Source organism: Quercus lobata, chromosome 12, assembly GCF_001633185.2.
Source record: "Quercus lobata isolate SW786 chromosome 12, ValleyOak3.0 Primary Assembly, whole genome shotgun sequence".
Classification (NCBI taxonomy): Eukaryota; Viridiplantae; Streptophyta; class Magnoliopsida; order Fagales; family Fagaceae; genus Quercus; species Quercus lobata.
In genome coordinates, this window is record NC_044915.1 from 14,069,835 (window position 1) to 14,134,999 (window position 65,165).

The following is a 65,165-nucleotide window of genomic DNA, read 5'->3' on the forward strand; positions in this document are numbered from 1 at the left end:
GGTTATATACCGCCTTCCTCATATCATCTTCACCACACACGTGTAGGTTGGGTTCAGGAGATCTTTTTCTGTCCCATCTAACACCTTCTGGAACTTCCAACTAGCAGCTGTAAAGCTGGTTCATCACTGTTCAGGCATCACCTCCACATTAATGCGGCCAGAGAGTTGGTTGAGAGGTAATTAATGCGGAGACAGTTGTTATCATAAATATTTGTTTGCCTTCCCTGTCTTACCCTCGGTCCCTTATCCCACTTTTAGTGGTGACGTAGCTTCGAAAAACGTTTGTAACAAGGTGGCATTCTGGTCGTCCTCGGACTCATATTGCTGAGAAAGATTTTGTCCTCGAACGAATACTGAACTCACCTTACGTGATATTTACTCTTCCTTTCGTTTGGTTATCCCTACAACCTGATATGGGCCTCCTCGGACAGATTTACGTCCTCGGATGGGCCACAGGCCCAATTAATTTTGACTTTAATCATTTTAGTGACTAACCGGCCCCCCACAATTTTCTTTTCATTTTTTTTCCTTTTGAGGTTTTTCGGTGTACAAAATGCAAATTTGTTTTGGTTTTAAGAACATTTTTTTTTTAAGCACAAACTTCATGCTAGCCAAATCTTGAATTTCGGCCGGTATTTACCGAAACATCCCGAAATGTCTGAAATAGACCGAAATGACCCGAAATTTTTTCAAAGTGGAATAGGAACACCCTAGACAAAATTCCTGGAGCCGCCACTGTTGGGGCACACTGGGTGGGAGCTAACCTATGAGCCCTAAGGTAGTCCCTAGTTACAGTACTCATGGGAATTCTCATCCCACCCTCTATGAAGGCAATCATTAGGATTACCACTTCTCCCTCTTACCTTTTCTTGTGTCATTCTCCTTCCTTACAATATCTAATGAATGCTCCTGGAGGAATCCTATACAGAGCTCTAAAACTCTCTATTCCCTCCTCGAAATCTACCAAATGAGCGAACCTACCCATTCCTAAGAGAGACTTGGAGACACTAAGAAGATAATGAGAGGGAAAAAGAGCAGAGGAGGAAAAGACACAAAGAAAAGAAAAGTGTATAGAAAAATGAAATGTAGAGATTTATGAAGACTTACAGAAAGAAGAAAAGTATCCTCGGATAGACTTTTGGTATTTGTAAGGGCACGAGTGAGTTGGGAAAGTTTGCAAGTTCAGTGTATGTGCGCTAAAGAGAAATGAATGCTAAAGTGAGATGAGTGATTGATTTGAGTGGTATTTATATCAAAGAGAAAGTTACAAGCGGGAAAATTCCCGCCCAAGTTCCAGCAGAACCCTCAGCCGTTGGATCTGCATCGCGCCATAGAATGTGGGGAATATAGAGCCGTTAAAATTTAATAAGGGAAAGTCTCGAATGCCGAAACGTTAAGAGTGGGCCTTGAGAAGTTAAAAAGGGCATTTGTACCGTCAAAGGTGATGAAAGATAGGCGCAGAGGTACTATCATTACATCAAAATCCTCCTTTCTTCCCAAGGAGCCAAAAAGAAGAATCTCGAAGGGCTATTGTAGGGGTATTGGGCCCAGGAGCTCATTATCTATGTATATATTGGGTCTGAGGCTCAATCCGAGGACGTAAGGTCTCAAAGAGGAGTAAACATTGTCAAGGGAGTCCATGTTAGTAAAAGAGAAAGTTAGTTTTGGTCATAAGAGCCCAGGAGGGTGGGTCGAGGATGAAGGCCTCCTCGGCTAACCAAAGCTGAGGTCTGAAGAGATGGTCTGTCGTTCAAGGGAACATTCCAGGAAATTCTGTTGGTATGGATAAGCATTACACATAGGATAGAGGGGAGTCCTAAAATATCTAAGGAGAAAGCTGCTACCACCGTATTAAATGCTCTGCAGCTAACCCTCTGGCCGTATTAATGTGGAGGTGATACCTAAACAGTGGTTTTCAGCTTTATAGTTACTACATATAAACTTAAAGAAGGTGCTAATGGGACAAGTATTAAGACCAACCATCTAGCCTGCACGTGGAGGGTGAAGATGAAAGGGGAAAGGAGTATAAAAGGAGAGAGAGGCACTGAGAGAAAGGGATCAAAATCAAGAGAGAAATACTGTAGCAATTAGAAACCAAATTTGTAATCAAACTTGTGAGAAATATATAAGAACTGATCTCCTCGGACTGTGCCGAGGACAATTTTCTTTACTTTAAATCAATCTATCTTCCTGTTCTTATCATTTGAGCCTACTTTATTTGTTATCCAACTCATTTTAGCCCAGTTTTTCAACCCACTCTCTACAAATTCATTGTTTTGGGGTTTTTGCGTCTGAATTAATCCATCATTTGGGCTAGGAACCCAAATCCAATCCTTGCAGATTTAATACGAACCTATTAGTCATGGTTTAGTTATAATATGTTTATGTCCTTGTGATGGAGATGGTATCAAAGTGATACATATTCCTTGTTATTATTATTTAGTTATTAGATGTTTATACATATGATTATAATGTTAATACCCTTGTCATAATGAAGATAGTATATGTATTACTTGTTAGTACTTTTGTGGTTTTTTTATCCACTTGTTGTAGTGTGCTTGTGTTAATTCTAAAGGCCTTCTATCAATCTCAATTTGGTCGTGGAACAATTTATTGAATACTTGATAAGAAAGAATTAATAATTTGACCAATGGGTTTGGTATTAACAATTGCACAGTGTGGGGGACAAAGGTCGGGATTCAAGTCTCTAGGAGGGAACTTCACACATATACACTTAGATTAAACTAGATTAGAATTCTATCTTGTATCAAAAAAAAAAAAAAGAATTGCTTTCTTAGTTGATTTGGTTGGGTGGTTTAATTTTTGTTGAGCATTCACATTTGGAAATAATAAATAAGTAAAAATATGAATTTTGTATCACCAAAATACTAATTTATCTATTTTACATTACCACATGCATTAACAATATGACAAATTAACTTATGTACAGTATCTTAAGTGTTGTTCCTTAAGTTCATTTCTTAATATTTTGCCATGTGACAACTTAACTAAAAAATATACTTTTATCACATGAGGAAAAAGTCACATGGAAAAATCTTAAGATAGGAATCTAAGAAACATCACCTAAATATTATACTTAAGTCTAGTCCTTAACAATATACCCTGCATTTTATACTCTATTTTACAAATACACCCTATTAAAAGAATCTAAGAAAAGAAGAGAGAGAGAGAGAATGAGAGTTTTAAGTGAATAAGAGAGGGGACTGAATAAATAAATAAAAAAAGAAGAAAAAAGATTTTGATGAGATAGAATATGCATGTTGTATAAATTTTTGCATTATACATTATCCGATGTGGATGTGGGTGGGTTTTGGATATCTCTATTTTACCTTTTTTATACTTTTGAAGCACCGAATACTCTAAATTTTGAGGTAATCTTTCTTTTTTATTGCTCTGGCTAAATTTTATTCCAATCAAACTTAACTATTGGTGTTTGTGTAAAAAGCTATTCTTGCAGTAGTGTTTCCCGAAAGACTCTTGATCCTCTTGGAAAATCTATAGCATGGATTTCTAAGTGTGCGTTCAAAAGACCCATGGAAAATCTCCTCACATAAATTTCTGATTATAGATTGTAAAAGATATATATCATACAATACTCTTTAAAAAAAATTAAAAAGATTAAAAAAAGAACTTTTATTCTTCATTATATATACACGTCTAATCTTTAACGCTTCAAGCACATTAGAAGTCAATTTAGAATCCTACAACTGAATAAATATCTAAGGGCACGTTTGGTACACTGTAATGATTATTACATGGGAATAGGAATAAGTATTTCAAGGGTATTAACATTATAACATTTTAGTAATAAGTATTATAGAGTGGTTCAACTAATGGTAACTTGTTAAGATATTATGTTAGTGTTTTTTAATGGAGTTTGTAATATACCTTTGTATAGAGAGAAAAGAAATTGACACAAGAAATTTACATGATTTAAGAGTGTGCCTATGTTCACGAGCAGCAACAAAGACAAAGTTTCACTATAAGTTAGAGAGATTACAACAGTGTTGTAGTGCACATAAATATAATATAGGGGTGGCAATAGGGTAGAGTGGGGCCAGATCATGGATGCTCTCTGCTCCTCCCTTGCATGTCGGGCAAGTTGTCTTGCACCACCCTGCAAGATCCTACTCTCTATTAACTTGTCCTGCCCCACACCTATTACAATAATGTAAAATTTTATTTAAAATTTCAATTAAATTAATCACACCAAATCAACCTAATTTTTACTAAGCAACTCAATAATACAAACCAAAATATCTAACAAGACAACAACAACAACAACAACAACAAAAAAGTATTAATATCCAAGCATTTTGTAAATATATGCAGGAAAGGGATAAGGTTAGTTCAACAACTTTGGGCGCCTTAGGAAAAAATTTTAAGTGGGGTTTTTTTTTTTATATTTAAATATTAATTAAATAATATTTATTGAAATTTTTTTATTTAAAATCTATTGATTCTTTTTGAGATTTAGGTTGTTTTTCAATTTTTTTTCTTTTTTTTTTTATAAAGTTTTTCATATCCAAATAAATATTTTCTAGTAAACATTTATAATGAGAAAATATTTATAAATAAATAAAACACAATTTATAATTAAAAATTATAATTTAACTAAAATAAAATTTAAAGTATAGAATAATAGAATTTGGTTATCGCAACTTTTCTAAAGCTATGACCATTTTATTCTCTCTTTTTTTGTGGTTAAAATGGATGATTTGCATTAATTAGTTAGCCATAAAAGGCGAAGTACTAGCTAAAAGCCTTAAGGAATACAGACTAGAAGCATCAGAGTCTAAAATAATACAAAGTTCTTCCAAAATAGGCTAGTCTAAAATAACAAAATTCCCTATAAGGGTGCAACCTCCTTTAGCAAGATGATTCGTGCATCTATTTGCTTCCCGAGAAACATTTTATTCTTTTTAGCCTAAGCCTACAGTCCTGTACAAATAAAAATTAATTTATTAATTAGTTCAATAAATAAGTATCACTATAATACAAATGGGTAGATATAATATACATTAAATTATCTATTGGTGTGATAAAAAGAGACTATGTATGTACAGGTATTTATTATATAGTGGGTGGGTTTAAGAATGTTTTGTTAATAAAACTTAAAACCCAAAAAATCATGAAGCTTTAAATGCTAAAACTCATCTAATCAATGGGTGGGTACCGTGTGTTAGTGTCTTTAGTGTTAGTGTGTGGGCCATGTGGGATGTGGTTGTGGTGATATTTGCTACGTGTAATGTGTAGTACAATAAACTGTCCTGTCAACTGTGTAGTGCTAATTAAATTTTTTTGAAATATTGAATAAAAAGTTAATAGTTATCACAAATCAGTAATTCAGTACTCTTCAATGACTTTAATCTTTATGAAAATTTTGGGGAGAGAGAGAGGGTACCTCCAAGGCCGGCTCACACACACCGTCCACGGTACGTCCACCACTGCAGTGAAGCTATTGCAGACTGATTTCATAATAAAGAAAGAAAGCTTATAAAAAAAAAAAAAGATTCAAGTTGAAGAAAAGAAAGATAGAGAGATGAAAGATTTTTTCTTTTGGTGTAGAAATTTATTCTCGTATTTCAAGATATTTACGTTGTATTATTAATGAATTTTTCTGGTGTAAGCAGTAATTGAACCCTAGATCTCTTATACAACCATCAGAAACTTTACTAATTGAACTAACTAAAACTCACTGATTTTAACATATTTCAATAATGAGTTAATGAATTTGTCTCATATAATTTAATTTTGTTAGCCAAATTTGACTATTTTTTTTCCTTTTTTAATCTTCAGTATTTTAGGATATAATGGGGGCCTTTTTAATGCATTCTACTAACCAATAAAAGGACTTGAAAAATTTTTCTTAATTAAAAGATTTTTTTTTTCTTTTACAATTGGGGCTTTTGTTTTTTTAACTTTTTAATCTTCTACATTTTAGAATACAATGAGATCTTTTTAATGCATTTTATTTGTCAATAAAGGACTTAAATTTTTTTTTTCTTAATTAAAATATTTTATATATATATATATATATATTCTAATACAAGTAGGGGCCTTCTTTTATTTTGGGGTTTTAGGCGATTGCATTAATTGTATTTATAGTTTAGCCAGCCCTTGACGAGGCAACATAAATCCATTCCTGCCCCGCCTCCAGGTACGGGAAAAAAAAATTTCGCACTATCACCTTGGCCGCTTGGCAAGACTAGGGAAATTTGTGTGAGGTGAAGCAAAATTGTCTCCACGTTGACTTGAATTTGGTCAAGTCTCACAAACAAAACTTTTTAATGCCTTCACAGATCCAAAGCCCCTAAGGGCTAATACAAGCTGCAAATACCAACCAAGTTCAAGTAATGCTTGAACTTGTTTGTAAAAAGTAACTTCGTCAACATTTTGAAATGTGAATCTTCTCAAGAATATTATCTCTGGTAACATAAGACAACGACATGTCGCCAAAAAACCAATAACGGGGTTAGTTTAAAATCCATAATGAGTAAGAGATTAGATATTAACAAGTTCATCTAAAATGGGTAAGGTATATCGTTTAACTAATACAACATTATATGTCCAGCAAAATCAACTCTTTATTGGTTCCAAAACTTATTGGTGCAATAAAATATATATAACATATGAATTAGAAAAGAAAAAAATATCCAATTTAAAAAAAAAAATATCTATGGTTACTTTGTGTGGATTTGCACCTCAAGGAGATGGTCGAGCTCTCAAAATGGTCATTGAACCAACAATATCCTAACTTCAGATTAAAAATTTTACACTGGAGCTGCTACATAATTTAATTAAAATAGAAAATTTATGAAATACATCTTTATAGAATGACTTTGAAATTACATCATTGATATAATGAAAAATCAAGATTACATGATTTTGGTCCTAAATACAATTTAGAAAAGAAGTATGATGTGGTTGTTTCCAAGTTACAATCTAGAGAAAATTACATTATATATTTCGTTTCTTAGTTACAATCTTGAAAAGCAAGATTACAATGATAAGGGAACAAATTTATGAACTCAAAATCCAAGACTTGATGTTAAGTTACAAAATGGGAAGGTGTTAAGTAATCATTCTGCCTAATCTGAAGATCAATCTTTGAGAATTAATGATCATTTCATGTTATGCATAAATCATCCATCCAATCATGTTTATCACTATGGTGTGCATTATGGAAAATGAAATCATGCTCATCATCATGTGATTTGAATCATATTTAAATATCCATTCCTAGTATGTATATATGTTCATCATATGATTCATATCCAATGCATGAATATGTTAAACCTCAACCCATGTTATCAAAATTCAAAAGCAACTAACTACGATGAGAATTATACTAGATTCGAATATTTACCTCTATATGCATGTACTCTTGCAAATGATTTGGACACAGATTACTATAAAAAAAATTGCTAATAGATCAACTAATTTTACCCAAAACAAACAATCTGGCCTTTTAAAAGTTTTAACAAAATAATTTTGTCTTTAACCAACAGCAAACGCATACATCAAAGACACACACAAACATAAATACACACAAAAAAAACAAAAAAAACAGTCGAATTCCATTTTCATAAATGATTGCATTGTAATGTATTAAGAAACAATAATTTTGCATCTTTGTCTTTGTTAACAGTTTGTCAATACTAAATGTATGCTTTTTTTAGAGAAAATTTGATGCTTATTTGGATTTTCATAATGATTTTTTTTTTTTTTTTATACTTCCACCTCTCCTAACTCTAAGTCTTGGCTTCGTCCCTAAGTACTCGTAGTTGTTGTGTGTTGTTAATTGGGGATGTGCAACCCAATTCCTTCAAGCTTTATAGGTGTTGTGTACGCACTTAAAATGGGTTTCAAGACTTCATCATCATCATCATCAGGTTGAGACGATCTTGAAGATGTTATATTGGAACTTCAATGGATATATGGAAGACTGAACAGTTCACCATAAATAAAATTTGTCATCTATTAGCTTAGATACTGTAAAAATAAAAATGAGAAGCACAGAGCACAGTTAAGTGAGGTGCAACAGGGTGATACATTTGAAGTGAAGAATAGAGGTCAAGACTCTAATGTTGCAACCAGAACAAGGGAGCAAGATAGTCAAGTGAACACTATAAAGTCTGCATTGGCAAGTGCAGAGGTGTTAGAAACAATAGAAGCAATACCTTTTCATCAAGACTTTATACATTGACTTGGAGCAATGAAGGCAGTTACAATATTACATATGCCAGCTGGAAGTGAGTCATTGTATTGGCACACGTGTAATATTAGCTTGGGATTAGTTTCATAACAGTTTCTTCTATAGAATTAGGGAGTTAGTTACAGAGTTTAGCTTGCTTGCTTGCTTCATGTATATATAGAAGTAGTGGCCTTGTATAGATTCATTCTTTTGTACTCTCTATTCAATTGCTTTCATCAATAAGAATTTCAGTTCTATTTAGAGAGAGTCTTCTAGAATTTTACTGAATGCAACTAAGCCTGAAAAATAGAGGAGCCTACCTCTCCACCAAATTAATAAAACCCTAATGAAGTTTCAAAAGCTCACGTTGTAGTTTGTACGTCCTCTTAAAACTCTGTGAGTCTCTGTTCCCTAGTCAGTCAATTACTACACCACAAAGTGACCTTTCAAACCACAACTGGCACCCCCCTTACGTTCTCTACTTCTTACGTTTGTCTTTCTCTTTCTGTCTTACAAATTTCCATTCTTTTTTTTTATGCACCAAGCTTGTTTTATCTGCCCCCTCCCATGTCAAAGGGTCGGAAAAACCTACTTTTCTCAATATAATATATGACTTTTTCTTAAATCTGGAGTGGCCAATTAATGTTGGGAAATACTACTAACATAATTTACTACATCAATTAATGAAACGCGTTTATAGCCATATATACGAAAACGAGGAGTATATTTCTCTTTACCAAAAAGGCCACTTGTGTGGCTGATTTTAGAGTTTAATGCACAACGGGCAATCAAAATATGTCACATTTCTTTCTCAAAAAAAAAAAATATATATATATATATATATATTGTTTTATGTGGTCCACCTTTCATTAGAGCATCTACATTGGTGGAGTCATAAATTTAACAATATAACTCCACAAAAAACTACTTTATTTATCTTATTTTCTCCCTCTATAAAATACTCAACATTAGTAGTTTTATTTTAACTTTCAACACAATAAAATAATACAATAAAATGATATATTCACTACAATAAAATAATATATTTACCACAAAACAGTGTGAACATGTGAATAAAATAATATATTTAATATAAAGTAGTGTAAAGGCTATGCGCCAAATTATTTGACTTTGACTCCACCAATATAACCATAAATTTGTAATTGATAGTGCTGATAATAACAACATAGATTTTTACTACCATCAATACTCTAAGATCTTTATTTCAATACAAGAAAGAAGAAACCGTTGTAAAGGTTTGAATATTTGACTTCTATATTCTATATTGGACACGGATGTCGACACATTAGAAGGTGTATGTCTAATGTCCAATTATACATTAGAAGGTGTATGTCTATTGTGTTTGTACTTTCTTTCCTTAGTAAGTACAAGTCAATCTTTTCTTACTACAAAACATGATTAAATCTTGAAAAACAGCGTTTTTTTTTTTTTTTTCTTTTGTTTTTTCAGAAGCACAATTCAAATTTGTTCAATCTGTCAATCTGAACAAAATATATTGTAAAGATAAACTGTTCGAAATATATTGCAAATTATATTGCAAAGATACACTGTTCAAAATATATTGCAAAGATACATTGTTTATATGCATGACTTCTGACTCTTTAAAACACACTTTTCAGCACACAAAATAAAAAAATAAAAACTCTTTAAATTAAAACACACGTATTCAAAATAAACAAATAATTTCAAGTAGAATAGAAATGGAAGCTGTACCTGTAGATTGTAGTAGACAAAACTATTCTTTACCTGGGGAGGGTTGCGTTTATGACACGTACTACGTACGGTCATGTAGTTAACTTCCCAAGTAACTGATCAACTTTTCATTTAACTAAGGAGGGCTGCATTTATGAAATGTAAGGTCATGTAGTGAACTGCCCAAGTCGATTCGTAACTTTATAGTACCACCACATGATGAGAAAGCAAATTGTACCTAAACTACCCAGATGTACGAATTGTATCAGTTGAAAATTGTCACCAATAAGTCACACCGTACTCATGATTCAAAGCGAACCTGCACAACAAGAACGATCGAAAGAAAACCTTTAAAGAGCACCGGTGTGGTGTCGGCCAAACGCTCTCCGAAGGTCAAGTCAGAATTTGTCTCTTCACTTCTAGAGCGCTAGAGAGGGTCAATTAATCGTACCTTGATTTGCGAAAGTGTTAGTCCTTTTATAGTGGTAGAGGGTTGGCTTTTCTTCTTGACCTCCAGATATTTCCAATGTTGGACTCTAATACAAATTCTCCAAAGCGTGGTGAGCAAGGATTTCCCTTTTTGGATCTTAGGGCTTTTCTAGGCGATAGAGATTTCGGATCATGGGCCCATACTATGTCTGTCAGCGATGGGCCTTCAAAGCGCGTGGGACCATCTTTACACAGGCCCAACAGTTCCAATCCGTCAGACCCATTAAGGTAGGCCCATCAGGCTCTATATTTTATCATCTTCAGTTGCCCCCTTCACCCCAATGGTCCGTCCGCTTTTAGGTCAAAGGATCAATGGGGTGACGATCCTAACATAGGGGTATGACGGGTATTTTTATGACGGAATGGGATCCGTGAGACAAAAAGAAGGTTTGGACTGATTGACGAATTCATGCAAGATAGGATGACGGTTCCAGATGGATCAACCCGTCAGAAGAAGATTCATCAAGTTGATGGTTACATGAAGGGTACAATCTGTTGATGCGTACTGACAGGTTGTCAACATTTATTGAGCATGCCACGTGTCAATCTCTGAATGGCCGTTGTATAGGATCGAAGCGTCGCTTCGTCTTCCTTGCATCTCCTATATATATATAAGGCGCCTCACTCTCCCATTTTCACAATTTTCAACCAGAAATCGTCTGTCAGAGCGAAGCCGTCAACCTTGTCAGAGCACTCCGTCGAGGACGAGTATCTACCGATTACAACAACCGTCACCCATCCTCCGCTTAGTGTGGTAAGTATTTACTTTAATACCATAATAAGTTACATTTCCGTCCTTGCATTGTTGTTAGGCTTACTATACCCGTCAATGCTTTCAAACCCGTCAGTCTTAGGTTTCCTCGTCAATTGTAGGAAATGTCTAGTGCGTCAAGTAACCAGTCAGTGGTTCGTGACGGGACGGAATACGAGAATGTATACCCGTCCGGTCATAAAGACCAAGAGAGCCCCGGCGAAGATAGGAGTCCGTCTGCCTCCTCTTCGTCCTTAACAAATGAGGATGTGGAGATAGTTGAAATAGAGGGTTCTGATGACGACGGGAATCAAGCACTGGAGTCCGTTGTAGGTGCTGATGGACTAAGGCAGTTCATCATGTTGCCAGAGTGGACAGTGCATAGGTTCACATCCGTCATCAAGGAGAGACATTTCAGCACTCTTAGAACCAACTTCCAAATTCCGAACTACGTTTCCATCTGTCTACCCTATGTGTCGGAGAAGTGTTACTATGAAGGGGTAGAAGGTGTCGGAGTGAACGAGCAGGCGTTGAAGGCAGGACTTCGGTTCCCGCTCTCTACACTTCATAGGGAACTTTTGCACTATCTAGGGTTGTCCATCACACAGATATCTCCTAACGCCTGGAGGGTCTTCATAGCCATGGAGATTCTTTATGGTGCAATGTCGAATGGAGAAAGGAGACTGACGGTCCGTGAATTTCTTCACTGTTACCGTCCAGACGAGATTTCTGGGTCAAGGGGGATGTATAGTTTTGCTAGTCGGAGCCCCTTGTTGAAGGTGATCTTTGAGACCCCAGACTCAAATAGAGACTGGAAGAGTCGTTACTTCTTCCTGGAGGGTGACAGATGGATGAACCGTCCAGGGGAGATGGAGTACCTACCCGTTGACACAACCTGGGCAGTGATAAATCAATCGCGTATGCACTCGTCTTAATTTTGCAATGTTTTTCATATCCGTCCATTTTTATGTGTATATCTTAATCGTCTTTCTCTGCAGGTAGACGGCGCCCGCAAGTTAGCCTCGAGGAGTTTAGTTTCCTTGAAAAGGTTTGCAGAAAAACTAAGCCGGAGGAAAGGACCTAGGCTAAATTGGTGAATCCGAAGACCATTCATTGGTACTGTGACGGTCCTGAGCCCACCCAAGAGACTATTAGATACGACGAAAGAGTACACAAACGTGAGTCCGTCAACTTTTACTCTTGAAATTAGCCTTCAATTTGAGAAAACATCTTCATCCGTCCTGTATTGCAGAAATGGACGATGCAAAGAGAAGGGCAATAATAAAATCTCTAGCCGTCGAGCAAAAGAAGACGGGTGAGATTGTGGTTCCCAAAGTGCCGGGGTCGTCGGCTAAGAGGAAGCAGCCGCCAAAGTCTGACCGTCCATACAAGCAGCCGAAGGTTTCATTGGAACCCGTTGTGGGCTTGATGGCTGAGGGTGCTAAGACCGTCACCCCAGCTAAACATAGATCCGGTAAGGGCTTAATGCAAGCCCCACCCGTCAGCGATGAGAAGCCCCCTCCCCTTCTCCGTGACGACTCGAAGTTTGCTTTGGAGAAGCTTTCATCGATAATTTCCGCAGAGGATTACGAGGATCTGGGAAATCATTCGACGGAGGCAATGGGGGAGACGGGGTTATTCGCCGTTGCACAGGTAACCTTTTTTATCCGTCATGTATGTCCGTCCGCTCTTCTTAGTTTTCTATTTAACACCCTTTTAATTTTGTTTATTTCAGTCCTTGGTTATGATGAAGGGCTTGATGGATCGCTGCCTCAACCGTGAAACGGCTCTGGAACGTGTACAGTCAAAAGCTGAGCAGACGGAGGAGGAGCTTAGCCAACTGCATAAGTGGAAGTCCACAATGGAGATGAAGTTCGAACTGTCTGAGAAGACCAAGAAAGAGTTTGAACAGAGGACGGAGGAAGCTGGGAAGGCCTTGAAGGGTAAAGAAGATGAGGTAAAGGATTTGAAGAGGAAACTCCGTCAGGCCAGGAAGGATGCCGTCAATGAGTATCGCGACTCTGAGGCTTTGTTGAAGGAGCTGGGGGGATCGTTCCTTCAAGGCTTTGACGATGCACTCCGTCAGATAAAAAAGGCCTACCCAGATCTGGACGTGTCCATGATAACTGTTAGTGATCAAGATCAGACATTTGCTCTGCCCGTCACTTCAGAAAACACGAAGGACCTCTTCGGAGACGAGACAACTCAGGGTGACGGAGAGTCCGCTGTGCCGAAAGAGGTTCCTGTTGCCGACCCTAAGAAAGTAGATTAATCTCTTGTAAATGTTGAAGAGGATCCGTCCTTTTTTATATGTTTTTAGTACTTTGAAGACAGTTTGTTTTAAGTTAGCTTTTGTACCGAACAATGTTTTTCTTTCATTATATGTTTACGCATATTTTTGTTGCTGGTTAAGTATTTGTATCCGTTAAGGATTTTTCTCTCCGTCTTCTTGTATGTTAAGTGTTAATTTGGACAAACTGGTCTGTTGATCCGTCCACTTTAAAAAGCTTTTCTCACCTCTCATCGGACCCGTCTATTACGGATATGATATACTATCCGTCCACTTTGGGGTGGCTGACCTTTATCGTCTTGTTGTTCGTCCACTTCGTGGGCGTTTTAGAACCGTTCGTTTTGGGAGCATAACTATTTCAGCCGTTTTTACGGTCCGTCCACTTTTGTTGGCATTTTTTTTGTTTTATCGAGTCGATGATCCGTTCACCTTGTGATGGTTATACCGTCCAATTTATGGACATAAAATAATTCATCGTTTTGGGTGATCCGTCCACTTTGTGGCGGCTATACCGTCCGGTTAATGGACTTGTAAAATTACTCATCGTTTTTGGGTGATCTGTCCACATTGTGGCGGCTATACCGTCCACTTTATGGACTTGTAAAATTACTCACCGTTTTGGGTGATCCGTCCACATTGTGGACTATGTAGTTATCCTTCTGGGACGATCCGTCGGACGTCCATCTTGTGGATTTCAAGTAATCATCCCTGTAGGATGATATCATCCCTGTAAGATGTTATCATCCTTTTAGGATGATCCGTCCATCTTGTGGACTTCATTTTATATCCGTTCATCTTGCGGACTTTAAGTTATCATCCCCGTCGGATGTTATCATCCCTGTGGGATGCTCCGTCCATCTTGTGGACTTTATTTCGTGTCCGTCCATCTTGTGGACTTTAAGTTGTCATCCCCGTAGGATGTCATCATCAACATGGGATGCTTCGTCCATCTTGTGGACTTTATTTTGTGTCCGTCCATCTTGTGGACTTTAAGGTGGTGGACTTTAAGTTGTCATCCCCGTAGGATGTCATCATCAACGTGGGATGCTCCGTCCATCTTGTGGACTTTATTTTGTGTCCGTCCATCTTGTGGACTTTAAGTTGTCATCCCCGTAGGATGTTATCATCAATGTGGGATGCTCCGTCCATCTTGTGGACTTTATTTTGTGTCCGTCCATCTTGTGGACTTTAAGTTGTCATCCCCGTAGGATGCTATCATCCCTTTAGGATGCCCCGTCCATCTTGTGGACTTCATTTTGTATTCGTCCGTCTCGTGCACTTTTAACTAGCTTTCGTTAACTTTGTGGACAATTGTAATGACATCCAAGTAGAAGATCATAATTGTATCTAATTATAGAGATGCGTAAAGGAAAAGTGTCTGCCCCCTTGGGTTTAAAAAAGGCACGACAAGATTGTAGCAAAAGAAAAACAGTTAAATGAAAAACTTATAAAAAGCTTAAAAAGCCAAAAAGAAAATTGGTTGCCGTTCGCCGTATTACTATCACTGGTAGTATTTTCTCAAATGCTCGGCATTCCATGGATGCGGTAGCTTCTCTCCATCAGTTGTCTCCAGGTGGTATGTTCCTTTCCTTTTCCATGCCATGACTCTATAAGGTCCTTCCCAATTGGGGCCGAGTTTTCCCTATGTAGGGTCTCTAGTTGCACCTATGACCCTCCTGAGTACAAGGTCTCCTACTTGGAAGTTTCTGTGTCGGACCCGGGAGTTGTAATGTCTGGCCATGCGATCCTGGTATCTAGCGATCCGTTGCTCCGTCGCCGACCTTACCTCATCTATCAGGTCCAGCTGTAGCCTCATAGATTCGTCGTTCCTGCTTTCGTCATGGTTGTGAACCCTGTAACTTGTGAGCCCAACTTCTGCTGGGATGACCGCCTCACTCCCGTATGTCAGTCGGAATGGCGTCTCTCCTGTTGGAGTCCTCGCCGTTGTCCTTTATGCCCACAGTATGCTCGGCAATTCTTCGGGCCATATGCTCTTTGCCCCCTCGAGCCGAGTCTTGATAATCTTTAACAGGAATCGGTTCGTGACTTCAACCTGGCCATTAGCCTGAGGATGGGCGGGTGATGAGTAGTGGTTTTTTATTCCTAGCTGTGTGCAGAAATCCCGGAAGTGGCCGTTGTCGAACTGCCTCCCGTTATCTGAGACAAGGACTCTAGGAATGCCAAACCTGCATACGATGCACCGCCAGACAAAACTTCTAATGTTCTTTTCTGTAATGGTGGCCAAGGCTTCCGCTTCTACCCATTTTGTGAAGTAGTCAATACCCACTACCAAGAACTTTAGCTGCCTTACCGCCGTTGGGAAAGGTCCCATGATATCTAGTCCCCACTGAGCGAACGGCCATGGAGCCGTTATAGGGGTCAGCTCCTCAGCTGGCTGTCCGATAAAATTGCTGAACCTCTGGCATTTGTCGCAGCTTTTAACGTAAGACTCGGCATCCTTCTGCATGGTTGGCCAGTAATACCCAGCTCGTACCAGTTTGTGCACCAACGACCGCGATCCAGAATGATTCCTGCATATCCCTTCGTGTACTTCCCTCATTACGTAATCTGCCTCTTCAGCCCCGAGGCATCTTAGATAAGGGCGGGAGAAACCTCTCTTGTAAAGAATGTCTTTTATCAAGACGAACCTTGCCGCTTGGACTTTTAGCTTTCTTGCTGCCTCCTTCTCTTCTGGCAGTAACCCGTCCTTCAAGTATGAAGTAATCTGTGTAGTCCAGTTTCTTTCGGAGCGTATCTCCTGCATGTTGTCGGGGTCTATTAGTGGAAAGAGTTGAACAAAGGAAAGTACATTACCCGGTGTCATCATATGTTCTGCTGAAGCGGCTTTGGCTAGCCGATCGGCGAGCACATTTTCTCCCTTGGGGATTTGGACGACCATCGCTTTTAGCCCGTTGACACTCGCCCTTACTTGATCAAGATATCTCTTCAACCTTTCCCCCTTGCATTCATAATCTCCGTTCACTTGATTGGTCACGACTTGAGAGTCGCAATAAACGACCACACTTTCAGCTCCGGCGGCTTTGGCTAGGTCGAGTCCTGCCGCAACCGCTTCGTATTCTACTTCATTGTTGGTAATGGGGAAGTCGAGACGGACCATACATTCGATCTTGTCTCCTTCAGGTGACAGCAATACTATGCCGGCCCCTCCAATTCGCCGATTGGATGATCCGTCGGTGTAGATGCTCCACTGAGGGGGTTCTTCTGCCCTCTTGTCCTTGTCACGCGTAAACTCTGCTATGAAGTCGGCTACAGCTTGTCCTTTAATGGCCACATGTGGACGGTACTTGATATCAAACTCACTCAATTCTATTGCCCACAGCGTCAGTCGACCTGCGGCTTCAGGATTACTCAGTGCCCTTCGCAAGGGCTTGTCGGTCATTACGTTCACGGTATGGGCTTGAAAGTAGGGTTTGAGCTTGCGAGCCGCCATGACCAATGCAAAAGCGAGTTTCTCCATAGGTTGGTATCTTTCTTCGGCACCGCGGAGCGCCCGGCTGGCGTAGTATACAGGCTTCTGTGCATTATCCTCTTCTCTAATTAAGGTCGCGCTGACGGCGACAGAGGAGACAGCCAAGTAGAGGAAAAGTTCTTCACCAGGTTGCGAGGGACTCAATAGGGGTGGTGAAGATAGGTATGCCTTTAATTCCTCGAACGCTCGCTGACACTCGTCCGTCCACTCGAAGGATTTCTTTAATGTGCGAAAGAAGGGCAAGCACTTGTCTGTGGCTCTCGACACGAATCTATTTAATGCCGCTATCTTGCTGTTAAGGCTTTGTATCTCCTTCACATTTCGCGGGGGGGCCATCTCTACTATGGCTCGGATTTTGTCCGGGTTAGCCTCAATCCCCCTCTGGGATACCATGAACCCTAGGAATTTGTCTGCCGTTACGCCGAACGCGCACTTTCCCGGATTGAGTTTCATGTTGTAGGATCGAAGCGTACCGAATGTTTCCTTAAGATCTTCCAGGTGGTCTTCCTCCTTCCGGCTCTTCACCAGCATGTCGTCGACATAGACTTGGACATTCCTCCCGATTTGCTGCGCGAACATCTTGTTCATTAGCCTTTGGTATGTTGCCCCCGCATTCTTCAGGCCGAATGGCATTACTTTGTAACAAAATAGTCCTTGGCTGGTTACGAACGAAGTCTTCTCCTGATCGGCCTCGTGCATGCGGATCTGGTTATAACCCGAGAAAGCGTCCATGAAGCTTAGTAATTGGTGTTGAGCCGTCGAGTCTACTAGGACGTCGACTCTTGGAAGGGGATAGCTATCTTTAGGACACGCTTTGTTAAAATCTGTGAAATCCACGCACATCTGCCATTTGCCGCTCGCTTTCTTCACCATTACCACATTCGCCAGCCAATCGGGATAGTAGACTTCCCTGATGAAGCTTGCCTCTTGGAGTTTGCAGACCTCTTCCGCTATTGCTTGGTCTCGCTCCGGTGCGAACACTCTCTTCTTTTGTCGGACGGGTGGAAATGAGGGCAATACATTCAATTTGTGTACCATGACCGAGGGATCGATTCCCGGCATATCGTCATGGCTTCAGGCGAACACATCCTTATTACCCCTCAGGAAAGCTACGAGCTCTTGACGGATTGCGGGTTTGGTAAGCGTTCCAATCTTGGTTGTTCTGTCCGGATTGGAACTGTCAAGAGTTATCTCCTCCAGCTTCTCTGTGGGTTCTGCCATCATTCGGTGCTCTTCTATGTTCAAGGCCTGGATTTGGTCTTGCATCTCCATCATAGCTACGTAGCATTCTCGTGCGGCAACTTGACTTCCGCGTAGCTCTCCTACCCCATACTCCGTTGGGAACTTAATCATTAGGTGGTAAGTTGATGTTACCGCCTTCCACGAGTTGAGCGTAGGTCGTCCAAGAATAGCATTGTAGGCGGACGAGCAATCGACCAACAAGAATGTCACGTTCCTGGTGATTTGTTGGGGGTAATCTCCTACTGTCACCGGTAACGTTACCGAGCCCAAAGGGAATACCTTACTCCCTCCGAAACTAACGAGCGAGGCGTTTGTCGGTATTAGCTGCTCCCTGTCAATCCTCATTTGCTGGAATGCTGGATAGTACAAGATATCGGCCGAGCTGCCGTTGTCGATCAACACTCGGTGCATGTTGTAGTCTCTCGTCCGCATGCTGACGACGAGGGCATCGTCGTGTGGATAGTGTAGGTGCCGTGCATCCTCTTCCGAGAACCCAACAACAGGGCTTTCTCTTTTTGCTATCTTTGGCACTGTGCCCGCCAACTGGACATTCTATACCATCCGAAGGTATGTTTTGCGAGCCTTTTTTGACGATCCGGCCGCAGCAGTTCCTCCGATTATCATTCTTATGTCCCCTAATGGGGGTCTTGGTCGCTCATTTTCTCGGCGGGGGTGTTGTTCTTGTGGGGGTTGATCCGTTCTCCCCTTGTTGATGAACTTCTGCAGCTTCCCTTGTCGGATAAGGGTTTCGATTTGCTCCTTCAAGTCGTAGCAATCGGCCGTGTCGTGGCCGTGGTCACGATGGAAGCGGCAATATTTGTCTCTGGACCTTTTGCTGGGATCACTCTTCAGCTTTCCTGGGAACGTCAGGGACCCTTCGTCCTTAATCTGCATTAGGACTTGGTCTATCGGCGCGGTTAACGGGGTGAAACTTGTGAACCTTCCGCCCGTGGGTTTTTGACGTCTGTCCTCCCTTCGATCTCCCATCCTTCCTTTCTTCCGCCCCTGGTCCTGTCGGGGATCCTCTTGTCTGTCTCTTTTCTTGGGCCTATCTTCTCGGGCTAATAACGCGTCTTCAGCGTTCATATATTTGGTGGCCCTGTAAAGCACCTCCGACATGGTCTTGGGGTCGTTTTTATATAGGGAGAACAAAAACTTACCCCCCTTCAGCCCATTCGTGAATGCTGCTACCAATATCTTGTCGTCGGCTTCGTCGATCGAGAGCGCTTCCTTATTGAAGCGTGATATGTAGGCCCGCAACGTCTCCTTCTCTCGTTGCTTGATATTCATTAAACAAGCCGTGGATTTTCTATACCGATGTCCTCCGATGAAGTGCGTAGTAAATTGAGCACTTAATTCCTTGAAGGTGCTGATGGAGTTGGGTGCTAGCCGACTGAACCAAATCCTCGCTGCGCCCTTTAGGGTTGTAGGAAAGGCCCTGCACATAATCGCGTCTGCCACTCCCTGAAGGTGCATCAGGGTCTTGAAGGTCTCTAGGTGATCTAGAGGGTCCCTGACTCCGTCATAACTATCCATATTTGGCATGCGGAACTTATTCGGCAGGGGGAAGGAGTTGACGGTTGTCGTGAATGGCGAGTCAGTCCGGTTGACAAGGTCGTCAAGATCACTTGACACTCGCCCCTTGAGAGCGTTCATCATTACATCCATCTATTCCTTAATCGCCTGCATCTCCGCGATGATGGATTGTGGAGCCGTATCCGTCAGGGAAAGGATGTTAATGTCCCGTCGCACTGGTCTGCTCGGGGCGTTACTCTCCTGTGGTCCGTCCTGATTTCTCCTTTCAGCACTGGTCCCTTCTTGATCCGCTCCTTGGTTATTGACCGTCGCATTCTTTTGGTTCAGCTGCTCTTCTAGGTCGTGGTTTTGTTTGGTGAGGCGCTCCACGGCTGTGGCGAGCGTCCTGACCTGTTTCTCAAGGGCAGTCGTAGGGGCTTCTCCTTCTTGAACGTCATTAGTGGTTGCCATTGAGCGAGTGAGTACCATGTAACTCTTTTGTCTAGGAAGCGATGAAGTGCTATGCGTATTCCCACAGACGGCGCCAACTGATGACGTTGAAAATTGTCACCAATAAGTCACACCGTACTCGCGACTCAAAGCGAACCTGCACAACAAGAACGATCGAAAGAAAACCTTTAGAGAGCACCAGTGTGGTGCCGGCCAAACGCTCTCCGAAGGTCAAGTCAGAATTCGTCTCTTCACTTCTAGAGCGCTAGAGAGGGTCAATTAATCGTACCTTGATTTGCAAAAGTGTTAGTCCTTTTATAGTGGTAGAGGGTTGGCTTTTCTTCTTGACCTCCAGATATTTCCAATGTGGGACTCTAATACAAATTCTCCAAAGCGTGGTGAGTAAGGATTGCCCTTTTTGGATCTTAGGGCTTTTCTAGGCGATAGAGATTTCGGATCATGGGCCCATACTATGTCTGTCAGCGATGGGCCTTCAAAGCGCGTGGGACCATCTTTACACAGGCCCAACAGTTCCAATCCAGCCCAACAGTTCCAATCCGTCAGGCCCATTAAGGTAGGCCCATCAAGCTCTATATTTTATCATCTTTAGTATCCGTAGAGAATGTTAGAATATATACTAAGTTGGCTTTAAAAGGTCAATGTTTAAGAAAGAATAAAATTTATTAAAATTATTGATGATATAAATTATATAATTAAAAAATTTTCTTTTGCTCCCACATAGTGTTTTCTTAAGATTTTCACTTACTGTTCGCATCGAGTGAGCTCACGAAGGAGTAAAGTGCTAGTTCAAGAAATTATTTTCAAAGTGTAAATAGTCAAACTCGAACTGTAGTGCATATCCAATCAAACCCGATACAAACACCTTGAAACTTAGAGTCCAACCAACCTGGGTTATATGATTAACAAACCTATACCGTTCAAAAAAAAACTTATCAAACTCAACAATCGTTATCTCCGAGACACTGACTTCTTAACTTCTCAAAGACACCAAGAGCTTCTATTGATGTTTGCCACAGACCACAGCCTCTGACGTAACATATTCTCTCTCTGCAACTTTTATTTTCTTCATTTTCTGTGTGTCACAACTCACAGCCTCCATATCTGAATTCTGATCTCTCTCTTACACATACATACGCCTTTTGACGCTCCAAAAATCTTCAAAAAGTCTCTGAAAAGCACACCAGCACAAGAACCTTATTCCCATACATAGAATCCAGCCACTTCTGCCGCCGCCACCACCACCACCACTATCTTCAGAACTATAAAACAGACAAACTGGGCCTTGGAAAAGTCTCAATAAACAATAGTGAGACTGTGAGAGAGACCAATTCCAAAACAGAATAGCCAGCTTTCAGAGAAGTCTATAGTGATGTCTATCACTGATCCTTGTTAGTTAAAAATCAACAGAAACCCATCTCAGAAAACTTCTTCAAAAGCTTCCCTTTTGATTATTTAGTCTTTCCACACTGACTCATTTATATATACTGCATATAGCATGAGAAAACTCAGAGGCTACAAGCTCAGACGCAAGGTGGTCAAGATTTTCAAATGGATAATCCGACGCAAAAGAAAACCCACAAGCACAAGGTACCACCTTTTGGACCCTCCGACCCGGACCCGAACCCTGAACCCGATGTCCAAAATCATCAACTTGGCTCGGTGTCTTACGCGTGGAGCAAAGGAACTGTGTCTTCACAATTCCAATTCGGATCCGGATTACATACGGTTGGGTCAAGACCCGGTGGAAACAATAAAGTCAGAAGGTGTACCAAAAGGGCGCTTGGCGGTCTACGTGGGCGAATCAAATGATGACACGCAAAGGTATTTGGTGCCTGTGATATATTTCAATCACCCACTGTTTGGGGAGCTGTTAAAGGAGGCTGAGAATGTATACGGGTTCAATCATCCGGGTGGTATAACAATACCATGTGGGGTTTCCGAGTTTGAGAGAGTGCAGACTAAGATTGCAGCAGGGGAACGAAGCCCACGTCAAAGGTGGAGGCGTCCTAAATTTTGATTGATGATGAAAATTAGTCCGCTAGGTTAGCAGGTTCAGTGTTTCTGCACATGACCCGATACGATACAGTCATGTATCCATTATCCAATACTTACTACATGTCTGTATTATATTGGATTCAATCATCAATGCACAAGACGCAAATCTCTCCTTGAATAGAATATGATAATTGATGATGTTCAAAATTCATGAACATGATTTTTATTTGATCATGAAATTTTCAAATTTTGTTCCTTTATCCTTTTTTATTTATTTATTTTATGATCTAGTTAGTTTTGTGAATATTGGATGCCAATTGGCAATTATTGCTTTTATCAATAGTTATTTAGTTTTTTCTTTATAAAAAAATGGCTTGGTCTATATATGTTTCGATCAAAGATTTTATTGGAGTTTTGTCTTTGACACTGATTTTTGACACGCATTGTGGTGGAGAATGAAAATTATATATCTTGTTTGTCTTACTCTTACTAGTTGATGCCTTCACGATATGGAGGCACTTGAGCATCACAGAAATGAGTGAAGGCTTACTATTGATACTTTGATAGGTTACGTGGGTATAACATTGAATCTGTGAAACAAAAACTTTGTTGAATTTTCTTAATTTCTTTACGTTGGATAAACCATTATTCCTTCTTTAATTGGTGTCAACTTTCTTTCGGCCAAATTGCATCTCATCTTTTAATTTGCAAGTAGCAATAAAGCATTGTAAGCTTTTACTAAGTGACAAGCTGACCCCATACTCAAGTTGATTTGCATGACAAGTAAACAAAAAATGAATATTGGACGGTTTGAGTGTAACATATCATACAAAAATATTTATGGTTGTCGAGCTTTGTTAAATTAATACTAATTTTTTAATGAATATATAGCTCATGTCGTGTTTGTGAAGATTGAATTGGATATATGTCTTAGAAACCGAAAATGGGATGCATTTGTATTGGCATATAGAAGAGGATAAAAATACAACTGTACAATGATAAAATATGATACAACAACAATAATAATAATTAGCAAAAATAAATAAATTAATAATAATACAGTTGTAGTACAGGGGTTGTATAATATACAAATACACTAAGCCTAGACAATCTATAGTTTGGGACTTGGGCTCTTAGAGCATTCACATCCCAAAATTCTATCACATCCTCTTTTACTATCCCAAAAAACTATTTTATCAATTATATCATACTATTTTATAATACTCTCAGGATCTTAACTTTTATTTTACAATACAACACATTAAAATAATATTTCTATACAATAAAATAATATATCCCAAAACCCAAATAAAACAAAAACCTGGTGAGAGAGAGAGAAGAATGGATAAAGTAAGTGAATAAAATATTAGTTTTTTTTTTTTTTTTTTAAGAATTGAGCTACAGTGCAGAATTGCACTGTAGCACTATTGCAAATTTTTTTGCAATAGTTGGTTTTTACAAGTTCGGATGTGTGGGGGATTTTAGGCTTTTATACTAAATTTTCCCTACATATGGCATATGTCATTCTCAATGTGAATGCTCTTAGGCTATTAATTTTAACAACCCATCCAAACTTATGTTGGATTGTGGGGGAGTGCCATTGTCCACCACAAGATGGATTAGAGGAAGGACCGTAGATAGCTCTGGCAGCCTCAAACTTCCTTTGTTTAGTAAACTTTCCCTTGACACAATCTACACTAAAGACCAACTTGAATTTCGATACAAAGTGGCATATGTCATTCTCAATGTGAATGCTCTTAGGCTATTAATTTTAACAACCCATTCAAACTTATGTTGGATTGTGGGGGAGTGTCGTTGTCCACCACAAGATGGATTAGAGGAAGGACCGTAGATAGCTCTGGCAGCCTCAAACTTCCTTTGTTTAGTAAACTTTCCCTTGACACAATCTACACTAAAGACCAACTTGAATTTCAATACAAAGTCATGTTGAAGGAATTTCATGAAGATGTCAAACAAATTATCATGGAAGAAAATAAAGTATAACTTCAAGATTCTCAGTAATTAGTGATGATAAACAAAAGAATAATGCTAAGACACATAAAAATAACATAATTTATGCCACAACTTGCTCATGTGGTGAGTTGTGAGTGGTAGAGGTCACACAATCACACCTCTACCACTCACAATTCGCCACGTGAGCGAGTTATGGCACAAGTTGTACCATCTTAGTGTTCCTAGCATTACTCTAAACAAAATGGTAGTCAATTTCAATGTGTTTAATTAGTGCGTTTATAAAAGACATTATTGTGTGCAATTTGAATTGCACTCCGATTGTCGCATTATATTAGTGGACAAGACATCTAGATCTTACAAAATCCGTTGTAACCACAAGAGTTTTAACGTAGTGTCAACAAAGTGTTCTATACTCTGCTTCTATGCGGGAGCGAGCAACTAAAGTTTGCTTTTTTCTATGTCAAGCCATCAATAAATTGCCAAGCAGAAAGCAAAATCCAATAATTGAATTATTGTGTATAGGATTTCTAGTCTAGTCAGCATCAATGTAGGCCCAGAGTGTTAGTGGTAATGTGAACGAGAAATAAAGCTCATGCAACAATGTGTTTTTCAGATACCATAAGATCCAAAGGATAGTAACATAGTGAGAAGACCGTGGAACTATTACATAGGAGATGTTTGGTTGCGTGACGTTGAGATACACTAGACTCCCAACCAATTGCTTGTAAAGTGTAATGTCATGAAGTGGTTCGCCATTATAAGTACTTAAGCTAGCATTGTACTCAATAGTTGTATTGACTGTCTAGTTGTTTGTGAGGCCGCTCGAAAGGAGATTTGTGGTCCGCTTGAATTGAGAGGAAGTGAGGGAGAGTAGAGTAGAGTAAAGTAGAATTGGTCCAAAATTAGCATATTTTCAGCCAATTCTACTCTACTCCCCTCTACTCCTCCTCTCTCCCCACTCAATCCAAACAAGCCCTTGAAGTATAATTGATATGAGTAAGATAGTAGCCATATATAGAATGATGAAGAGACCTAAAGGTCAAGGATGTGACAAAGGTGAAAGTAGAGTTACTGAACTCACTGAATTTGATCTTGAAAAGAAGATACAGGACAGTTCCAACAGTCACTTTGGTTTAAAAGGAGACAGAGCTTAACACGGTGGAGTTTCATTAAATGAGAAACGGCACTGTTTTATACTTACTCACGTGTGTTTAAGTGTAAAAGCTCCAAGCGATGTTATTTTCATCAAAGGCTCTTTCTTCTTCTATTATCTTCTATTCTAGACTTGCCCTGTCTCTATCAAGCTCCATGATTCCAAATATTTTCCAGATATTTGTTGTAGATATTTGTTATAATGTACAGCTGTATTTTCTGTTAGAAAGTTGTTAGAGTTTGTTAGATAGAATCTTCTAGAGTAGTTACCATCTGTGTAATGTATAAATAGTGGATACAAGTTATGTACTATTATAAAGCAAGCTTGAATAGAAGTTTTCTTTTGATTCTTCACTTTTCTCTCTGCTCTTTTACAATCCGCCATTGTTAAAGCTTCAAGCTTGTTTTCTTACATGGTATCAAAGCCTAAATCCATGGCTTCCTCTACTCCTACAAACACTACTCCTTCACCTCCATCACCATAGATCACTACTCAAACACCTTCACCATTATTACTACTCTCTAATATGTCAAACTTGATGTCAATCAAGCTTGATTATATGAACTACATTCCATGGAGGCAGCAATTGATCACAATACTAGAGGCTTACTCTTTAGTTGAACACATTAATGGTTCAACTCCACAACTGGATCAGTTTCTTCTTGATGCTCAAGGACGCTTAACCACAAATGTGAATCCAGAGTTCCAAACCTAGAAAATCAAAGACAAGGCTCTCCTTTCTTTGATCAATTCTACACTCACTCCACAAGTTTTCTCTCTCGTGGTTAGAATCACCACTTCAAGAGAAGTGTGGAATACTCTATAGCAGAGGTTTACCTCAACCTCAAGGGCAAACATTCTCAATCTGAAATTGGAGCTTCAAAGTCTCAAGAAAGGTTCAGATTCAGTGAACACTTTTTTGCAGAAAATTAAGATAGCTCGTGATAAACTCCTTGCAGTTGGAGTAGTGATGGATAATGAAGAACTCATCTGCATTGTTCTTTGAGGTTTGCCTAAAGATTTTGCTCACTTCTGTTCAGCAATCCGTACTAGAAGTGAACCAATTACCTATGAACAGCTTTTAATCATGCTGCAGAGTGAAGAACAGGCCATGGCAGAGAATCTTGATAGCTTTTCACATTCTCTGGCTATGTTTGCCTCTGGAAATAAGAATTCTACCAGCTCTCATCCTTAGCCACACAATCATGGTGGTTCTAATAGAGGAAGGGGAAGGAACAATGGTAATATAGGAAGAGGTGGAGGAAGATTCAACAATAGTAATGGTGGAGGTCAACACCAATTCTTCAATTCCCAACCTCAATAGAGTTATAATTCAACCTAGAATGCTCAATTTGGAGGTCAATTTGGTGGTCAAACCTTCAAAACTGATAGACTTATCTGTCAGATCTGTGGAAAGGTAGGTCACCAGGCTCTTGACTGTTATCACAAAATGGATTTTGCCTATCAAGGCAAGAATCCACCAACCAAGCCAGTAGTAATGGCTTCAGCTTCTAATGCAACCTTAACCAATTGCCAAGACCCTTGGTTAGCAAACTCAGGAACTTCAGACCACCTCACTGCTAATCTAAACAATCTTTCTATCCAATCACAGTACAAAAGCTTAGAACAAGTCACAGTTGGCAATGGACAAGCTTTTCCTATTAATCACATTGGTAATGCTTCCCACTCTACCAAATATCATAATTTCCTTCTTAAAGATGTGCTTCATGTCCCTAGGATAGCCACGAACCTTCTTTCAGTTCACAAGTTTTGTTTACATAATAATTGCTCTTGTCCTTTTAATGCTAACAAATTCACCATTCAGGATGTTCCTACGAGGAGAGTCCTTTACAAGGGCTTGAGTAAGAATGGGGTTTACCCAATCTATCCAAGACTTTTCAACAGATCTCTTCCACTTTCTACTTCTTCTTCCTCCACACAGTCCAACCCCTCTTCTTCACAGCAGCACAATTCAACTTCTGCATCTTATCATGTACAGAAATCACATAAGTGGTTGCTATGGCACCACAGACTAGGTCAACCTAGTAATAATGTACTTAGAAGTGCACTATCTTCTCTCTTTTTTCATGATGTTTGTAATAAAACTACTTTTGATTTAGACAGTCATTGTAAGCATTGCCTCAATGGTAAAATGCATCAATTACCTTTCAATAAATCTGATTTTGTTGCTTCTAAGCCTCTTGAACTTGTTCACAGTGATGTATGGGGACCAACTCCTATTACTTCCATTAATGATTTTAGATATTACCTTGTGTTTGTTGATGATTACTCTAAATTTTCTTGGCTATATCTTCTTAAACATAAGTCTGATGTGTTTGATGTTTTTAAGTATTTCAAAGCCTTAGTTGAAAACCAACTTCACACCTCTCTCAAGATTTTAAGAACTGATGGAGGGGGTGAGTTTACCTCTACTGCCTTCCACTAGTTTTGTTCTAGTCATGGTATCATAAATCAAACATCCTGCCCACATACTCCACAACAAAATGGCACAACAGAAAGAAAACATAGAAATCTTTTAGAGTGTTCCCTCACTATGCTTTCCCACACCACGTTGTCTTTATCTTACTGGTCTTATGCTGTGTCCACAGCTACACACATTATTAATAGACTTCCCACTCCTTTGCTTCATCACAAATCTCCATGGGAGGTTCTGTTCCACTCTAAACCTGATTTACTCCATCTTAGAACTTTTGGCTATACTTGTTTCCCACTTCTTAGACCATACAATAAACACAAGCTACAACCTCATACCAAACCTTGCATCTTTCTTGGATATCCTACCTATTCCAAAGGTTATATCTGTCTAGATCCTAGTATTCATAGGATTTATATCTCTAGGCATGTTCTTTTCAATGAAACTGAGTTTCTCTCTTCCAAACCATTCACTTCAAACTCAAATTCTTCTCCTCATTCTTCTTCATTCTCTAACTCTTATTCCCTTACTCATTGGTTGTCCTTTCTCTCACATTTACCTACAAATACTTCCTCACATCTACCTATCTCAGCTTCCGACTTTATTTCCACATCTATTCAGCCTATCTCACCCGCCTAAATACCTGTCCAGTCCATCTTACTTGACCCTTTACCTGTTCAATCAACCTTACCTAACCCTACACCTATTCAATCAACCTTACCTAACCCTACACCTGTTCAGTCCACCTCACCTGCTAGTCACCTTCTCAACTAAAACCCTTCCTCTTCTTCCTCTCCACTTCCTACTTCCATTCCTTCTGTTGATATGACTGTGCCTACTTCTGTGACTATTCAAAATGTTCATCCAAATCCAAGGCTGCATAGATTGATTACACTGTTACTGAGCCTCCTTCCTTTAAGATTGTTGCTAAATCAACAGTGGTGTACTACTATGGATGAAGAATTTGATGCTCTCACTAGACAAGGCACTTGGGTTTTAGTGCCTCCTTCACCAACTTAGAATGTTGTGGGTTGTAAATGGTTTTTCAGGTTGAAACACAACAGTGATGGCAGCATCAACAGGTATAAGGCTAGACTTGTGGCTAAGGGATTTCATCAACAGTATGGTATTGACTTTGATGAAACCTTTAGTCTTGTTATCAAGTCTCCCACTGTCAGAATTATCTTATCTCTTGTTGTTCAATTCAATTGGCCTCTCAGACAATTGGATGTTTGAAATGCTTTTCTTCATGGTGTATTGAAAGAAGAAGTATATATGGTTCAACCACAGGGGTATATAGATCCAATTTTCCCCAATCATGTTTGTAGGCTCAAGAAATCACTCTATGGTCTCAAACAAGCACCAAGGGCTTGGTTTGAGAGGTTTTCTTCTCATCTTCTTCATTTGGCTTTTCAAGCTTCTTTGGCAGATTCCTCACTTTTCATCTTGAGGCATGGGAAGTTCTTGGTTTATTTGCTAGTCTATGTTGATGACATAGTCCTTACTGGCAATTGCCCTTCTTTCTTGCAGTCTCTCATTCTTCAACTGAGTTTTGAATTTGAGCTTAAAGATCTTGGTCATTTACACTATTTTCTTGGATTGCAAATTACTAGAACTTATGCTGGTCTTTTTCTCAATCAATCCAAGTATGCCCATGACTTACTTCAGAGACACAATATGCTTTCTGCTAAGACTCCTTGTGCCCCCAATCCCAGATTGGTTCCTGCCTCAGGGTCCTTGTTAGCTGATCCTCATCTATATCGTAGCATTGTTGGTTCTCTTCACTATTTGACCTTTACCAGACCAGATCTCAGTTTTGCTGTGTATTAAGTCTATCAGTTCATGTCTGCCCCATGTGAAGCTCATTTAATTGTAGCCAAGCGTATTCTGAGGTATGTGAGTGGCACTCTCAATTTGGGGATTTTCTTCCAACATGGTTCTTTATCCCTTTCTGCCTTCTTGGATTCAGATTGAGCTGGGAATCCCTTTGATCATCGCTCAACTACTGGGTTTTTGGTGTACCTTAGCGTAAACCCCATTACTTGGAGTGCTAAGAAACAAGACACTGTTTCTATATCTTCCACAGAATCTGAGTATCGTGCTCTTGCCACAACTGCTATGGAGTTAGTTTGGATTAGTCAAGTTTCAAGAGATCTTGGCATCTTTCTTTCATTTGCTCCTAAACTCTGGTGTGACAATGTCTCTGCCCTTGCCATTGCCTCTAACCCTATCTTTGCCCTTCGCAAGGATCTTCAGGTTCGTTATATTGCCACTGGTGACTAGCTTACAAACATTTTTACAAAGAGTCTTGCTTCTTCTTGACAAAGAGTCTTGCTTCTTCTCGGTTTCTATTTTTGCATTCCAAAACCATGGTGTCCATTGACCCCTTGGTTTTGAGGGGGGATGAAAGTAGAGTTACTGAACTCACAGAATCTGATCCTGAAAAGAAGATACAAGACAGTTCCAACAGTCACTTTGGTTTAAAAGGAGACAGATCTTAACACGATGGAGTTTCATTAAATGAGAAACAGCACCGTTTTATACTTACTAACGCGTGTTTAATTGTAAAAGTTCCAAGCGATGTTTTTTTCATCAGAGGCTCTTTCTTCTTCTATTCTCTTCTATTCTGGACTTGCCCTATCTCAATCAAGCTCCATGATTCCAGATATTTTCCAAATATTTGTTGTAGATATTTGTTATAATGTACAGCTGTATTTTCTGTTAGAAAATTGTTACAGTTTGTTAGATAGAATCTTCTAGAGTAGTTACCATCTGTGTAATGTATAAATAGTGGATACAAGTTACGTACTATTATAAAGCAAGCTTGAATAGAAGTTTTCTTTTGATTCTTCACTTTTCTCTCTGCTCTTTCACAATCCGCCATTGTTAAAGCTTCAAGCTTGTTTTCTTATAAGAAGGCGCCCAAATCCTTCATTTCAAAATGTTAATTGAGAAATTGTGTGAATGTATTTACAGTATTTCACAATTCACATGACAAAAGGAGTGAAAATAATAATAGTAAGTTAACAACAACAATAATAATAAAGAAATATGTCTGCACTTTAAAAAAAAAAAAAAAGAATTAAAATGTGTACACTTGATACAACTACAACATATAATACATCCTTTTATATATATATATATATATATATATATGCTATCCTTCTTTTGTTTTTCATTATTTATATTTTAAAAATGTTGCAAATAAATCAACATTCCCTGATCATGCCATTTCTCTTCACTTCTTTATCCTTTTCACTTTTCATCAATCGTTTCTCTCCAACCAAACAAAATATTAACATAGATTTCCAAGCTGTTGGATATTATTAGTCAAAGAAACTAGGCGAAAATATACTTTTGGTTCCTATATTTTGGGCCTAATATCATTTTGTTCCCTAAATTGATTTTGCGCCTACTCCAATTTCTGAAAACAAAAAATCATTTTCATTTTCGTCCCTGCTGTCAACCCACTAACAAAAAAATCATACATGGCAAACGGAGTGTACAGTTGGCACACTAATGCTAACATGGCTAATAAAATAATAATAATTATAAATTTTATTTGGCATTTAAAAAATGCCACGTCAACATATAAATTATTAAAAAAATAAAAATTCTAAAACAAAAACAAAACAAAAAACTTTTTCAATTTTAAAGATTGAGAAAAAAATTTATAGCAACTATTTCAATTTTTCTTGAACTTTCTTAAGAAACAAACACGAAATTAACACTTCTTCTCACTTATGTTGGTGTGTTTGTGTTTGTATCTATTTCATTTTCTTCTTTCATTTAAGATAAACCAAAAAATCAAAATCAAAACAAAAATAAATTAATAAATACATCTTATCTCTCTCTCTCTCTCTCTCTCTCTCTCTCTCTCTCTCTCTCTCTCTTGGTTCTTGTGTTTGGAATCTTTCTTTTCTAATCCTTGAGTCTCTCTTCTCTCTCCCTTGGCTTATGTGTTTTGTTTGTATCTTTTTTTTTTCACTCTTTCCAGATCCATGATTGCACTCTAGCCTCTCTCTCTTGGTGCATGTGTGTGTTTGCATCTTTCTTTTTCTTCTTTCTTTGTTCAAGCTCTCGATCCATCTCTCTCTCTCTTAATCTTTGACCTTTTTTTCTTCTTTCTTTTCGAAACCTTCTATCTGACTTTGTTCAAGCTCTCAATCCCTCTCTCTTCTTTCTTCTTTTTTTCTTTTTCTAGGTTTTTGTGGATGTAGGTAGTTGGTAGTGGAGGTGGAGATTTGTGGTGGGATGGAGGTGGATATGAAACTGAGAAACTCGGAGTAGAGAGAGAGAGAGAGGGGGGGGTTGAGATAGGTGATTTGCTGGGTGAGGTTGACATCAGCGGCGGTTGGTGGTTATGAAATGGAAGCAGAGATCCGTGGTGATAAATGGATTGATCGATTTGATTTGGTTTCATATGGGTTTGTTGGGTTTGATTCAGTTTTGGTTTCATATGGGTTTGATGGGTTTTGATTTTTTTTTTTTTTTTCATATGGGTTTGATCAAGTTAATCTCAAATAGGTAGCTTCTATTTTGGTTTTTGTTTCACTATTTTGATCTTCTTCTTTTATCGGTTTGCTAGGTTTCAAAAACATGAACAATCATGTTTTAGGAAGAACATAAAGAACATGTTCTTCCAAAGAAATAATGAAAAGAAAAAGAAATTAAATTAATTACTTTATTTTATTTTATTTTTAAAAAATCATAATTTTATAATTTTGTTTATTGTTTTTCTGATGTGGTTTTTTTTTTTATTAATTTATACACTGACATTACATTTTTTAAATGCTAAATAAAATTTATTATTATTTTATTAGTCACGTTAGTATTAGTGTGCAAACAGTGTACTCCATTTGCCACATAAGACTTTTTTGTTAGTGGATTGACGATAGGAACCAAAATGGAAATGATTTTATGTTTTTAGGAACTAAAGTAAGTTAGAGACCAAAACAAATTAGGCCCAAAATGTAGAGACCAAAAGTGTATTTTCGCCTAGAATAGTACAAGTAGACGGGACTTTCTTAAATATAGCAATGGGGTGTAGAAAACAATTCAGTCTTTTTTTTTCTTTTTTCTTTTTTTTTTCTTTTTTTGAGAAACATCAATTTAGTGATTTTAATGTAAGGAAATGAGAAGAAAAGTGAAAAAAAGGGATGGCCACACTGTATACATATAGAGGATCCACATTGGTGGAGCCATAAATTTAGCTATTTGGCACCACAAAAAACTACTTTATCTATTTTACCTTCTCATTTTACAAAACATCCAACGCATCCACATTGGCGGAGCCATAAATTTAGCTATTTGGTAACTTGAAAAGCTACTTTATCTATTTTACCTTCTCACTTTACAAAACATCTAACATCAATGGTTTTATTTTAGTTTTCAATATAATAAAATAATACTAGCCTCATCACACACACTTTGCGCGTGCAATGAGACTTTTTTTTTGTTTTTTTTTTTTATAGGAACATAGGGGTAGTTTTGGTTGTTTACATGGGGTAGTGGGAAGTTATATAGAACATGGGGTAGTTTTATAAACATTGTAGGTTTTTTTTTTTTTTAATTTTATCAATTTATGATTTTAATCTCATTTTCATGTTTTAGAAATAAGGATAAGTTAATTAAATTAGAGTGTTAACACCCCATTTTGCAACCCACATTTAACCTCACATGAAGGATAAAACAGTAATTTCGTCTTGGAAATATGCATCTTGATTCTAACCACTAGATTCTTAATCTCACTTCACCAAAATGATCTTGATGTTTTATCTATTTTACCTTCTCACTTTACAAAACATCTAACATCAAAAGTTTTATTTTAACTTTCAACATAATAAAATAATACTAGCCTCATCACACACGCTTTGCGCGTGCAATGAGACTCTTTTTTTTTTGTAGTTTTTTTTTTAGAACATGGGGTAGTTTTTTTTTTTTTTTTTTTTTTTTTTTTTTTTTTTTTTTATAGGAACATAGGGGTAGTTTTGGTTGTTTGCATGGGGTAGTGGGAAGTTTTATAGAACATGGGGTAGTTTTATAAACATTGTAGGTTTTTTTTACTTTAATTTTATCAATTTAAGATTTTAATCTCATTTTTATGTTTTAGAAATAAGGATAAGTTAATTAAATTAGAGTGTTGACACCCCATTTTGCAACCCACATTTAACCTCACATGGAGGATAAAAGAGTAATTTCACCTTGAAAATATGCATCTTGATTCTTTCCACTAGATTCTTAATCTCACTTTACCAAAATGATCTTGATGTTGTAACGATCAAATTGACTAGTCATAAGCCCTAATCAGACCACCAGATTGAAAGTTATCATCAAATCAAGTTTTAATAACTGAGATACACCATCACAAATTGAGTCCAACTATATGTGATTATGAACAATTGATTTCAATTGGTTATAAGTATAATCAATTTGAGATCAATGATATATCATAATTTGATTGGTTAGGATTACATTTTATGATAGGGTTGCACATACCTAATTAACTAGATAGTTAAACATTAATCATTCAATGAGTAATTAGTATAATTATCTTTTAATTAGGGTAAATTTGGAACTAATTAGGTCTGAAATAAGAGTGATTGGAGCCTATTAATGTTAATTAGAAACTAATTTGGGACCTATTAATACTAATTGTGCTGAAATTGTTTTCTAACAAATGACATCTGCTCACCATTTCGTTGATATTTCTCAGAATGTTTTGAATCTGTGAATGAGGTTAATTTTCTCAAAAACTAGACATCCGAGACTTCAATTTGAGCATAAGAATGAGACAATTCCGATCAGAATTGAGTAAGATATGATTTTTTGAAATTCGCTCTACAAGTTGTTACAATAACTACAAGAAAACCGAATTTTGCTTGCTCCACACTCTCACCAATCTCCACATTTAATGCACCAAATTTCTCAATGGCTAAAATGAGGTTTAGGTTTATGATTCTTTGTCAACCCTCATTAAATGGCATTTTATTCATATTTCATCCACCACTACTATATAAACTCTCTCTCTTCTCATTCTAAAAGACACAAAAACCCCCTCTCTTCTCATCTCTTGAGTTCTAGGAAGTTGAGTAGTCTTGTCATATCTTGGTCTTCTTGAGATTCAAGGTATTGAGTGAGACTCATTCTTCCTCTCCTAACTCTTCTTTTCCTCCACCCTTAGGACCTCCCTCAAGAGTCTCCTCCTCCACCACATGGATCTTACATGAAGGTATAATCCATTTCCCTAACTTGTTTTTTGTGTTGCCATGATGAGAATTTAAGATTAAAGCATGATAGTAACTATTTAAATTCTCTTGAATATGTTTGAATGTTCTTAAATGTTCTTCATATATTTTTGGTCGTTCATCACATATTCATACATAACACTAGTTTCGATCTTAAATCCACATCAAAAACATGAAAAAAAAATGTTTGTTTAATAATTCTTTTAAATTCTTAAATCTAGGATATCATCATCCACACACATTCACTGTAATTTATTTTTCAATCCAAATGAAATGCTTAATAAATTGAATTAGGGTTTATCACATGCACACACTTTAAATTCAACATGCAAATTGATGGATAACATATTGGATGATGTAATATGAATGTTGGCTACCATAGTCTAGAAGACCGGTTTCACCGGGCAAGGTGGGTGCCTAACACCTTCCCACCTTGTAACATAGCCTCCGAACTTAGATCAAGAGTTGATAGACCAATGTTTATCCTTGTAATTTTCAATTTCTAGATTGTAACTAGGAAACAAAGTTATGTACTTTATTTTAGATTGTATTTAGGACTAAAGTCATGTAATTTTTCTATGATCAATATAAATTCAATTGAAAATTAATAAAATTATGAATTTTCAATTTTGGTTTTCTTATTCATCCCAATAATTAAATAAGTGGTGACTTCATTGTAAAACCCTTCATCTAAAGGGGGAAATATAACTAGTCGAACCTCCATTTTGAGAGGCAATAACACAACTCCACCCATTCACGTGGGTTTGGACCAACATCCTAAAAAACGAGCTGAGGGCGCAGTCTCTCACATAAAGGCATTTTTGAAATAAAAAGGACAATAACTAACTTTCAGAATTCTCTTAATATTTAGAAATAAAAAATACAATAAAATAATATATCAACTACAATAAAATAATATATCCACTACAATAAACAACAATCACAACCACCTCAACCACAACCACCATCACAACCATCGCCACCACCACCACCGCCACCACATAATAGCAAATAATCGTCTAATGCAACAATAATATTTTTTAATCCCAAATTATATATGTATACATATACTTTTTTTTTTCTTTTTTTGCCTAAAACAATTTCTCAATCGTCAGGAAACAATCTCAAAGTAAGCTATCAAACTATCAACAACCATTTACATGAAGCATATATGTAAACTATGAACATTTCCCAAACTAGAAAAAACATTTCCCAAATAATCATGTATTGTAATAAATTAGAAACAACAAAATATGAACTTCCCTACACACAGAAAATTCATAAGTTAACATTTACACCAATACATTAGAAACCAAAAACATAAACTTCAATGCAAACAGAAAATTCCCTGAACATTTCTCAAACTAACCATGTACTGCAAGAAATTAGAAACAAGAAAATGTAAACTTCCTTGCTCAAAGAAAATTCTCAAACTAACATTTGCACCAATACAATAGAAACAAAAAACATAAACTTCCCTGCAAACAAAAAATTCCCAAAACAATTTCTAACATGACATTTATTGTAATAAATTAGAATCAACAAACAAAAAATCAGCGAGAAGCAAAAATAGAAAATTTATCATTCCAATTCCCTGCAAATTTATCATTAGAATCAACAAATATAAATTCCCTGCAAACAGAAAATTCTCAACTAACGTGGAAAATTTATCATTCCAATTCTAGCAGACTAGAAGCAAAAACCCCAAATCTAAAACCCTAAGCATTACATGATGAAGAAGATTGAGATAACCACCTGAAAATCGGCAAGCAAGCTTTGAAGAAATTGGTGGCACCCAAACAAAGAAGAGAGGCCAAGATGGGTCGGAGAGGGCGAGCTAAGTCAGAGAGAAGAGAGGGCGAGATGGGTCGGTGATGTGGGGCAAGGAAGTTGGGCCAATGAGGAATGGAGGAAGGAAGAAAAAAAATGAAAGGGAGAAGAGTACAGATGGCTTGGGTTGGCGGTGAGTGGAGGAAGAGGTGGTCGAAGCTGGGCAGTCAGTTGGGTCTGTCTGTGGCTGGGCAGGCGAGGTTGAGAAAGAGAGAAATCTAAGGAAGAGAGATTGAACTTGCAATGGGAAGAGAGAGATTGAGCTTGCAACAGGAATAAAAGAAAAAAGGAAAAGGAATGATTTAAATAACATTTATCAGTGTGAACGCAAAAATAAAAATACTATTTTTTTTTCCTTTGAGCTATAGTGCACAACCATCTTTGGTTGTGCGCTGTAACTGAGAAGTTAAAATATATACATTTAGCTCAACCAATGTCCTCCCATTTTTGTAGTTGGTGGTGCTAAAAATAACAATTTAACTTTTTAGCACTACTATCTCTAATTCTCTAGGGAGCCAAAGCCCTTCAAGTGCAGGAAAGGTCCAATGGTGTTCCAATTAAAAAGTAAAATTGATTTTGTAGTGCAACGCACAGGTTATTTATTTATTATTATTTTTTTAAGTATAATAGTTTTAACTTTTGTGGTGGGCCTTTTGTGATTTTAGGCTGGACTACCTCCTGCTATACTGAGACCCAAGTATTCTAGATAAGAGAGTTGGTCCAGCATGTGCACAAGTTATGCCCCGTTTGCCGAAACTTTGGTCACATACCCATGGCAGGCGAAACTGTTACAAGGGAGTTACGACAGACACATACAATATGACAATAAAGGCAATATGCTTCCCGTTAAACAAAATAAATTAGGAATCCTTAAGCAAAGTAGGGAAAAAGAACGATATAAGAGACACATTATAAGTGAGATTACAAAGGCGAGAAAGGAAATAATCTTGATAAATGGCAAAATCAAAAGGAAAAGATTAGTCTATCGTGTTTAATTGTGTTACAGGACTAAGGCCAAGGAGGGGACCACTCCCTCAATGTGGATAACGTCGTCTGCTGCAGAAATTATTCACTTTGCGAGAACGGGCCTAAATGGCTTGTGCCCAAACAAATCATTTGCCCTTGATAAAGGGTAGGCTTTTAGAGGGAGAGAAGAAATTAACCTATTGGTGTATGCCTATCATTCTACACTTCTCTGTTTTTTCTTCCTGATTCTCTCTTTCTTCTCTATTTTTGTTATTTTTGATTCTTTCTCTCTTATTTTCTTTCTTTCTCAGTGCTTACCCACGTAGTGATGTTGTGATTTTCTCCTAGAGGTTACTATTGTCGTCCTCCTGATACTATGCACAACAAAGGTCCTTTATATACTGCATATCATGACTGGCTTTAACCATTTTAGTCCTTTAACTACTTTTGTCTAGTCTGGGTGTTCTTGCCGACCACCACTGGTTTTTCAGCTGTCCAGCCATCACCACTTACTTGTGCTGACTGCGCCACTCCCCATCACCAAACAAAGAAGATTATTTTATTTGCTTGCTCACCGTGGCATTCTTATTCATCATAGCATGGGTGTTCTCTCTCTATCCCTCATGGCATGCACCTAGTGGTTCCAACTCATCCTTACTTCTTTTAGGTGATAAGTCATCCCAGCAAGACATTACTCCCAAAAGAATTTGAGCAGGAACCCCAGAATAGGCTTTTACTTCTCCCCACCGCCAGACCATACCCCTTCTTATCTCTGACCCATAACCCACCACTCTTGTATTGGCTAGGTACAGACTGGTGGTGTCTGGGCCTTGCGCGTGCTCCAGTTCTGTGTACGTTCAAAGCTTGTCCACTACTTATGCGTTTGCCGTGGTCTAAAGGCTCGTCTGTGCATTCTGCCACTCATCCTTGACCTCTTATGGCGTGGACTGCTTTCTAATTTCTCATTTCCTTACGGCTTGCTTCTCTCAAGAGCCAGGCCTTATTTGATTGTAGGCTTTTCTTTCTTCAACCTACTCCTTTGCTCCTTCCGTGGTCTTGCTACTATTCTTGCCATGCTACTCTGTTATTCCTGTTGTGATGTCATTTGACCCCAGTTTACTGGGCCTCTTTTAGGCTTGCTGCGTATTCTTCTCTCATTTGGCTATAATGACCCAGTATGGTCATTGGATTTATATTCATGCTACTTTGGGTTTTCTTGACCCATTACATTGCTTGTGAGCTCCTTTGTCCCCTTCCTTTCCTCTTTGGGCATCCTTGGCCCATTTGTTTTCCTTAGGCATCCTTGGCCTATTTTCTTATTCTGCATTTCCATGGGCTCTTACTAACTCTTTTTGGGTTTTCCCAACCCAATTACCTTATCCTTCATTCTTGGGGCTCATGGGCTTTTCATCAACCCCTTACTTTCTTACTTCATTACTTCAGACTTGCCCATGGATTTACTACTTCTTTCTCTAGGCTCCTTTAGACCCATTTGCTTTCCTCAAGTCCTATTTATTTACTTTTTGAGCCTATGATCCATTATTCCTGTCATTCAAACTTAATGGTTCTTCTATCAATCCACTAACTCTTCTCTATCCATATTGTTAGGCTTCTTCCTACTGCTGGGCTTCGAAAATGAGCATCAACAACTTTTAACGATAGCAACTTTCAATAATAGTTATCAATGATGCGTCAAGGTGGAAAAACAATCAACATATTTTGTTACTTACGATTGATTAATACAAATTACAAATCAGTTGTCCCTTGTCAATCACATACTTAACTCACAAATGACCTTATTCAATCCTAGATACTACTTGAAAGTTGAAAGACCTTAATAGATAAGTTAGTTGACGTATAAAACTCTATCAGTACAGTTATACAATCACCTATGGACTGAAAACATAGTTAACACTACTTTTTCATCCAGAAAACATTCATTTTTTTAACCAAGAGCGTCAAATATGACACATCTCCTGTTTCTACTTCTAGGACAATTGTTCTCAGCCGAACGAATCTCTCAAATGGACAGAACAATGATAAATACTGGCAAAAGCTCCGAATTTACTTGAATAACATGCCATTTGTATAGTAATTTGGTCCCCTGTATATGCCTTTATCCATTTCTAAGATTATGTAAAGAATTCTCGTTTCGTTCTTTAGCTGAAAAATATAACCAAATAGTTCTCATTTCCTATATGAGCAATCTAAATTTTTTTTAAAATACAAACTTTAATTTAACACCTCTGGAGAGTTCAAATATATATATATATAAACCCGACTCTGTCGCTGTTGTGCACAGAGAGAGAGAGAGAAAGAGGTAAATTTATGTCATCAATTTTCTTTGATTTTTTTTTTTTTTTTTTTGGGTCAATGTATATATACATGATTACGAATGAAAAATGAGGATTCTTCCAAGTTGAACGAGAGCATATATTCGATTACTGGACCATCTCCTAAGCCTGAGGAAGATCAAGATATCATTCACAATTTCACATTCGGGCCCTTTTGATGATTTCGCTTTGTTCCGATATTCCAAAGAGAGAATATGCCAAACAAGCTTAAATCCCGATATTCCAAAGGGAGAATATGCCAAACAAGCTTAAAATGATTTAGAGATTTCCTCCCAAAGTGGTGTTTAGAAGCCCAAGCCGGCACAAAATTTATTTTACTTTTTTCAGAAATGTAGTATTCGTTTTTTCAATTGTGCTCTAATTAGTAATTGGTGTATAACATAAATGATTAGTCTATAGGAAGTAACTCCAATTATAACTTTTTATATATGTACTCCAATTAAAACTCCAAATAAATTACAACTTTAAATCAAGATTTTCAGACCTGAACCGTTTATTGAACCGTAAAAGGGAGAGGTTCAAGGTTTTTGAGGTCGAACCGAGATCAAATCGTGATGACGTCATAATTAATTTAATAATTAATTAAAGGCTAAATATAGATATTAAATTTATAAAACTAGCAAAATTGACAATAGGGAAATTTAATGATTTTCAAGCATATATTTAATAATTAAATAAGAAAGTTAATAAAATAAAATAATAACCATTAAAGCATTAAAATTTATGATTAATTTTTGAAGTAAAGTTGAATATCTTTAAAGGATTTTAATTATAATTTTTTTTATTCCCTGTAAGAGATGGATAATTTAATTAAATAGAATAAAATTGTGTAAAGTTGTTTTTTTTTTTTTTTTTAAATTGCTAAGGGGTTGGACCGCACGGTTCTCACTGGTTCGTGCGGTCCAACCTTGGTTTTAACGGTTCATGGAATTAACAAAAAAATCCGGTCTTTTATGCTTAAAAATCGGTTTTCACGGTCTGACCTCCAGGTCCGATCCAGTTTTGAAAACTATGCCTTAAATTGTGATGTCCCTACTATGACCGTAACATTGTCCTTTACTTTTTAAATAAATAAATAAACAAAAAGAAGAGATGTGGTTCAATTCACAATATAAAACACCATAAAAGACCCATTTCCACTAGGTTTTATAAGTGGTTTTTTTTTTTTTGTGGGGGGGGGGGGGGGGGGGGGGGGTGGGTGGTGGTACTCCAAGCCTGCTGGCCTAGTGACCAGATTGCTGATTTGGGCCCAAATTTTTGCCCCAAAGAGTGAAAACCACCCCAAAGAAACAGAGAACTTAAGAAGGAAATGTATAAAAACAAGCATTTTTTTTTTTTTTTTGAGGAACAAAAACAAGCATTATTTACCGTTCTGAAAATGTACTATTTAATTTTTATCATATAATACACAGACACTAGCATTTTTTATTGTATATAATATATACAGACACAAACATATATTATCTGGATTCAAGCACTATAACCATGATTGGAAGGATGCAATAGGCCCGGGTCATGGCCACTACAAGCAGCCACAATGGCTTCCTCTACTGAGACCTTTGAAACACCACTATTGCAAATGTTGGCGAAGGCTCGCATATGTTTCATACCATATTGTGTTAATGAACCACAATAGTTTTCGAACAACCGAACCTGTGATGGTTATGGAATTGAATTATGTGCAATGAGAGCAAAGAAAAATGGAATTGAAGTTGCAAATTCAAAGTGGAAACTATAGTTACCATTGATTTCAAGCATCCCCAGTCATCAACAAGAGGCATTCCAGGTTCTCTCACAGAATTAAAGATGGAAGAACCTTTATGTGGTCCGTATAGAAATGTTCCAATTAATTCTATGCTGCCATCTAAGTGGGTTCTATGCCTCATGGTCTCTGTTATCTGCTTTAGGATTTCATCCTTTTGTGATCCATTCTCTAATTTTTTGTACTGTAAGACAAAAACATATCGACATTATACACATTAGAAATTGTGAATAAATATTGTGTATACAGGCTTTTCTAGACAAAGTTATTGACCCGGGTGAAGGTAGGATCATTCAAGGTTGTGATCTAGACAATAGCTATATTGAATTCAATTGTCCCGGGAAAATATAACAATTTTGTGTTTCATTGAATGAACATCCAACATCCCATTTTTTGTGTTCCATTTTATGCTTCGTATGTCATGTGTTTGATTTTTTTTTTTTTTTTTTTTTTCATTTTAAACTTTAGTTATTTAATATTAAAGAAACTTTTTAAGAAAAATGTGAAAAATTGTGATTAGTAGAGTTATGAAGTGGAACTATGGGACAGAGGATTCGTAGTAGTGTTTGTATTTGTGTTCCATTGGACTGGGTTTCCAATGAAAATTTAACAAACAGATGTATTGTTTTTAATTGTCGTCAAAAAATGTAATATTGTTTGTGGTTTATTGAATAATGCAATCATGTGTTTAAAATTTTATTGGGGAACTTAATGTTCTGCAGCTAAGGAATTATTATTTTCTCCCTAAATCTCTAAATATGTATCTAAATATGGAGACGCATAAGTATATCAAATATGGGAAATAAAATGAAGAATCCTATGTGGTATCTAGGCTAACTTAGAACAAGTAATTTTTAATCACTGTTTTATTCATTAAAGAGGGAAAAAAGGCTTAAGCTCACCATCTGCCACAGGAAGAAAAGTTCTGCATCTCTCTGGTTAATAACTTCCATGTGTGTATCAAGGAGGCGATTATTCGGAGGGAGGTTCACGGTGGCAGGATCAAAACCTTGGTACAAATAAACCTTCTCAGCTTTGATGTTTGTATTTCCATATTCCATCACATGGGAACCTATATTGTAATTTAAGAAATTGGAAGTCCGGTTCTTTACCTACACAAAATAACATTTAAGTATCAACGTCAAAATGATCACCTACACAAAATAAGTATCAAAATCAAAATGATTGGGAAAAAAAAATGCTTATCTAAGTACAAGACCCAGAAAATGTTGGGAAGCTCAAATATAACGAATCTTACCGTCTGGTATTGCTGTTCTACTGTTTCTTTCTTGAGATTATGAGTCTCACTACATAAGTAAATATGTACAATTCAGCTCCGTGTATAGATATTAAGAAGATAAATGTTTGAAGCTTCATTCATGCATACTATGTGCAAAAATCAAGGAAAGTTTAACCAATTAAGTAATGTGTCATAAGATTTAAGCAAAAAATTCATCTCAATTCTACAGAAGTTTCAACCAATACCATTCAATTTCAAAATTCCCTACCAGCTTTTTGGCATTCAAAATGCAATACTGCTTACCTATCTTCCATCCAAGCAACACTGTACAAGTCCCCCAAGCAAGTGATGTACTCTGGAGGCGGAGAAGGTTCCATCCCTGGACAATAAATTCCAAAGCTACTCTCTTGTGCATTTGACGCTGTTGTTACATATATGTTTAGATCTTGGGGCATTATACCTTCAAAAATACTTCCACTCTCACATGCTTCAACATATATAACCTGAGCACACCACATGCAATTAACCTTGTTAGTCTCATTGAAATATCATAGCACAGTTCTCAAGAAGGTAGAATTCTCCTAACCATCTTTTTGTATGTTCCAGATGCGTGTTTCTTCTTCAAAACCTCAAGAAAGTCCATGGCATAAACGTAAGGCAGATTCGGCATCCCTTCAACAAATTGAGAATTAGTATGATCTATTTCCTTCCCCCAAATAAAAAATACAGATCCCTTTTTCCATTTTGGAATACAAATTAAAATTTTAGCATCCAAAATAAGCAATAAGTTTTCATGCTAAAGTTATGTTAAACCTCTTGCGGAGGGGAAAAAAAGGTTGTTTTAAACTCACCTAGAACGCCAGGGCCTCCATGATCAGAGTAGTATACAAAGATCCTGTCATTGGGTTTGCTATCCACAACCTTCCCACTTCCACCTTTCACCCTGTTCTTGTTGCCTAGAAGTACTGCATAAAGATTTTCTGCAGTGACTTGCTCACCAGTGTAATCCTGTTAAGATTAACCCACAAAGTGTCATCAGTCCAATTATACAAGTTCATAGCAAAAGCACTACATCACCTTAAAAATAAGGCTGTTTTAGGATTGTTAGAGATTATTACCCCAATCCTACTTTGTGCAAGAGACAAAGTCACCTACTCATACTACAAGTCTATTAACCATGGTTAATATATGGTTAGTCTAGGATTTAGTCTACTATTTATACCCATGTTGGGTTTGGGGGGCGAACAGAGGTGAATTTTGCTAGAAATCAAGAATGAAATTTGGCTCTAATACCATGTTAAATATGCTAAAATAGATACAGAAAATCTCTTAAAGGCTATATCTTTATTATAAGAGTGAAACACAAATTTTGTGTTACAATGAACCCAACATTAGTATATATAGTAAGTTAAATCTTAGACTAACCATATACTAACTATGGTTATGGTTAATAGATTTATAGTACAAATAGGAGTCTTGACTTGCATACAAAGTAGGATTGGACTTAAGCCCATACTATTGGCCTAATTATCTCTAACACTTTTGTGCAAATATGATTAGGGAAGGAAGGGTGACTTTGAGGCTTTCCGCGTGCACAAACAAACACCCAAGGGAGCACAAAAACACAGATGTGCATAGTATATCTCTAATTCTATTTCCCACAAACACTCAAGGGAGTGCAAAAACACAAATGTGCATAGTATATCTCTAATACTATTTCCGTGGCCTATAATTGAGTTCAGAGTTTAGATGCAAACTCAACCACAAGTTAACTTGCACTGTCTGTTGAAGTGGGTTCCAAACTTCATTCAAGGTAAGACTCTTTATCTAACTAGGGTGGGCAGGCCTTTGTGTTTGGCCCAAGTGTTGAAGTGGGTTCCAAACTTCATTCAAGGTAAGACTCTTTATCTAACGAGGGTGGGCAGGCCTTTGTGTTTGGCCCAAAGTGTAGGAGACGCCAACCTCTCTCCTTCAATATTTCATTTTCTTTACCAAAAAAAAAATATATATATATATATATATATACACACCATAGTAACAAATTCAAAATAATATTAAGTATACGAATGTAAGTTGAAATCTCAGCTTGAGAACATGCAAAATAAAATAATTTAAGAATTAAAATAACATGTGGCATCTTGCTATATCAACTCCTCAATTGAAGTCACCCTAAAATATTACACACAATCAGATAAGAAGTCCTTTCATTGTCACTTTAAAGTTGGTCAAGTATTAGGAAATGGTACTAACTTTATGTGCAAGACTTCATTGATGAAGTTGATCATTGAAACTCATATCAGGGGAGACATTATTAGCAAGAGGTGTCCTACCACTTATATTAATTGAGTGACCTACCACTTGCATTTTTTTAACATTAATACCATGATCCTATATGGCAAAGAATATTCTATATCCATGTTATCAATCGAAAGAAAATTAAAAGGTACCTTAGGCACTCCTGCATACACATCAGAACCTTGTGGATGATTGATGATAATCCCAGGCCTTGGATTGAACTCGTTGTTTGCTATATCATCATACATAAAAACCACTATGTTTTCCTCCTTCAGCCCATCTTTCTTCAGCAACTGATAAGCATGACATATATCCGCCTGTACATGAACTCAAAAATATATAACACCTCAATAACTATATATAAAAATTAATAAACCATATCAAAACTACATTACAAACAAATAGCTCATGGTAACCCAAAATAATTTTCATCTGTTATACTAAAATTGACCATGTTATATCTTGTACAACCAAACACAAGAGAAAAAGAAAAACACCTGGTGCCTGTAATTTCCATAACCGGATGAGCCAGCAACAAGAACAGCCCATCTAGTGCCAACTTCTCCATCAACATCTTCTGCATCATCCTTCTCTGTGGGCATTCGAATCCCTGACTCCCATCGGTTCAGCCTTGAAGCTCTGCCACCTCCTATAACTTCAAAGCCCAGTAATACCAATATCAACAGAATAGGAGTGCTCGTGAGACACACAGAGTGACGCACCGTCATGGAAATGAACTGGTTTAGAAAAATCTATGGGCAGAGAGAGTGAGAGAGGAAATGAAAGCAGGTAAGGCAAGAAAGCTGGGAGGAGAGGAAACTATAAAAAAGAAGGAACTAGAGCGGTGAGAGGTACCATGCAAACTAAGGAGATTGACACGCGTGGAAAGCGTAGGTCCCAAATTCATATCCATGAAACATCTGGTAGTCCTATGTTCATGGTTTGGCTGTAGTGAATTACTATGAAATTGTGAATTGGTGAAACTTTTGTGTGATCTGGGTCAATGTTCTTTCCCTTAGTTTTTCTCGGAAAGCATTTTGCAACTGTGAAGGTGGAGTTGAATTTACAAATATGTACGTAGCATCATAATAAAAAAGGTCACAATGTGAATTGGACAAAGACGTTTGTTTATTAAAGCTCTATATTTGTTTTTTACTTATTAAAAAAAAATTTTTAAAAATTGATAAAAAATTTTTATTGTTTAATTAAGCTAAGTTTTACAAGGTTTTTAAGTTGGGTTGCTTTTATCAAGTTGAATTATAGCAACCTTGGACAAACCCCAGGTCCCATCAAGCGCCCATGGTTTTAACTTTTAAAATGTACTTAATTATGAGATATTTTAGATTAGCTTTATATGATATTTTAGAACTCAGCTCGGGATTGGTTTATTGTATGTAATGCGATGTGATTATAATTATAAAGCATAAGACTGCCATAATGCGAAAGCATTGATTAGTATCAGTCCAAATTGCAATTTGGAGGACAACTTTCCAAGCTGTCTAGCAAAAATGATATAAAAGTCATTCAGATATTTTTCCAGTTCAAAAGGAGCCAAATACATATTTGATTTCGTGCTTTTTTACTGGAGCACTACGGAATCTATCATGTTAAACAAGCATCATTCTAGATTACACCTAGTTAGACTAATGGTATTCATATGGTCCATATTAAAGTCTCTGTTTTAATTATCTTATTCAAGACCATAAAAATCTCAATTAATATGTGATTTCAGTATTCCTTATAATGATGAATAATTTTCCACGGTTTGTGAGATGAAAGAACTATATACTTACTTAAAGAGTCCTGAAGACTTAATCCACCCTGTGATGAATTACCCACGGTCTATTTTAGTCCTCATGTCATATAGTTAACTTCAACATCAATCAATCCCTTTGAATCGATCATCGATACACCAAAATTAGATTGACCATCTTCAATTTAATAAAATTATCTCACTACTCTCACAAAATTTTTCTATAACATAAATATCACTATTAAGAATAAGAATATAACTAAAAAAAAATTTTGAATAAAAAATAAAGAGGAGAATTTTTACTGTAAACTCATCAACCCCACATTACATGACGAATGGATAATATCATATATATACCACTAAAGTCTTAATGGAGCTAATTATCGTTGCTAAACTATGCACCTTCCTCCTATCTACTAAAATACAATCCGCAACTTCATGTAGGCCAATCTACAGAAGTTTTAGTTACACACCTTCCTCCTATCTACTAAAATACAATCCGTAACTTCATGTGGGCCAATATTAATAAAGATAACTGGTATAACGAAATGCTAAGCCAATCTACATAAGTTTTAGATACATATTATTATTATTGGGAATCTCAGTTTCAAAATTAGTAGGTAGGAGCGCTAGCCATACAAACGAAATTGTCTTGATAGGAAAGATGTCAAAATTAGTGGACCGACATCGACATGGTCTTAATTAACTGTGTATGTGCCTCCATGGCGTAAGTTGAAATAGGAATGCCATTAAGAAAAATCTTGACATGATTTAGAATTAATTCGTAAACGACATTACTCATCCATAGCGTGTGGCTCAGAGTAGAGTAAAAGGGGTGGTTAGGATGTGGATGTATCATTGTTTTTATCTATGTACTTTTTTTTAATTTTCTCGTCCTTATCAAACTTTCAGGATGATTAATTGTCATGATCAAGCAGGATTAAACTTCACTCTCATTTCATTTCACACCAACCCAGGAAAAAAAAAAAAAACAAAGATCTTGACAATAATGACTAATCTATTTTTATGTTTGTTTTTATGCTTATCTAAGATTTTTTTTTAGACGCCAAGCAGCTTGGATCAGAGATTACAATAATGCTGATGTTTTCAATTAGGATTGGGAGAATTAGAATAGGTTCAAGCCAAAGAGCCTACAAAGCAAAACTCAGTAACGGAATCAGCTGGAGATGTTGAACTAAACCAAAGGAATGGATGCTAAAAAATGAGATCACATGAAGGCAAAAATCTAGAGTTTTATGGTTGAAGGGGATCGTAATCTGTGATTTGTGATTAGAAGGAGGGGCGGTTCTACAGATTTTGGGACCTAAGAAGAAAATTAAAATAAGAAATTTTATATATTTAAATATTACTTAAATATTTTTGTTACTTCTAATTTATTCTTCTTGCTTTTTATGATTTAAAATTACTAAGTAAATTTTTATATTCAAATTCCTCTAACATTTCTCTTTCAATAAATAATATGCCTAATCTACTTAACCTTTCTTTTTCTTTACATCACTCAATAAATTGGACATTTGGATTAAACAATACAATACAATTAAAAGGAACAACACTTTATTCAATACTTTCCTTTTCACAAAACTTTTTTTTTTTGTCAACAATTAGTATATTACAATAATAAAATACATAAATCACCGGCCACAAATTGTGGAGTCCATGTGAATAGCACATTTCATTGCACTTTCCATCGTATAAAGAACTAATTATAACCACAAATTATTTCACAATAATTTTGTCACAATTCTGACTTAGCAAACTATGAATAATTAACCATTACTTATACATAAACCTACTATTTTTTCTTTGTCAATCATCGCTGGTTACAGTTGTAACAAAAAATTATAAAAAATTTTGTGGTCTAGACTTTTTCAATGGACTTAAGGACTTAAGTTTCTAAAAATGACAAAAAGTAAAGACATAGAGCAGAAGTGCAGCAGAGCAACACCAGCACTTCAAACAAATGAACAATCAAATTATCAAACTAGTTTAAAGCAAAGTAGAAAAACACAGATCTAGAAAAAAAATTTCAAGGCAAACCTGGAACGGAGGAGTCTAACGCGTAGCCAAAATCAGCAACAGAAAATACAAAGCAATTTTTTCCTGTCGATGTGTACAAAAAAATAGGGTTTGAGTTTTTTTTTTTTTTTTTTTTTTTTTTTTTTTTTTTATGATTTTTTGTTCTGTTTTGTTGTGAGAGAGAGAAAGAGAGAGAGAGATTTGCTTCTGAAAGATTTGGATCACAAAGAGAAATCTTTTCTGTTTTTTCTTTTTTATAACTTTGTTTTATCTATGTTAATATTCGGGTATAATTTGATTATTCCTACATATTGAGGCCTTCTTTTCTAATTGTTTATTCTTTGACTTCTTCTCCCTTATCTTTAGACTAAAATTTGGGGGTTAAATTAATACATTTTACAGAATTATTATTATTATTTATATATTTATCTGGGAATCAAAGAACTAAACTAATTGGTTAATATTTGGGGCTTGCCTCAATTGGGGGGCTTTAGGCTGTCACCTAACTCGCGTAAGGCAAGAGAGACCTTGATTAGAAGAATTCATAACAATATAAAAACTATTAAAGATGTCCAGTAATTCAAATAAGGGCTAAGAGTTGGGGACAGCACTTTTGTAGTTAATTTAAGGTGCTTTACTAAAGTAGTAGCAGCACAACTTTAATAGTAATGGAAGGGATTGATGGGGTACAATTTGAAAACTACACCCTCATGAAATGCTTAAATTGTTATTACGGCATATGGCTAATGATATCCTACTTACTTCTTGTATTGGATAAGAGAATATCTTCCATTCAAAGGTGATGATAATGCTAAATGCCCTTACATGTGTAAATTGCACGAAGAATCTTGTCTGAATTTGTTTCTAAATTGTGTAATTACCATAGCATCTTGGTACCGCACCCTTTGGTGTTTTCATGTTGAATCCATTGATTCTGCCAGTAGTTTTGATTTTGTGAGGAGTGTACATCTACCCTCTAGCAATTTGTAGGCAAAAATTGATAAATTGCAGTATACTTTTGATGGTTGTGTGGATCATGGAATTTATATGGAAGCTAAGAAATGGGGTGGTCTTTAACAATAAGGAAGTGAAGGTTAAGGCCCTGTTTGGTACACATACTTCAGCAACGTTGTTTGATATTTAAACACCCAAACAGGTGGACCCTATGCTGAACTATGTGTTTGGTAAGTGATTCAGAATAAGTATTGTTTAAGTATTCAAGAGTTGTTTGAGTTTGTGTTTGACAAATTACCATAGAGAGTGAAACACTCTGGGCTCACCTGACAGTAAGATCTCACTCTTCTCTCTCACACGTTGTGCAAATGGTCTCTTCTCTCTCACGCATCAGTGCACTGTTGCATCTCAACAACGCCTCTCCCACACGTCAGTGCAATGTGGCATCTTAACAACAACTCTCCCATGCGTCTGTGCAGTACCGTTGTCAGCTTTTTTTTTTTTTTTTTTTTTTAAAAAACACACATACCCAACACACAATATTTCTAACACCAAAATATACTATTTGAAACACATTACCAAACACATTTTTCTCTTTATGAATACTATAAATACATATTTTTAACAACACTTTTTAAACCACATTATCCACATCATTTTAAACAACATTACTCAAAATCCTCTACCAAACGGCCCCTAATACATTCCCGTTTACGCTCCAAGACAAATCAATTCTGCAAAACTACCTTAGGAGCTACATTGGAAAAAAACCTCTGGAGGGTTTTCTTGAGATTAACTGTGACGTGGTTGTGAGTGGTAAAATGGCTTATACTGCTGATAAAGACTGGCGTCTCAAATTCCCAAGTGTTCTCCTCAAGTTGCAGTGGTTTGGACCATTTATTTTTGAATCCAAGAAACTAGATCTATGCAGCAACAAAATATCATTGTAGAGAATGATTTCAAGATATATGCATATATGCCCTTAATGCTAAGACTCCAAGCATGTCATAGAGAGTGAAAACTCAAGTTGAGGAAGACTTACTGTTAGCTAAAGATTTGTTCATTGTTATTTTGAATGGACAAATACAGAAGCCAATATTGTAAGAATTATAGAAAATGGCTATAGTCTAGAAGCCCAACATCTATCTCAAAGGGAGCACAAAGCCCAATATCCACTTAAAACGGATCCCAACAGCCCATGTAAGAATTCAATTGCAGATGCCACAATGACAATACTGTACGGTCTGTACCAAATATTAGTCCCAAAACTCAAAACTCCAACCAACGAGACAATGATAATACAGTGTGAAAGCCAAAAATTATTGCACCAGACATGAAAATAGACATAGTTTACTAAAATCTCTAGGAAGAACGTACATAGACCCCACGCCTCTACCGATCTGCATGCCAGTCAAAACCATTAGCGCGCATACCATGCCTTTTATAAGGCTTCATATAAATCACTCTGCAAAAACTTCCTAGCCTTCATAATACGAAAAAGCAAAGTTGAGGGTTTCATGGGAAAAAAAATTCCATTATTGTGAGGAAATTAAAACAGTAATATGTAAGACGGCTCCACATTTCAACAAGGTGATCAGGACCACCCTGACTTGGAAAAGTAATAATAATTATACATAAATTTTAAAAATTTTATGAGTTATCTATCCTAAAAAAAATAAAAAATTTGTGACCACCTAAATTTTTTTCAAGCCCAACAAAATTAAACTTGGGTCTCCTTAATAATATATTAGGTACTTTCAGTGTCAAAAAGAAGCCCAAAATAATTTTGTTTAACTAAAATTTAAAATATATGTATTTTGTAGCATTGATAATAAAACTATCATGCAACAATTTTAAAATATGAAAACCTGTAAAAAGAAATCATAAATCTTTATGTATTTGTGTGTTTTTTTCTCTTTTTTTTTTTTTTTTTTCTTTCAATATATGAAATTCTCTTTTATTAGATTTTCTATAATTAAGTGACCACCCTAGAAAAAATTATTGGACCTGCTATATCTGCAAAATCATTTCCCTCACCTGACAGAATTTTTTGTTGGAACGGGTAAAAGCCCAGAACCACGCCTCAATATTTCCCCCACCATGAATACCACTTTAGTTTAAGTTGATACCACAAATGAAGAATGCCCAAGACCCCTCTTGATAATCTTGGATCAAATACCTCAAAGAGTACCTGGCTTAGGGAGTCCAAGAGAACTTGGGCGGGAACCACCTGTAGAAGCACTGGACGAGCCTCAGCTGGCATTGTTCCAGCTAGTTCACAAGCCTTCTGTAAATGGATTTTAGCTACAGATGCCATGTCAAAGACTGCATCACATAGGCACTCAAGAGAATCTAAGCAGATCTCTGATGGACCTCCCTCCTTTCACCAACAAGCCATGTTTGGCAGCCACTTTAGTTGGTATGTAAGAAAAATGATGGTTATGACTGGCATGGTAAGGTAGCAACTTAAGCAACAAAAGGAGGCCACTTGCAGTAGACCTGATTACTGATACCACCAGCTTGAAGTGTCATGTACAGAATAGTTGATACAGTATCCTCAGCATATTTCTCCAACTCTTCAATGGTTTAGGGAACATCAGTAACCTCCTCTCTTCTTGCATCATTCATCCGAGCATCAACAGATCATTTCAACCATCCCTTGCTAATTTTATTCTCAGATATCACTGATCATAGAGCCAGTGCTATTGGGTGCTCTCTTAACTTTTTAGCATAGATTTTGTCTATAGCTTCCTGCCACCAGATGAGGCGCATAAGCCCAATCCTGGGACCAGAAGCCACATCCATGGCTCTTGCTGTTTCAACATTAAAGGCATGGAGTGCAAAAGCAACTTTCCGCATTGGAGGGGGAAGTTCAAGGAGGCAAAGGTAGCGACGGTAATCATAACTACGCACTTGCTGCACACAGTAGGAGAAAGCTGACCATATGCTACAAGATAAAGAAGCACCATTCATCAAATTGCCACTGTAGTTCCTCCTGCAAACAGATAACCACATCAACTACAACATTATATAGAAGTAACAAAACACTGACACAAGAAAACTGAACATCCATTCATTCATCCTATCATTCCTTGTTGGTAGAGCATATAGGATGAAGAATCAATCTATCTGATTGGAAAATCTTTCTTAGGAATTGATCCCGCTTTTTTGGCTTAATTTTCCAGCCCTCCCCCCCCCCCCCCCCCCCCTTTTTTTTTTAGTTTTTTAGTTATTTTCTTTCCTAATAACTGACAAACTAAAAAATTCTACTAAAATAGGAAAAACAATCAATGATGGAAATGGAGATTGAAAATATATTTTCCAATCCATTAAAGATATTTGCCAAACATATAAGGGCTTCTATGATGATATAAAGGAGAGAATACAAAAGATAAGTCTATCAAATCCCTTTGAGTGCTATTTCTCAAAGTCTCAAACTGAATGTTGTTAAATGCTAATCTATCAAGTATGGTGCTGCTGTAGACATTCCAGTTTTAAGAGCATATTGTTTTTATGGAATTTTTAACAAATATTACCCTTGGAATTTGATGTTAGAGTGAGAGTCAATTTGGTCATTGAACTTTTGATTTAAACAACTAACCCCTAGATTTAAGTTTGTGAACTGTTAAAGCCTAACGGATTTGATCATGTGATATCCACATGGTTTCTACCACATCATTAATAATTTTGAAACGTCATTATTACTATGTGCACATCACATAATTAAATCATTACATTTAAATAACAATGGTAAAAGAAGGTTTGATTTGTCAAAAAGCTGATGTCGAAAGGGTTAATTGTTCAAACTGAAAATCCAAGTACCAAATTGACACTCACATCAAAATTTAAGTGTGATATTTGTAAAAAATCCCAACTTAAACTGATTTCAACAGTAGATAGAAGCGCTTTAGGCTGATTACAAAAAGAAATAGAATGCGGACTTAACAGAAGATGCCTAAGAGCATAATAATATCTCTGAATCATAGTATCTGAATAAATATCATCTATGGCATCAAAAACACCACTGCAGCTTCTACTCCCTTAAATCCTAACTGATGAAGATTGCTGATAACTTATCCTAGCAGACTCACTTAAGATTCTTCTATTCATCTTCCTCCCCAACAGGCTTGGCAATAAACTACAAAGAAACTAAAACTCCACATAGGCACTACGTATTCACACCACAAAATTGGGTCCTTGAAAAGCCTTGTCGGGATATAGTTCATTAAAGAAAAACTTCAAAGACTAGCCAATTAGTTCATCATTATGTAACCTGGACAAATGGGCTAACTACGATGAGCTCAAGTAGACTAAAGTGCCATGTGTATTGAGCCTTGTTAATCTTATTCACATATTATAGAATGGGATTGTCAAGCCAAAGCAAAAAATTGTTCAGAACAGTTACGACTGATCACATGGTAAAACCATTAGTAAAAACCAAAGCATATTACACACTAATGAAATCCAATTCCCACAAAAAGAATCCATCAAATATTGCATTTCAAAATCTAAGATAATCTCTCAGAACTGAATGCAAAAACATATTACACATCTCCCATTATTAATCCCCAAACACAACATCAAATTAAAACCCCACATGCTGATTAAACAGAAAAAGAGATAATGGAATAAAAATCTTTCAATCTAAAAAATACAAATTCAAAATCCAAATTTTCGAAAAACCCATATAATGAATTTATTCAATACAGAGAATGAAAGACCCAGAACGGAAATTACAACCAAAAAAGAAAAACCCCATTAGAGCCCCCACGTACACTACGCAAGATGAATGGCTCTGATTCTTCTAACCCAAATTCTAATATTAGAGTCCCTAAGAAGGCGAGCTAAGTAAATTAATCGAAGTGAACATGACACTACCATGTGATTGAAATGACACGGTATTATATCTTCGAATGAAAGAAATAATGAAATGGAAGCTTACCATAGAGGGAAAGGAGTTCGATAGCTGAAGAATCGAGAGGTTAAGCCGTGAAATACTCTGCCTATAAGAGAGAGGGAGCAGTGTTCGTGTGCTAGGAACATAGATGTCAAAACGTGAATGATATCGTGATTTTTTTTTTTTTTTTTTGGGTATTGGGTATTGCATTTAATAAAATTTATCAAATAATTATAGATATAATAAATATATAAAGAGTATATTCTAAATTTTAATTATATTTAGCTAATGATTAATTTATTTATCATTTACATAATAATATTAAATAAATTAATTAAATAAATGAAGTTAATATTTGTTTATAATATATATATATATTCAAATTGCTTAAATTTAAAAGTGATAATATATTACAAATGATTCAAAAATTAATTTATTTTTATAATATTTATTGTATTGGCTAATCAACCTCATCTAAGTTAATGTTGTCATCACATTTATCATTTTGCAAGTTTATTTCTTCATTAACTTTTCTTCATCATCATTAACATTTACTATATGTTTTTGTTCTTTTTATTTTAATAATTAAAAAAAAAAATTCTTCTTGGCATTCTAGTTTCTTAGACTTATAAGTTATAACAATAATGAAAAAATAATAATATTTTCAATTAATATCATATTCATAGTATAGAAAATAAATTACGTAAAATACTATTTTGGTCTCTAAACTTTACCAAAAGTTTGGTTTTTCTCCTTAAGATTTAAGAAGTTCATTTTTTGTCCCTAAACAATTAAAAAGTTCATCTTTTATCTCTAAACTATAAAAATATTTTATTTATATCCTTAAATTTTACCAAAAGTTTGTTTTTCATCCTTAAACTATTGAAAAATGTTATTTTTTTCATCCCTATTTTTGTCTCTAAACTATTGAAAAAATTATTTACAAAGTTTAGAGATAAAAAAAGAACTTTTTAAAGTTTAGGGAAGAGAAACAAACTTTTGACAAAGTTTAGGGACCAAAATAGTATTTTATCCAAATAAATTTGTAAATATTAAAATGAAGTATAAGTTTGTGTACTATGTAGTCTAAATTTTGTAGGAAAAAAAAAAAAAAAAAAAACTTATAAATATGTTATTTTATTATGTTAAATTAAGTAAGGCGAAAATGCACTTTTGATCTCTACTATTTGGGTCAATTCCCATTTTGATCCCAAAATTAATTTTGATACTAATATCATCTCTAAAAAAAGAAAATCGCTTTTATTTTGGTCATTTTTGTCAACCTATTAACAAAAACCTCCTACGTGGCAGACGGAATACCTTTCTTGCTGATATGGCACTGACAGGACCATTAAAATATTATTTAAAAAAATTATTTGGCATTTTTTAAATGCCACGTCAGCATTTAAATTATAAAAATTTTAATTCCTCAATTTTAATTTTAATTAAATAAATTTAAAAAAAATTACTTTTAAAAAAAATTACTTTCTTTTAATTAAAATGATTTTTTTATTCCAACCTCTAAGATTCATATCCTTAGCAAATTAATTCTTATTTTCTTATAATTTTCTTTGTCTTTCTTGTACTCTCTTTATAACCAAACACTTCAAAACAAAATAAATTAATTAAACGTATTTCTTGTCTTTTATTTTATTTTATTTTTATTGCTTTTGTTATATTGTTCTTCCCCATAATCAATCCCCAACAAAGAACCAAACCCCAAACCCAAATCTCAACCAAACGCCAAACCCATATCTCTAACAAAGCAAACCTTAGCCTTCAAACCCATAAATTTTCTTGGCAAACAAACACATAAAAACCTACAAAAAAAGAAAAAAAAACAAAAAACAAACAAACAAATCCCCCAAATCACCACCGCCAAATCAAAGAATATGAATATCAAATCCAAGCAAAAGAATAAAAACCCAACATCTAGTAAAGCACCACCACCGAATCAAATCTTCCAAAATTTCCCAGCAACCAGCAAAGCCTTAACATCAAATCTACAAAAATCCTAAACTAAAAACTTCAAAATCAACCTTAAAGAGAGGAAAAGAGAGACGGTAAGGTAGAAAGAGGTGTGAGAACCACTGATCTCAGCTTCACAACCATTGATCTGGGCTCCAATACCGAATCGGTGATTGGTGTTTCGTACAATGGAGCCATAACTACATAGAAACAAAACTATCGAATCGGCGACTATGGTGAGTTACCGAATCGATGGACCTTCTCGATGGGTTCGATGGGTCAATGGATTTTCTTTCTTTGACGGCAGCGGCGACCTCATCACTGAGTCTTGAACGAGTTCGACGGCAACAACCTCATCACTGAGTCTTGAACGAGATTAGAGAGAGTTTGGGTCAGATCAAAGTTTGGCAGATTGGCGGAGATGAGATTTTGAGATAAGAGAGAGTTTGGGTCTGAGAGAGATTCTGTCAAGGGTGATGAGAGAAAGAGAGAATTAGAGATAGAGTGAGTTTAGAGCATCTCCAACAGCTTCAACAAATTTTTGTACTGTTTGGAGAATGAACTGTGATATTTAGCTTTTACCTACCCACTTTTTCAAATACACTTCCAACAAATTCTCTATCTCATTTAAATATTATTTCTTCATTCATTCTTTATTCTTTTTTTATCATCATTTATTTTTTCTATATTTATTCCAACAATTATATTTTTCAATGAAAAGTGTTATATTTACAACATTTTTCGCAATACTTTCACAAGAATTGTAACAAAATCTTATATAAAAAGTTGTTACTAATTCTAATTTGAATCCACCACTGAAATTATATTTTTACTCACCAATATTAGCTAATAACAATATGTTACTTAAGATTTATTGTGAAAATATTGTAAAAATATTGTGGTAATATTACCTTTCTTTCTCATCCATATGTTTCCTTTTTTTTTTTTCTTTTTTTTTTCTCTTGTTTTTTATGCACCACACACTTATACCCGTAACCCAAATATCTCATCCTCTCCTCTCTTTTTTTCTCTACTTTCCACTTCCAGAACCTCCCTCTCTATTTCTTTCTTCAGCTTTCTCCTTTTCTTCTCTTTTTCTACCATTATCTTCAAACACACACAAACACGCATGGAGAGAAAGGAGAAATCGCCCTTGCTCCACCACACCGCTACCGCTGCTCCTCCTCCTCACCGCTGCTCCTCAACCACACACATACGTCTCTATTTTTTTTTCTTGATCTTTTATTGTTGTTCTATTTTTTTTTTTTTCTGTTCTTGATCTGTTGTTGTTGTTTTGATTTTAGATTTGTTTTTTAAATTAAATCAATTTTTTATGAGAGCAAGAATTGTTTTGTGAGAGCAAGAATTGTTCTGTGGGAAGAAACAAATCAAAGAAGAAAGAGAAAGAAGTGATAAAATATTAAGTGCTGGAATTTATTAATGAAAAAAAAATAAGTTGCTAATCTACAGTAGCCCATCAGACTTGATGGGCTACTGTTCATCAGCCAAAAAAAAATCCAAGTTTACCGAATTTGTTGGAGCATCAACAGTGCACAAATTCTCCAAATTTTAGCTAATATACCTGGATACACAACCTGTTGGAGATGCTCTAAGATATTTTGAAATTTGATCACTGATGAGGCTAAAGAAAAAGAAAAATAATTAAAAGGATAATTTTTTTTTTTTAAAGAAATAATTTTAATTAAATCAGATTTAAGGTTTTTTTATTTTATTTTTATAAATTTTCTGATATGGCTTTTTTAAAAATTTAAATGCTAATATGACATTTAAAAATGCCAAATAATTTTTGTAATAATATTTTAATGGTCGTGTCAGCACCATGTCAACAAGTAGGACACTTCGTCTACCACGTAGGAGGTTTCCGTTAGTAGGTTAACAACAAGGACCAAAATAGAACCAATTTTCTTTTTTTAGGGACGACATTAGTAACGATATTAATTTTGGGACCAAAATGGGAATTGACACAAAATATAGGGACCAAAATAGAATCTATTATCTTTTTTTAGGGACGACATTAGTAGCGAAATCAATTTTGGAACCAAAATGGGAATTGACCCAAAATGTAGGGACTAAAAATGCATTTTCACCACTAAGTAACCTAATAATTTTGTATTTAAAACAAGTCTAACAACTTGTTAGATTCAAATAAAAGCACAAATTTTAACAAAAAATCTCATTTTAAAGTATTTGTCAATGTATCGTACGATTTTACGATACAATATGATCCATATAATACACACACTGTATTGCACGATTCATGAGCACTTACGATACACCGATACGATACAGAACTTTTTACACACGATATGATATGTATCGTACGATACTGACAACTATGGATAGGAAGTACAAACACATACACGGGTATGGGTATGAGCACAGGTATGACACAATGACACAAGCAATTTCTGAAAAATTATAATATGAAATGGCCAATACAACATCAGTATGGCATAGGTACAACATGAATACAACAGGTATGATACCCTAAATAAAGTGTTCGTACTTTCTAGTTTATGTGTCATCCATAGAATTCAAAAACCTCAACAAAGTAATTGGTTTGGTCTTAAACTAATAAACTTGTCATTTTTCTTTTTCTTTTTTGGTTAGAAAAAGGTAATGGCATAAACTAAAAAGCAATCATAGATTTAGGACAAAGCCCGTTCACATACAAACCACGACAATCAGCCTCAAAAATTGAAAAAGCATCCACAGGCGGACTAGAAAAAACAGCAAAATCTACACCCATAGTAGAGCCTAATTTGGCCAGAAAATCCACACATTTGTTGGCTTCTCTGTATACATGCCTAAATCTCAATTGAGGGATCTAGGTAACCAACTTCCTACAATCATCCATAAGAAAGGAAATAATAGAGTTATTATTTGTTCGCCTGTCACCTCATTGCTGCAAGGCCCTCCTGGAGGTTTGATACCTCATCGTTTGACTCAACTTCGACGTCCATTAGGTCAATGAATTCAAAAGCTTTTGTGAAAGCTCTTGGGATTTCTCCCACTAACTTATCCTTGAAGGACCTTTTAGGAAGCCCCCAAGCATTCTAATGACCTTGTGAGTGGCCACTTTCACTCAAGCCTTCGTTGAAATCTGCATGGTGAACGACCTTCACCTTTTTTTTGCTTCTTGAGAGCTTGGCTTCCTCTTCCCTAGAGGGCACATGGTGCTTAGAGTGTGAGTCCATCTTACATGTCGTTTTTCATAAACAGTAAATGCATTATTATTATTATTATTATTATTATTATTATTATTTTATAAGAAATACGTAATTTTCATTAAGAAGAAGAGAAATTCAATACATCTTGAGTCAATGAGGGCTTGATCATGCTAGGATTTTCCTCTATCCAAGTTACAAAATTATCAACACCCTTGACATATTGAGCCAATACATGTGCTGGTTTGTTCGTCTGTCACCTCACATAGCACACTTGTACCATTCTGAATTCTTGTAGCTTCTGTTGGATCCCCTTGATAATATTGGCCACAGTCACAAGAGGATCATTATTGCCTTTCAGAGCATTGAAGATAATTTTAAAGTCACACTCGAAGATCTCATCTCGTATCCCCATATCCCATGCAAAAATAACACTATCCTCAAAGGCTTTGCTTAATTTAGGAAGAACCATGAAGAAATTTTTTTTTTTTTTTTTGAAGTGATACATGACATATGTCCATAACACTTTCCCAAGAAAATCATAGTGGTAAGTTATTATTGATTTTAATTTGAAGTAACAACTTAAATTACTTTTTTATTAACAGCCAATAATAATATGCCACATAGGATTTGTTGTGAAATATTGTGGAGATAACCTTTTTTTTTTTTTTTATTAGTTACAAGATAGAAGAATTTGAATCTTGAATATCTTTATTGGAAACTAACCTCATCACACGCGCTTAGCACATGCAATGAAACTCTTTTTTTTTTTTTTTTTTTTTAGTTTAGTGTCATAATTTTCTATTCAATTATAGTCACATCAAAATTCTATATACACTTCATCTATTTGATAGTTGACACCACACTTCATTTGTTGTTTTGGTTCATCAAAAATCCATAACGTGAGTTCTTGGCTTGGAAAAAAAATTAAGATTATTATCTTAAAGAGAAGTACTACTGAGCCCGCTCTGAATAATCCCCCCTTTGCCGGATTATTACCGATGTAATCATAAAAAGCCAATTTTTCAGGAATTTTAGACCAAGCCTCTGATAAACTTTGATTTTCGGCTATCCCAGCGCAAACTCTTCGATATATTTCTTGCTGGAAGTATCCCTGATCCCATTGATAACGAGTGGGACCAAATAATTCAATCGGGGTAGTTGCTGAACCATACCACATAGTTCCAGCAACAACAAAAGCGGCAAAAAAGACAGCAGCGATACTGCTGGAAAGGACGGTTTCAATATTTCCCATGCATAATCCTTTGTATAGACGTTGGGGCGGACGGACACTAAGATGGAATAGGCCGACTAATATGCCTAATGTCCCTGCTGCAATATGATGAAAGGCTATTCCTCCCGGAACAAAAGGATCAAAACCTTCCACACCCCACGCTGGATTTACAGATTGTACCCTTCCAGTAATCCACAACATTTTCACAACAAATCCTAGTTAACAGATTGTTACAGGTTTTTAACTTGAATCCACTACTGAAATTACTTTTTTGTCCACTAATAATAGCAAATAACAACCTGCCACATAAAATTTGTTGTAAAAGTATTGTGAACAAGCATTTCTCTTATATTAAAAGGTATAAAAAGAAAAGAAATAGAAAGAAATCAAAAGAGAAATGATATGTCTACAATATTTTTACAACAAATCCTAAGTGGCAAGTTGTTACTAGTTATTATTGTTAGGACAAAAAAGTAATCTTAGCGTTAGTTTGAATTTTGAACCAATAACAACTAAGCACCTGTGATTTGTTGTAAAAATGTTGTAGACGTAGCATCTCTCAAATCAAAACATCGATCACAAATCTAACCCAAAGTAAATTTAACCTAGTGAAGGAAGAAAGAAGCAATATAATTAAAAAATATTTACATTGAGTAATAACTATGTAATTTCATTTGTTTCATAAAAATAAAAACATAAAACGCATTAAAGGAAACTTAAATACCTTTTTTAGAGGAAAACCCCAAGGCTATACATAGTTTTTTGAAGACGCTAGAAGAAGCAAAATAGCTCACAAATCGTACAGGAGGAAACTAACGTAGTAGAGAGAGTTTTCCCACTTTTGAATATGAGGAAGGGAGAAAGACGTAATTTGATGAGGGAAGTTGTTGTTTTGTAGTGTGAAGTTTGTGATGTAGTGCCCGTTTGGTTCCACTTTTTGAGCCCAAAAAGGACGTTTTCAAAAAAGCTCAACCAAGACTTGCGTTTGGTAAGCTCAAAAACGCAGCTTTTTTTATAAAAGTTGCGTTTTGAACTTTTATAAAAACTGAAGGCAAAACGTGAAAGAAATATGGACCCTCAGGGGTCCATAAATCAAAACGCGCTATGCGCGTTTTGTATATTACCGTTGCAATAACAAAAAAACCGAAATACCCCTCTTCTTCCTCTTCGTCTTCCTCTGCTTCTTCACCGGTCTACCCCCACAATCAACAAAACCCATTTCAACCCTTGATATTCCGAACACAGAATAAACAAAACCAAACCAAAAATAACTCAAAATCAACACAAAAACAACTTAAAATCAACTCAAATCCGGAAAACCCATCCCAAACCCAACTCAAAATCAACCCAAAATCCATAGAAAAAAAAAACCCAAAATCCCAAAATCCTTATGTTTCAATCATCTTCATCTTCATCTTCATCATCATCATCTTCTTCTCTGGAGTGTGAAAAAAAAAAAGAATAAAGGATGAGTTCTGGCGTTGGTTCTGATGGTTCCGATGTGTTCCGATTTGAAGTGCTAAGAGGAAAAAAAAAAAAAATCAAAAGAAGAAGAAGCAGAGCTGTGTTCTGGACCGAACTGCTAAGAGGGAAAAAAAAAAAAAAAAAAAAAAAAAAAAAAGAAAAAAAAGAAAAAAGAGGAAAAAAAAAAAAAGAAGAAGAAGAAGAAGAAGCAGAGCAGCTCTGGACCGAAGTGCTAAGAGGCAAAAAAAGAAAAAAAGAAAAAGAAAGAAGAAGCAGAGCAGCTCTGGACCGAAGTGCTAAGAGGCAAAAGGAAAAGAAGGAAAAAGGAAAGAAGGAAAAAGGAAAAGAGAGCTGGGAATGTTCTGGACTGAAGTTGGTAGAGGAAAGAAGGAAAAAGGAAAAGAAAAGAGTGTGGTTACGTGGGCGGATGAGAAAAAAAGAGGAGAAAAAAAAAAAGAAAAAAAAAGGAAGTAGAGCCACGTGTGTGGAGAGAAAAAAAAGGGAGAAAAAAAAATTAAATAATAATATTTTCACAATATTTTTACAATAAATTTTATGGTAGGCTATTATTAGCTAATATTGGTGAGAAAAAAATAATTTTTTTAGAAAGAGAAAAAAATAATTTTAATAGTATGTTAAAATTAAAATTACTATCAATTTTTATCACAATATTTTTACAATACTTTCACAATAAATCTTAAGTGGTAGGTTATTATTAGCCAATATTGGTAAGAAAAAAATAATTTTTTTAGAAAGAGAAAAATTGATTTAAGTATGATGAAGTAATTGATTTAAGTATGAAACAAACTCACATAAAAAAAAAAGTATGAAATAAATTCCCTTATATATACATTGTCCTTTTTGGTCATTTACCCCTCAAAAAGCCACTTTTATAAGTGCTAGCCAAACACTCAGCTTTTTCATTATGCACTTTTTAACAGCTTTTGCCAAACACTCAGCTTTTTGAAACTCCACTTTTTCATTATGCACTTTTACAAAACTCCACTTTTTCATTATGCACTTTTTCAAAAAGCTGAACCAAACTCACCCGTAGTAGAAGATGTGAAGAAATGAGAGGTTATCAGTTTTTTAAATATTAAAATTTTTTATCTACCTTTTTTTTTTTAAAGAAAATTTTGTATTTAACTTGGGTCAATATTTTGAAATTTGAATTGAAACACGATAAAATAGATGCTTTTTTTTTTTTTTTTTTAAGAATTGAACCTGCATAAGAAAAACTAGCCTTGTCACACACACTTTGCACATGTGATGAGGCTCTTTTTTTTTTTTTTTTTTTTTTTGGATTTGTACCCACATTGTCCTATTATTAACTAATTCATATATGTTCTTTGATTCAAATATTTTTTTTATCATTTTATTTACAACACTAAATACTTTTAATGAATAGTGTTTGTTGTTGATTTAAATTGGAAAAATAATCATATTATAATATGTCATATTTTGTGTCATTGTCAGATTTTAGTTTATTTAGAAAACTACAGGATTGTTTGGACAAACTGATGAAGAACAAATAGTGTAGTTGAAGATAATAGTCTTTGTGCAATTTCCTTTCACTATTTATAAATATTTTGTTTAACAAATTAATAGTAAATTGTTATGTCTTTTTTATATGATGTTCTTAGATGCTTGGGTAATTGTTTTAAGTATTTATGAATATTTTATATTGTTCTCCATCTGCCTTTTCTAATTAGTGTATTCTTTGAGATTTAAAAATAATAATAATAATTTTGTGTTTAAAATGATTTATTTATCTATTTATTTTTCACGTATTGGATTAGATGTCATGTTAGATTAGATTATGACAGCATTGATACAATTGTGTGGGGGGGGGGGGGGGGAGTGAACTTGATTCCAGGTAGAGGCCTAGAAGGTTAAACTTTAAGAGATGGGCCAGACCCAAAATTGTGGATAGGAGCAAGAGAGCCTGAGGAATAAAGAACAAATCTCCAGAACATGTCCTGTGGAGATCCAAGTTAGCCACTATTACTGAAACTCTTATCCAAGGTAACAAGCATGGCTTGTCCTTCAGTGGAACGAAGGAGACCACAAGCAACTGATTCCTTTTTGATCCAAGATGTCACCACCATTAGATCCTCCTCGGGAAACATCCTGAAAAGATAAGAATCACAGAGGCAGTCACCTCCACATTAATGAGAGGTTCTCTACCTAATCTCTTCCACATTAAATGCATATAGATTAGCCTGAATAGTACAAATGAGG

At 36.1% G+C, this 65,165-nt stretch overlaps 3 protein-coding genes across 4 annotated transcripts; 1 reads left to right on the forward strand and 2 right to left on the reverse strand.

Annotated features, from left to right (window-relative positions):
• Nucleotides 1-21,137: 21,137 nt before the first annotated feature.
• LOC115972097 (auxin-responsive protein SAUR36) lies at nucleotides 21,138-22,372 on the forward strand. Its single transcript, XM_031092246.1, has one exon. It carries the CDS (start codon nucleotides 21,675-21,677, stop codon nucleotides 22,194-22,196), a length of 522 nt encoding a protein of 173 aa, XP_030948106.1. The 5' UTR covers nucleotides 21,138-21,674; the 3' UTR covers nucleotides 22,197-22,372.
• Nucleotides 22,373-41,567: 19,195 nt separating this feature from the next.
• On the reverse strand, nucleotides 41,568-46,491 carry LOC115969922 (legumain). 2 transcript variants are annotated; one of them, XM_031089562.1, is made up of 10 exons: nucleotides 46,285-46,491; nucleotides 45,927-46,181; nucleotides 45,582-45,746; nucleotides 43,986-44,142; nucleotides 43,721-43,806; nucleotides 43,438-43,637; nucleotides 43,153-43,201; nucleotides 42,797-43,006; nucleotides 41,875-42,078; nucleotides 41,568-41,785 (listed from the first exon to the last, which is right to left on the reverse strand). In XM_031089562.1, exons 1-10 carry the CDS (start codon nucleotides 46,285-46,287, stop codon nucleotides 41,603-41,605), a joined length of 1,512 nt encoding a protein of 503 aa, XP_030945422.1. In that variant the 5' UTR covers nucleotides 46,288-46,491; the 3' UTR covers nucleotides 41,568-41,602. The 2 variants fall into 2 exon arrangements, with proteins under 2 accessions (XP_030945422.1, XP_030945423.1); XM_031089563.1 differs by having other exon boundaries at nucleotides 45,927-46,491.
• A 4,709-nt stretch (nucleotides 46,492-51,200) lies between these two features.
• Nucleotides 51,201-55,236, reverse strand: LOC115970081 (NADH dehydrogenase (ubiquinone) complex I, assembly factor 6). Its single transcript, XM_031089753.1, is given in 4 exon segments — nucleotides 51,201-52,556; nucleotides 52,558-52,672; nucleotides 52,674-53,168; nucleotides 55,116-55,236. Coding segments are annotated over 4 exon segments (1,011 nt in total). The 5' UTR covers nucleotides 55,217-55,236; the 3' UTR covers nucleotides 51,201-52,256.
• Between the last annotated feature and the right edge of the window lie 9,929 nt (nucleotides 55,237-65,165).

What these genes read in the sequence shown, in the direction of transcription:
- LOC115972097 (XM_031092246.1), top strand. Translation starts at nt 21,675, where the DNA reads ATGAGAAAACTCAGAGGCTACAAGCTCAGACGCAAGGTGGTCAAGATT.
- LOC115969922 (XM_031089562.1), bottom strand. An exon ending in TGGAGGCCCTGGCGTTCTAG is followed by an intron (nt 43,807 to 43,985) that starts GTGAGTTTAAAA and finishes AATTTGTTGAAG; the next exon opens with GGATGCCGAATCTGCCTTAC. An exon ending in CTGGAACATACAAAAAGATG is followed by an intron (nt 43,638 to 43,720) that starts GTTAGGAGAATT and finishes TGGTGTGCTCAG; the next exon opens with GTTATATATGTTGAAGCATG.